The sequence below is a fragment of the Lissotriton helveticus genome (assembly GCF_964261635.1).
Source record: "Lissotriton helveticus chromosome 1_1 unlocalized genomic scaffold, aLisHel1.1 SUPER_1_unloc_12, whole genome shotgun sequence".
Lineage (NCBI taxonomy): Eukaryota > Metazoa > Chordata > Amphibia > Caudata > Salamandridae > Lissotriton > Lissotriton helveticus.
In genome coordinates, this window is record NW_027611651.1 from 2362808 (window position 1) to 2434896 (window position 72089).

At 45.0% G+C, this 72089-nt stretch overlaps 1 protein-coding gene across 1 annotated transcript; it reads left to right on the top strand.

Annotated features, from left to right (window-relative positions):
* The first annotated feature begins 25128 nt into the window (after nt 1-25128).
* Nucleotides 25129-47703, top strand: LOC144805513 (uncharacterized). The gene is made up of 2 exons (XM_078672053.1): nt 25129-25207; nt 46039-47703. Exon 2 carries the CDS (start codon nt 46455-46457, stop codon nt 46980-46982), a length of 528 nt encoding a protein of 175 aa, XP_078528179.1. The 5' UTR covers nt 25129-25207; nt 46039-46454; the 3' UTR covers nt 46983-47703.
* The last annotated feature ends 24386 nt before the right edge of the window (nt 47704-72089 follow it).

Here is a 72089-nt window from a genome sequence, read left to right on the forward strand (position 1 = left end):
AACTGCTTCTGACTTGCATTCATGGTAGCTTAAAAGACCTAATGTGGTTAGGAGCAACAGGGAGAGGAAGTAGAACAGAGGGCTTTTTTTGTAAGTAGTACAAAATGAAGGAGAAATATGATAGGGAAAAGAACGTGTGATTGTCTACTTTCAAAGAAGGCGATTGGGTTTGCATTTGCAAACCAGGGTGAACTGCCGAGAGTGTGGTGACACAGGATGGCAAGGTTTGGAATGTCCGGAATGTGGCAGATTACAGTAATGGTTTGTATAGTATAGTGCCCAACTTAGGCTCCACCCATCAAAAGATGTGAGTACTTTTATTGAAATGTTTCAGTGTCCCCCAAACTACTGTACCAGGGCGCTCACGGTGGAGATTCGGTTGGCTTTTTCAGGAGACCCCCAGAGCGAAAAAGGTTTCAGGCAGGGCCTTATATAGTTGATGCTATTCAGCCAGTGTTCCAAAGACACTAGGACTTTTCTCTCAGGCCATGCTTTCTTTTGCTGATACTTATATGGCTCAAACGTGGCCAGTTACATTACAAGGACACATTCATTTGTTTGCTGGGTACATGAAAATGATCTGATTTGCCCAGAATCACAGAATGTTGAACCAGTATCGCCGAGACTCGAACCTTGTTCCCAGTGCCAAAGTCAGTAGCCGTGGATCCTTTTACCATGACCAGCACCACCATGTTCTGCATCCTGGGTGCAGGAAAAACCACAGCAGATTTGATTTGCATTCTTATTGTATGCCACACCAAATTGCAGCAGATGACGCCCCACACCCCTCCCGCAAGGTTTCCATGACGGTGGAGCTACTGCACATTCAGCATCGAACACACAGAGGTACCCAACCTCTGAATGAGGAGGGGTGGGACTGGGTGGAGCGGGCGGGAGGAGACGCTGAGAGGTAGAGAGATTATAAAGCCATCAGTTTCCGGGGGTGTCCCATTACCTGCCACCTCTAAATGAAGGCTTTCTGCTGTTTGGAGTCCTCCTGTTATTGCACCACAGGCAAACAATCACCAGTCAGTTCCATGGGGCCCCTCACATGCCACTCCTGGGTACAAGGGCACTAGGCCTGAGCCTTTCCATTGCTGGTGCTTTGCAGCAGTGAACGTCTTAGGGTTTCTTGTTGCTCAGATGGGTGTCATTTATGATATTTAGACGTTTCCCTCGTCTTCATAGCTTAGCAAAAGTAACTATACTCTAGTCCCTCCCAGCTGCCTACAAGGGGGGCCTCCTTGACCACAATATCATGGGAGGGGTGTCAGCCTGGAGGGGTGAGCAGGGCGTGGCAGTCTATGCCCCCACCCACCACACTTCTATGCATATACGTGATGACCATGCACATGCCCCGTGTGTCCCCCCTCCACACTTATACAGACGTCATCAGCCATTTCCAGGCCTTGCCATCTCGCTCTCAGCACCTGGAAGCCACCTACTTATCTCTGCTTTGTTTGATACAATGCTTAATATCCACCTCTGCATTTGTCATCGTCAACTTTGCAGCACCTGCCTGCGTAGGGACGGATTTCTTGGCGCTCTGCCGCCGGTAGCATCACCCATTCCCCTGAGCGTGCGCAGTTCGGGCGCTAGACCTGCATCTCTGAGCATTCGTAGTTGACCTGGGCATCTTTGTATCTGAGTGTGCACAGTCCAACATCACTAGCTTGTATCTGTGTCGCGGTATCTGAGCGTCTGTAGTCTAACATCAGTATTGGAGCATGCGCAGTTAGATATGTGTGGTGTCTCAGTATCTGAACCTGCGTAGTCCAACATCACTATCCGTAATCGGATATCAGTGAATTTTTTCAGTATCTGGGCATGCGCAGTTTGTGACCGAGCGGTGTTGCAGGCCCCTGCAGGCGGACGTGTGGCCTGCCCGGTTCCCAGAGACCGATCCCGGGGCGGGCAGAACGGGTGCGAGGGCCGCACAGGGGTGCCAGAGCAGAGACAGCATAGTCACCGAGGGTTCAGACTTCCTGGGTGTGATTGACAAGGTCCTATGAGTCACTTTACACGTAGAAGGGGAGAGGGTCTGGAAATTCACTCTACCACCCCGAACCCCCATTAAATCTCATTTAAACACACAATGAGGGGTGGAGAGCACAAAACAACACATATAACAAAAAAGAAAAACTCATCTGTTTAGAAAAACTGCCCTCATTCAAATACCAAAGTATGTGACATGCTTCATCATTGGGCCTGCTTACAAAACGCCCTGGTGTAGCCACACTCAGGGCGGAGCATAAGGGAGGGGGTAAAATAATAAATCAAACGCAACAAAACGTAAGACCACAAAACTCAATACTTAATACACGTAACATACAAAGCGATAAAATAGTGCATATCACCAAGTGACTGGAACTAGTGATGCGACAAAAAGTGCAGTTAATAAGGATGTGATTTAAAACTGGTTTGAGGATACCAACCCAAACTTTATTCCAAGGTTCCCCCACCAGGTTTAAACAAGCATTTGCAATGCAATAGGTCTCGCATTAGGAAAGTTTGAGCTATTGGTATTGTAAATGGCAACGTTTTTATTTATGTTTTTTTTTTTTTTTAAATAGCTAAATTAATAGCTTTGTCATTTACAATGCCAATAGCACAAGGTGTCCTCTCAAAAAATAATTTTAATGACAGAGTCCACTTGCTTATATTAAAAATAACGCTGTCCACTAGAAATAATCATCTAAGTCCACATGTTTCAAGCCTTTGTCAGTCAAGGAATGATCTAGTGGCCAGTCTTCGGGACCTATAAAATCTAATCTACACAGTGAATGGAGTATCCCTATGTGAGGTCTAGATGTAACCCCATTCACACTTTACCTCTCCTACTATGTCCGCTACGCTCGATATCTCTATTCTCTGGGTCTGAGCCTGTGAGATCCGTGCTGTCTGAAGGGATGCTCCGCAGTGTAAGGCCGGTGTAGCTATGTCACAATAATATATGATGCCTTCCTTAGTCAATAACACCAGTTTATCTTTACATATAACTCAGCTCTCTCAGGCCTGCGCCAGCAAGATCTGTGAAACCTGAATGGGTTTTCTGCAGGAGGACTGAGTCAGTAAAATCACTATAACCTCCTATATGGATAGCTCTTTTCTCTTAGGCTGAGCCTGTATGCCGTATAACTCGAATTTCCATGGAGGCGCACGCCTCTGGCAGGGGGGGGGGGTCGAAGTGTGCAGATGGTTTCTTCAGTCCATCACTTCCGGTCAAAGGACCAGCATGTCTCCCCGTGGGATCCCGGACACCCCCAGTTCCTGGCCCTGCGTTTGCTGTTTGGGAGCACACATGTAAACACAGAGGTGATCGTATTAGGATTATAAAGGAAGTGACGACGAGGAACGCTGCCTCCCCCAGCTCTCCACCCCACCCGGACACAATGAGAGCCCCCGGGCGGCTCATTTATTTGTGTTCACTGCTCGGAGCCCCAGTAAAAGCAGAATAAAGCCCGTCTCAAGGATGGCGCTGTGTGTTTACCTTCCGCCGCTGCGCAAATACCTATATCATTAACTGTGCGAGGGTGGGGGGGGCCTGGGCTATGACGCTCCCTCCCCACCCCGGCTGCAGCTTGAGAAAGGCACCTGACATCAGGGCAGAATTTAAACCTCCAGAATCATGGTGAATTAACGACCTGTAAGACTAGGCACACATGGAGAGAAATGTTGCCTTTCAGTGGTAAATGGTACAGTCCAACGCTCTGTTTTTAATATAAAATCAGGGCCTTCGGTGGTCCCAGCCGGGAGCGCCACCACCGAGAGGCGCAGCAGGACAGAGCGCCGCTCGGCACAGGCCTAGGAGCCCAACTCACGGCTTGGAGAGCATCACTGCAAGGCATCAGGAAGCATGCACACTCTGGCTCTCGCCACCATAGAGTTTTCCTGCCGCTGTAGCCCAACAACGCAGACTGTGTGACTCACACCGAGAGCGAAATGAAGCCCTCCCACCCCCGCTCAGTGTGATGAAGTGGTCTTGACTGAATGGGGCCCTCTGGAGCGTTATATCCCCCCCCCCCCCTCCTATGCGCAGCTTGAGCTGTTAAATCCCTGGTGCCTTGTTGCACATACCAACAATTACTATGCACTTTTTCACGAAGAACAAGATTTATACGTTTTCATGCAACCATACTAACTTTGACTGTACATATTGTGTTCGTATATATTATTTACATGCTGTATCTTTTTAATCTTATCTTTTAAAATCTCGTATTATTAACTCTAAATAAAGTGAGTTTCAATTGCAGTCTTGTGCTCAGAATGTGATTCCGACAGTCGCATACTTCCTGGATCTCGGTCTATCCGGACAACATTTTAAAATATCCTACCTAAAGCCAGGGACTGCAGAGGCCTTGGAATAGATTAAGGAGAACCAGTTAGGGGTGGGTGTGAACTCATTCAGCAATGTTTAAAAAAAGTTTTATATAGCGCTAGCATAACCCGTAGGTATCAACGCGCTTTACATACACACCGTTTTACCTCATCAGTAGCGGCAATACTCGGATAGTACCAGCTTTACCTGCTAAATTTACTCAGTGAAAAAGTGCGGCATTACACACGTCGTAATCCAGATTCAGAGCGCAAACTCTCGTTTGCTCAGGGTTCCAAATTGGTTGTAACGAGGCAGATGTCGGACTGTATTCAAAACCCACTGAGATTAAACCCACGACCCGGAAGCGGTTGGGCAGCCGGCCAATCCCATCGCGGCCCCAACCGGAAGTCCCGCCCCATCGCGGGGAGAGAGAAACTACTGCCCGAGGAGCCACGAAGGCTCCTGATTGAGTCCCGGTCCCGAGATGGGGGACCGGGTGAAGAGCGGCCGGGCGCATGGGGAAGGCGGGGCTCTCATGTGGTGAGAGAGCCCCGCAAAGCGCTACCGCCGCCCGAGAGGCAGAACCGCCGCCGAGCACCGCCAGAACCGGTGAGTGTGTTGAGAGGAGAGGTGTGTGTCTGTTTGAGTGTGTGTGTGCGTGCGTGCGTCTGTCTGTCTGTGTGCGCGTGTGTCTGTTTAAGGGGGGGTGCGTGTGTGTATGCAGTGTGTGTATGGCTGTGTATGTGCGCATGCGTGAGTGAGGCTTTGTTTGCGAATGGGAATATGAGGCACGGCGACGTGCGCGCTCCCGAGGTTAAATCTCGGCCAGGAGAAGCGCGTGGAACTCTGCTGTCCACATTCCCCCAAAAGTAACTACATAAGTTGTCTCGCCATAGACAGCAAAGCTTTGCTTTGCTTTCGTCTAGGCGAGACCTAAAAAGAAGGATGGGTAGTGTCTAGAAGAGAAGATGAGGTTTCTCAAGACACCCCTCAGGTACTGCTAGTGTCAACATGTTTCGACCGACTTACTGTGCCTGAAAAGGTCACCCCGGTCTTCTTCAGGACTGATGTCGATCCCAGTACCACCTCTGGCCCCACCGTACTTCGGTCGGTATGCCACAAAACACGAGCAGGTCTAACTAGATCCTGGCCCCTCTCGTCACGTGTGGAAAGTACTCCCAATATTATAGGAGAACATAAACTAATAAGGAACACAAATAAACAGAAATAGCATAGTCGTGCTACACATCAAGGTGATCTCTTATCCTATCACCGTGTCTAAAAACATCTGTTTATGTTCCCACTGTGGTCAGAGGTGTGATAATACACCCTCTTGGTTCCTGTCCCTGGTAGGGAATTAGTCCCCCAGGAATAGGAATCCCGAACAGTACAAAAGTAATATTAAATTTATTATTTCTACAATGCTGCATATATACACACATATCAAATATCATCACATCTCTTCTCCGTAAGTCTCATCTAGCCCCCTGACTCCCGTCATCCCTACCAAGTTGTTGTGGCATGGAGTGTCATTAGGGTCGTGGATAAGTACATCGGGCATAGTGAACTGTACCCACTTTGTACTCACCGAGTTTATATAGTATATAAACTAAAACTGGTGTCCGGCAGGAGGGTATCCCAGGAGCACAACCTATATTAGAATGAGAGGAAAGATACAAGTGAATCTCTCCTCTCGATATCGGTGCCTAGGGCGTGCCCCTCCATTGGACTGGCTATCTCCATATAAATTGTAGCCGTATTAAAAAAGGAAGGAGCCCTCAGGTGCCTGTCATTGCCTCCAAGTGCCCACCTCCCTTTCCGCCTCCTTACTGTTCCGTAGGCTTGCCCTGTCTCCTCTGCCTGTTTTCCGGATCACCGCGAAGACAGCGATAGATCCGTGCTGTCTGTATTTCAAAGGCTATCCTGTCCCCTGAAAGCGTCACGTACGGCCCACGTGATCGACCAACCAGATGTGGGGCGTCATGACGCACAAGACGAACTGACGTAGGGGTGCTGGGAGATGTAGTTCTATAACGAAGCTCCTCACGTCCGCGACCGCTATTCAAACGATACTAGTCTCCGGGAGTAAGTCTAACCCAACAACCCACTTAGGACAAACCAGGGTAGTCAAGAAGATACATAATAATATTTATAGACCCAACAGACCCCCGGCTCTCCTCCTGTTCACTGTGAGTATGTGTAGTAAATCGAGTGAGTGAGAGGTGAAATATGGGGGGGCTGGGACGAATACTATTCCTCATGCATTATCAATATGGCCCTCACCACATTATTGTCTCTTGGTTCCTGTCTGCTACGGGTTTATTTTAAATGCTTCAAATGGGCCCCCATCCTGGTAAATTCTCATGTGGGCCGTACGTGACGCTTTCAGGGGACAGGATAGCCTTTGAAATACAGACAGCACTATAATATTGGGAGTACTTTCCACACATGACGAGAGGGGCCAGGATCTAGTTAGACCGGCTAGTGTTTTGTGGCATACCGACCGAAGTACGGTGGGGCCAGAGGTGGTACTGGGAGCGACATCAGTCCTGAAGAAGACCGGGGTGACCTTTTCAGGCACAGTAAGTCAGTCGAAACATGTTGACACTAGCAGTACCTGGAGGGGTGTCTTGAGAAACCTCATCTTCTCTTCTAGACACTACCCATCCTTCTTTTTTAATCCTGGTGGGGGAACCTTGGAATAAAGTTTGGGTTGGTATCCCCAAACCAGTTTTAAATCACATCCTTATTAACTGCACTTTTTGTCGCATCACTAGTTCCAGTCACTTGGTGATATGCACTATTTTATCGCTTTGTATGTTACGTGTATTAAGTGTTGAGTTTTGTGGTCTTACGTTTTGTTGCGTTTGATTTATAATTTACCCCCTCCCTTATGCTCCCCCCTGAGTGTGGCTACACCAGGGCGTTTTGTAAGCAGGCCCAATGATGAAGCATGTCACATACTTTGGTATGTGAGTGAGGGCAGTTTTTCTAAACAGATTAGTTTTTCTGTTTTGTTATATGTGTTGTTTTGTGCTCTCCACCCCTCATTGTGTGTTTAAGGTCCTGTGAGTGATAGTCTACTCACTAGAAAAATCAAGCAATCAAGACAAAGTGAACATATAAATATCCGAAATTACACCCATTTGGGCAACCGGAAACTGTAAGAAGTGCCAAATATATGACATTTAGAGCGACACTTTCTCACAAGGAAAACGAAGCAATGAAGTGCTTAGAAAAGAGCTAAATAGCAAAAATGAACAAACTTTTGAGCAATGGGAATCTCTAAAATCTCTTGAAACTAAAGCAATACCCCTGTAATGGAGGGTCACTGACCTACAATCTCTTTCTAAGATGACTCTACAGCAGAAAACAATTACATCGCCATCATTCATCCGAATTCAGACACTCCATGAGGAAGTTTGCATAGGGCCTATGCTTAGCCGGACAAAACATCTATTGTGAATCGATACTGTGCCACAGGAACTGAGAACATTTTAGAAAACAGTGAACCTGAAAATATGAAATTAAGAAAAAACATAACTCTGGCTGTCAGTATAATATACCTAAAATTGGAAGGACAGCCCAGAAAATCAGCTCACACACCATTTGAAGGAGCAACTAACACCGGTGTACATAAGTGACAGCCTAGTAGAAGCGAGGCCCCCATCCAAACACAGCTGAGCATGAATTATACGAGAAAGTGAGAAAGACGTGCTAACAACAGAGACCTGGGGCAGAACCAAGGCAGAACCACCCACCGGGCTCCACCTCACATGATCATACCAGGGCTTGAACATGTCGGCTCCAGTGTGACTCTTTCTGCTGTGCCCCCTCTGGAAAACTAGATGTACATTATATTGATAATGACTTACATCTGGTTTTTCCGTTTTAAATCATTACATTTTAGATTTCTTTACGGGCCTTAGGAGATCAAGAGCAGCGAGCTATAGAGGCTCAGTCAGGGCTGTAAAATAAATTATATTTTCAAGTATCCACTGCCATTTAAATGGCAGAGCTCGGCCCTCCGTGGTACCAGTCTGACGAGAGCAGCCAGTGAGCAGAGCTACAGGCTCAGTCAGGCTGAACATTTAAATGCAATTTTCAAAAAGTAATTCAGACCTGAGCGGGCCACGGCTACGACGAGTCTCCGCCTGTCTCTTTGTAATGAAGCTTGTGGGATGTCCCTTCGGTCCAGTCGCTACAGGCACCAATTAACGGGCGGCACAGGCAGCAATGTGAGCAGTGCATGCAAGCAAACCAAAGAAACATAACTGCCCCTTTTTTGCGCCGTGGCCCACCTCACGAGTGACTACTTCCTGTCACTACGCCCGGTAAATTGACACAATGTATATTGTTGCAGTCACTTGACGCCATGTCAGGTGAATTGTGAGAAGTTGGCCTGATAGGTGATGTTTCCAATTCTGGAACCACCGGTTATCAGACCAAACAATCCCTTATGGTGTCTGGTTGTAAGTCAACCTTATTAGACAAGCTATCCTAGGGGTAGCATGGACTAAGCAGCCTAAAGGCTTAACTTAAGAGGTCGTGTTAAGCGAGCTGTTTTACCACATACAATCCTGTAATATCAAATGAAAGGACACCACACAAGTATATATTATAAAAATATATGTATTTATTACTAAAAACAATCCCCAGTATTCTTTATGAATAAAGGGGCACAAGCGTTAAATCAAAAGCACAGTTTAAACATATAAAGTTGCACAAATATGGATGAGGGCGGGGGGCCACTCAAACCATATACTAAACAAGTGGTATAAGAGATACCAATCGAACAGTGGTTAGGCCTAGGGCCTAGGGAATCGCTGGGAGCAGTCGGGACAAGCAATGCTGAAGTCGGGAAAAGCCAGCGGGATTCGGGTGCAGTGCAGAAAGCGCACGCATGCACCAATGTTAACCAATGGTGCGTAAAAGTTGTAAAGTTAAAGTTTAAGGACACTTCCGCCGAACCTAGAGGAACAAAACTTAAGACACAGACCCTAGAGATGTGTACCAGTGTGGGAACACCGGAGGAGAAAAGTTACCTCACCCACAGGACGCGGGTGCACAGGGTCGAAGTTGAGTCGGGTTTCGTCACGCAGGCTCTTGGTGCTTGAAGCTGAAAGGGCTGCAGGCGGGGTGAAAGAGAAGTGTCCGGTGGAGTCCAAGGGTGGACTCAAGTCGAAAAGTACCTGAAAGCAGAGGGGACAGAGTCTGGGTCACTCAGCAGTGACCAGGGTGGAACCAGGACGGAACCAGGCAATGTTGGGCGCAATCAGGTGGTCGTCGAGGAGCTTCTCTCCGCTGTCACGTGGGCTCTGGGGCATCTACGACGTCCAGGAGCAGGTCACGATCTGTCCCACGCAGGTTCTCGCCGTCGGCGCTGTCGGCTTCAAGATTGGAGCAAACAACACTTGGCAAAAGCAATCCACACGGAACCGGGAGATTGCTTCTCACTCGAACCAGGAGGGTCAGAGTGGGGGCTCCTTTTCAGGGGAGCTGGTGCAAATCTGGAGCAACCAGAATCGCAGGTCGAATTTCAAGTTTCATCGGCACAGGGGCCACAAGCCGGCTGGCAAGTGACCGGGCCAACGCGTTGAGCCAAAAGAAGCAGAAGGGCCCCACGCAGCACTCGTCGAGTGTGGAGGGCTGAACTTCGGTGCAAGTGTGGCTCAGGGTTGGGGCTTCTCAAACCCCGGTGTACAGCTTCGAGGGTCACTCGTGGGCTGCACGGTCAGCGTCTCGTGGTCTTTCCAAGATGGCGTGCCCCACGCTTCCGGTCGCCTCCACGGGTCTCAGCTCTGCAGGGACTGTGGATCGGGCTGATAGAAGGCAGGCAAGCTTGATCTCGTCGATCTCTGTCGCTCGAGTTCCGGCGGGAACTGCGACAAAGCAGACGTCGATGGCTGGATGGTGCCTGTTTGCACAGGGTGGTCACTCCTTGACCACAAGGGAGATTCTTCGGGCTTCTACGTCGAGTAGGATGGCGAAGGGTCCAGAGTTTTGTTTCTTATGTTTCATCAGGATAATCTGAAGTGCATTGGCACTGCTCCCACTCTTATTCGAATCTGGGGGGCTGGATTACCTGCTAGGTCCCCTCCTATGGGTGGGACCCAGGAAGGGGGTGGATACACCCCTTTCCTTTGATCCAGGCCGCCCTGGCACGAGGGCTGGAGTGCCCCAGAACCGGTTTGGCCGGATTATGCAAGGGGCAGCCTTGTGCTCCCCATGCAGTGTCTGGTTTCTTTCAAACCTCCCCGCTACAATCCACTATCTCCTGTCTGGGGGGGTGTAACACCTCCCTGCGACAGGAAACCCTTTGTCCAGGCCCCATTTGGCTGAGTTTCGGTCAGCTTCAGGGGGTCAGACTCGTGTCTGTGGCAGAGGCATCCATTTTGTGGATCCAAGGTCCTTTTAGAAATTAACCGCATTTAAGTAAAGTAACATGTCTTACCCCTCTAGAGGGGTGGAATGCTATCCCCGTCGCCAGAACTGGCGAGGGGATAGTATTCCAAATCGTATGACACCTTACACGACATGTTTTGATAAAGCCAAACCAAAGTTGCTATATAACCGCGAGGATTATAAGGCACTTAAGAGCATATGGTATGGCATTATCCTGAAACGGCTTAGGGAGTTGTTCCCGACAGCTGCAGACAGGCACAGCTCATGCTAGAGCTCCATCTCACATTAAACCACGCACTCTGCCTCCAGGATTGATGGGGCCTTCCATAGGAGTGGCTCACAGGTTAATATGTGTCCAGATATAGGTTTAGATATAGGTATACTATATCTAAGTAAGGGGTGATTACACCACCTTACCCCAGCTGAGTGATCAGCCAGTTGTGTCAATTTAAGAACCAGCCAGGGGTGGCAAAAGATATGCTGCAGCCCCTGGTAGGCCTTAGTGGCTCCTATGCCCTGGGCACCTATAGTGCATTATACAGGGGCTGACAAGGAGTCCATTTCCAATTGTGGTATGTACCCAGGGTACATGTATCATTAATTTAGTGAGAGAACAGCAGGCTGGGGGTCTGATCAGCAGGCCCACAGCCTCAGTAGTCGAAAACCAGTGAAGCAAAAAGCAAAAATTTGGGGTGACCATAGGATAGCAGACCCTACTCTCCTACATGAATGCAGCCCCAGATGTAAATGCTAAGCGTGATGCGTGGTACTTGGCAGGACTGCAAGGGAAGGGCGTTAAACTGACTGCAGGCAGCCACTTCACACCATGTGGAGCAGTCATCCAGTCAATGAATCCACCATTGGAAACATGGGCAGACTTCACTGTCTCTGCCATTTCACATGTGAGCTGGTGACACCTGGATGAATGTACCTACATGTAGGGATAGGGTGGCCGGGTGCTTGGCCTGCCAAGGTATCGGGCTTCACATTTTCAGTTCTGGGGATTCATGTAATGAAACAGTGCACTCTGGGAGCTCTATTCTTGTTCCGTTCAGTTGCACCCACCGATGTCATGCATTCTCAGCTACCATGAAAGTATGGGATATTACTTACACCCGTGCGTTTCTATCCATTGTTAAGTATTCGCCGGGAGCCATAAAATAATTCTGTCCCACAGAGCAGGTGTCCCGGCCGTGGAGCAGGTGTGATCAGCAGTGTGGCAAGGCAGCTGAGCCCCATGATTCCGGTGCTGCCCGCTAACCATTGAGTAGCCAGCCTCCACCATCAATTTTATTACAAAATTAAACTCCTGGCGCGCACCCTGTCAGTAGGACGTGACGTTGGGTCCCCACACAGCGCCACGGCCAAGTTGACACACATAACTTAACTGCGGCAGCCAGGCATCGGGTAGCAGGGCAGATCAAATGTAACATTGTGGCACTGAGAGCAGAGCACCTCGGATCTTTAACTGTTACATACTGAGCCTGCTGCCAAGTGAAGTCTGCTGTGGCCCGGGCCGAGCGCACAGCACACAGGTGTCAGAGGCGCCAGCGCGCGCGCTAGCATCTGGTGTAGGCTAATTAGAGCAGAGACCGCCAATCTTGTGAGCTACTAATATTATTTGTGCTGTAATAGTGACCACATCAGACAAGATCACATTAGTGGCCACCCCATGCAAGATTACCCACAGTGATCACCTCAGTACATTCGGCAGGACTGCCAGCAGTAAAGTAAAAAAGCCTTTTCAGATTGGAATGCCTCCATACGTTTAATATGACATCCATAGCTGCCCCTGCCCCTAGCACCAAGGTAGTAATATCAGTAATAGTGTATGATTTATCACTCAGATATTAGCTTTATATATATTTTAGACATTCAGATATTTTTATCTCCAAACATTAACTTATGATTTGTGAAAACACACACTTTTTTGTCTTGAATACACACATTTGGTCTGTAGATATTAATTCAACAAAGTAAAACGTTCCAATTTAGTAGGCTGGGATGCACATAAGAGAGCTACTTCTATCTAGTTGGAGAGCTACCTGTAACTCACAAGCTACTAGTTGGAGAAGCCTGTTTTAGAGACTTTTGCTTTAAATATTGTTTGCTTTGTGCACGGACATTGCAGGATAAACATAGTGTATTTGAGGTTCCCCATGCTGTGGGTATGCCACGGAACAATACTATTCACTTTTATTACTTTTGCCCAGGACTAATTCTGACCAAAGGGGGTCAATCACTAGTACAATACATGCCCACTGCAGCGCATGACCAACACCTCACCAAGACCTGCCCTTCTGAAGAAAACAAAGTATGAAACATATCAAAGTTGGCCAAGCCCTCGGCTACAACTTGTCATGCAAGAAAGCACTCTACAGTGAGTAGAAGATGTGTTTGCTTACATGTAGCATCATGCATTGGAAATGGCTAGGACAGTCTTGCCAGAACCAGTGTGAAACTCAATCCCTTGTTAATCTTTTGAGCTCATGGTGCTTACGGTTCGTTCTAGGCCAGTCATCGCTGACCGACACTGGGTTCATCCACAGAGACTTACTTAGTTCTTAGTTTTAAGCCTCAGATTCTACATGAAAGCACATTTATGCTGAAACATAACAAAATAAATACACATATCCCAGAAAAGTAGGCTGCTCTAAAAGTATCTACAATACTGAATTTGGTAAGAAGTCATTTGTGTAAATCAGTGCAGTAGATCAGTTTGCCACAATCCCTGAAGAATCACGGTTGTCATGTTCAGTGGTTGCCAGAACCTACTGACACCAGTGTAGAATAGAGGCGGTTGGCAGTGGCACTGTAGGGCTAGCTGTTCTAAAGGCTGACATATCCTGTGGGGGTTTCGAAGCGGTAGGGACACCAAGCCCTCGGTTTAGGTCGTCCAAAAGACGCAGGTCCTGGGGGATTCCTAGGAACTACATGACAAGATGTCTTACAAGGTAATTAGATGAGTGAATACCAAGTCTGTTACAGCACATAAGCATGACACACTTTCAAGTCATACGCAGCACTTTATTAAACAATCTGAAGGAATATCCTGTACAATGAGTAAATATGACAGGATGAAGAATGGTAGATGCGGGGAGATTACACAGAGAGGAAATGGGCACAGGGTTAAGGGAGAAAATATTATGATCATTTTGGTTATTATGATTTGCACAGTGTGTTATTGTCTAAGGCAACGATAATTTGACAAACCTTTCAGATATGCAATCAATAATATGAAATGACTGCGCAATTTAGAGAAATAATTAGATTGTGATGCTGTGTGCTAGTGGGTTGAATAACAAATGTAAGGCTAGAGCAATAGATATATGGCTAAGAGGACCCTCCCCGGATGCAGTATTGATTCAGGAAACACACTACATTGAGAAAAAGGAACCAGATTTCAAAATGTTCACGCAATGGGCCGGATATCAAGTGTTTATCATGTGCAAGTGCAACAGAACAGGGGGGTGTCACTGTATGTGAGAAAGCATTTCCCCCTACAAGTTGCTTTTCCCAAACAGATACGGAAAGCAGATGGACTTATATTTTAGTGGATTTCTTAATAACAACAGGATTATGATAGCTACAATATACGCCCCATTAACTGGTAATCCAACCCCAATTATAGATTTAGATGAGGTCCTACCTAATATCCCAGGTTTTTTTATTGTAGGGGGGGATTTTCATTTTCTGCGATAGCCGGAGGTGGATTCATTCACAGGGAAGCATAGACAAATTAAACCCGCAATGGCAGTAGCCATTTCAGAAGGTAAGCAAGGGCTAGGTTTATGGAGGGAAAAGTTCCCGTATAAACGGGAATACTCATGTTACTCAGGCAGGCATATGTCAGCGGCCAGACTCTCTACACAAAATCGCAGCTAAAAACATACTCTCACGTGTGAAATGCTTTGTCAGATCATGCCTTAGTAAAAATGGAGGAAGCAGGAATTAAGGTAAGAAGACTGATGATGTAAGTTGGACATTTAACAAAGTGAATCTCGAAGATCAGGAATGGTGCAAAGATATGGAGATATTCACAGTTAATTATTTTAAAATAAATAATAACTCAACTAATATTGAAATTGTATGGGAGGCTTATAAGGCCATGATATGTGGCTATATTACATCAAAAGAGATTGTAAAGAAGAGGAAAAAGTCGATATTAAAGGGCCGACCTTGAAACAGAACTAAATCAGGCATGTTTAAAAGTACAATGCTCAGCAACAAAAGCTAACAAATACTTACTTAGGAAAGCCAGAATATGCATGCAGGAGTATTATGATGAACAAGCATACACAGCTAAAAACATATCTTTACAAAAGGTATTTGAAAAGAGCGAGTATGGGGTAAGCAACTGGCTTGGCAGACAAGAGATCGCCCAGAGAAAAATAGGATAATATCAATAATAGATCCAGAGACAAAGACAAGTATCAAAGACCCTGAAGAAATTCAGAAGTAATCTTTTAAGCATTATAAAGAAATACCTGGTACCCAACATCAAGGGGATATAAGAACACTTACTGATTTTTTAGTTAAGCTAGAAATCCCAAGGCTGAAAGAAAACCAAATACAACCCTTGGTAGCAAAATGTAACCTTAGTGAGATTGAGACAGTAGTAAAGCCCTGAGCAAATGGTAAAACCTGCGGGGAAGATGGCATTCCATCGCAGATGGCATTTGACACAATCTCACATCAGATCCTGCTCCATCGGCTCGAGGAGGCAGGGGTTACTGATCTGGCACTTGCATGATTTAGATCTTTCCTGTCAGGGAGATCCTTTCGCGTTTCCACCCCTCCTTTTCTTTCTAGGGCACATGCTATCGAGCAGGGCGTCCATCAGGGCTCGGCCCTGAGCCCCATCCTGTTCTACCTCTATGTGCAACCGCTCGCTGCGGTCGCCGGGGTGTGGGACCTTAACATCGTCTCATACACGGACGACACGCAGCTGGTGGTTGCCCTAACGGAGGGTGCAACCGGGGATCATGTCAGATTCAGAGCCGGGCTGTCTGCAGTGGCTGACTGGTTGACAGCTAACTGTTTACAGCTCAACGCGGCTAAGACTGAGGTACTACTGGTTGGCAGGAACACCTATTTATGGGGAGATCACTGGTGGCCATCTACTTTGGGAAAAGCTCCGGAACCGAAGATAGAAGTGAAAAATCTGGGAGTCTGGTTAGACTCGACTCTTAGCTTCTCCACCCATACAAAGAAAGTTGCCGCTACTTGTTTCGGCATGCTGAGATATAGAGGGTACTATTCCTGGCCAGACAGAGTGCCGACAGCAGGGCAAGAGGCAGCAGAGAGGCCCCAGAGAACCTGCCCCCTCCACTCAGACCCCAAGGGCAATTCAAGGGAAAAACAAAAAATCCTTGACTTACCCCCTGGTCAGCAGAGGAGACCGGACCCCGTGGCACAATCCGCTGCTGCACTCCAAATCCAATGTCGGCAGAATCTTGGCAGGACCTATTTCGTGGTGCGCCCGCTGACAGAGGGTGAGAAAAAGGCCCTTTCGAGCCTTTTTGAAGGTGTGGCCGCGCTCACTGTGGTCTGGATAATCGTTTCAATCAGGCACTGGTAAAAGGAAGAGCAATAACGTGAGAATGACGACTGTTCAAGTTGGAGTGGCACGTTTTATTATTACAAGTACATGTGTATCAATAAGACATAATGCTAAAGATCACTCTTAAAGGTTCTGGCTTCACTCTGCCAGGAAGTATGCTAGGAATCAATTGTCTCTAAAAGTTATTTTGCGATGCAAACAGAAGTGGCTATCTATAAAAAGGTGATTTTCAGTGAACGCAGGAAACGTTAAGAAGGCATTTAAACTATTCAAGGAAGTACATTGTCTTTACACAATATCTCCGCCGAGAACCATCATTGCAGGTTTAAACATTTTAGCAAGAATAAAGTAACAGTGGTTAAGATTCTTAAAAAGGCATACTAGAATTTCAGCTTGATTATTCAAAGTACATTTCTATCAGGCCTAGTGCCTAGAAGCACCTGCCTAGGGGAAAGAACCCTAGCAGATCTAATGCTGAAAGATACCTATAACTATTGCAAGGAATTGGGTATGGATGAAAAAGCATTTAGCAAATTGAGATATTACAAAGAGCTTAAGCTGCTATCTCATTCGGGAAGGCATCACCTGGTATAGTAGGTTTGCGTGTTCCCAAATCAGGTAGCCAGTCGACCGGAGGACCGCCCAAGAAGTTAGCTTGGAAAGTTCTGCCTTCTAAATGCGAAGGTGGATCTTTTATACCTAAAATCACAGAAGAACAACTGTCCTGACGTATCTTCTGACGCAGGTGGCTCTGACCGCATTGTCCTAGGACAGTGGTGACAGTCAGGTGTCCTAACGGTTGGTTGGCCAAGCTTGACCGCAGAACAGGGCGAGAACATCTTGTTCTGAACACATGGGCGAGAACATCTTGTTCTGTACAAATTTCTAAAAATGTATGTGTAACCAGAAACTCACGCTAGGTGCTAGTTTTGCAAGATGTTTGTGGCTTGTTTCGGCAAGCTAAAGTTTCAAAACAAGACTTCAGTGGAAAGTCCCCGAAATGTGTCAATCTACCTCTACACCAGCTGGGTCCTGTGTACGTGTGTGTGGGCGTTGGTCTTAATTCTGTGGAAAATTACTGCTTTTACATTAGGCCAATATACCACGTTATTTTTCAGTGCAGCAGAGAAATGCATTATTAACATTATTGTGGCCTAGTGCATTTTGTTAGCCTAAGACATGTCTTTTTGGCCTGTGCCTTGGTTCTATAACCCCAGGATTCAGGGAGTTTGTGGGATTTAATATGCTGATCATGCATAGCAAAAAAAAAGTGTTTTAAGCATATTTCAGGTTCTTTCTGGTAGGGCCATATGTGACATTTTCGCTATCAAGACAGCTAAGAGGTGCTCCATTTGGTGGTCAGATGGTAGAGCGTAATTTTAACCCTTCATCAGTAGCCTGAAACCTGTCTTGAAATGTTTTGACTCTGACACCAGACAGATGATAGTCCAGGCCACAGTGATGTCTAGACTTGATTACGCCTGCTCATTGTTTTTGGGCGCTAATCAGGCAGAAATTGTCCGAATGCAACGCATTCAAAATGCTGCTGCTATAGCTCTAGTAGACCTGCCTAAATTTAGCTCGATCTCTGCTACCATCCGAAGGCTCCATTGGCTACCTGTAGCCCAACAAATACAGTTTAAGACTCTCTGTATTTCGTTTAAAATTTTAAGACTGACTACTCCTAGGATGCTCTGCCCGCTTCTGAACCTGTATGTTCCTGCGCGAACATTACGTTCTGCGGGCCAAAATTTGGTCGAAGTTCCTTGGTTCAAACGTAGTAGAGCGGGAGGACGCTCTTTCCGCGTTCTTGCAGCTAAAGCATGGAACGCCCTACCTACTTACATTAGAGAAATTGAAAGTTTGTCAGTTTTTAGGAAAGCCATAAACTCATTTATTCCCGTAAAATTCCTCTGGAGGTGCCCATTCACTACTTCGCTCATGGTTTCTTATTCTGAAGTCAGCGCCGGGACGCCCCTTCGCTGGGGCAGCTGCGCGCTATATACATTTTTATAACATAACATAACATAACATAACATTCCGGCAGAGTCGTATAAAAGTTTTGCATCAGTTTTAAACCCAGAACTACTAAAATTAGCCAATCATGTTCTGGAGGGTGGGGAGATTCCGGATTCATTTTGTTTAGCAACAATAGTCAGCTTTATAAAAAAAGGATAAGATAATGAATACATCAATTCATATATGCCATTCGCCTTTTAAATGTGGATTATAAATTATGAAGCTTTTAGCTAACCAAATCAATTCGGTCATGGGAACTTTTATCCACTCCGACCAGTGCGGTTTAGTGTCTGTAATACAGTTATCTTTTAATACAATCTTTCTAACTAAAGCTTTACATTATTTTGCACGGAAAAACATGCCTGCACAGGTGATTATTTGGTAAGCTGGGAGAGCCTTTTTATAATTCTTTTAAAAGATTTCCTATTAGATTGATTCAGTTAACATCTGGTATGTACAAGAGAGCAAAATTCCAAAGAGTTATAAATGCTAGAAATAGTGGAACATGCATGATAAATAGGGGGAAAAGACAGGGCTTCACTTTATCACGCATTCTTTTTGACCTCTTCATTGAACCTTTAGCTATCGCTGTTCGTGATTCACCAAATATAAATCCACCTGTAGATGGTATGACTCCCATTAAATTGTACGCAGATGATATACTGTTTTTTTAAAACCAGATATTGAAAATCAGAAAAGAGTTTTGTCAATCTTTCAAATGTATTCAGACCTGGGAGGTTATAAGATTAATAAATCAAAAAGTGAGATTTTATTTTGTAATTGTACACAAGACACTTTAATGCACACATTTTATCCATTAATTAATTCCAGAACCAAGCGATATTAGGGGGTGTATTTTACACAAAATATTAATAACTTATTTGAACTAAATTAAACCCCCCTTTCCAGTAAGATTAAGACACTATTCACTAAATGGAATAAGTTGCCTCTCCATTATGGGTCGAATTGGGTTAATTCGGATGCCAGTTTTACCACTATATAATTTTATGTTCGCTGCTGATTCTGTGGCTCTACAGAGGAAGTTTTTTAAGGAGATAGAGAGCATGTTTATAGCTTTTATTTGGGCAAATAAATCCCCATGCTCAGCACTAGACACCTTATATAGGCCACTGAAAGAAGGTGGACTAGCCCTTCATAATTTAAGAATGTAATATTTTACGAATTTTGCACACAGCACTTTTAGATTCACTAGATCCTCAGGATGCTATGGAATTAAAGATTTAAAAAAAAGTTTTTTATGGGATTATAATACTGCAGATTTTTTACATCTTGCTAAAACACCTTAAAAAAGTCAGATATAAGACTCTGCAATGGTATATAAAACGAAAGGCACAGATATTCAAGCACTGCAAAATCCCAGTGATTAATGGTGTAACTAAATTGACGGCTGTGTATGTGGGGGTTCGCCACCTAGTAGAAAAGAAATGCAAATCAGTCTTGACCCTGTGCCTCATGGGAACAGTCCAGACCTAACTGCCAAGCCAGGTCCTCCCTGGTTGGATCTAAACTGGGGTGGCATGGTGAGCAAAAGAATGGTGGATTTAACCCAGATCTCTTCACTGGGGTGAATGTATGATTATTCAGCATTCCGCCCATCATTTGCTTGCATAGCACTTTTCACCCTAAGTGTGATGGGTATGCCCAGACGTGGGTCCCTTGCTCACTGTGCCACTGGATTCAAGCTAGCCTGGCTGATAAAGGGTAATACCCAGAACAGGTCCCAGGATGCTTGTTTCCGGTCCAGGTAGGACCTGGCTTGGCAGGTCGGTCTGGACTGTTCCCATGAGACACAGGGTCAAGACTGATTTGCATATGATTGGGTCTAAACTAGGGTAGCATGGCGAGCAAAAGAACAATGGATTTAACCCAGATCTCTTGACTGGGGGTGAATGTATGATTTCTTCAGCATTCCGTCCATCATTTATTTGCATAGCACTATGCACGAAACCTTGGCATAATGCTAGACTCATCGCTCACAATCAAAGGCCAGATTAACCTCGTATCTTCGGCCTGCTTCAACACCCTTCGTATACTCTGAAAAGCTTTCAGATAGAACCCATCCGAATCCAGAAAAACGGTCATGCGCGCCCTCATCAGTAGCAGACTGGACTACGGCAATGCTCTCTATGGCAGAATCTACAAGAAACGACTACGTTAAATCCAGAATGTCCAGAACGCCACAGTCAGACTGATCCTAGACATCACCCGTCGCAACCACATCACCCAACACCCCCGAGATCGCCACTGGCTTCCCATTCAATGAAGAATAACCTTCAAGCTCCTCCCCCACCCATACAAAACCCTCCAGAATTTCGGACAATCATACTTAAACAACCGCCTCGTTTTCCATGCACCCAAGAGACACTTCCGATCACCTGACCTCTCTCTGGCCACCGTCCCATGCATCTACAAGACCAGGACTGGAGGAAAGGCCTTCTCCTACCTCGCAGCCAAGACCTGGAACACCTTCCCACTCCACCTCCGGCCCATCCCTACACCGCTTCTGTTCAGCAAGGACCTCAAGACCTGGGTCTTTGGATGACCCCAGCACTCAGCAGAGCAATCCCCCCTCCCCCAGCACCTTGAGACCCTTGTGGTGGAGTAGCTGCGCTTTGATGGAGCAAGGTTGCGCATGAAAAGCAACTTGCTCGGACTCAGCCCTCTCTACATAACTTGTAAACCTACTAAACTACATGTTTTGTCTTATTAATATTGCACCACGTGACATTTTTAGTATCTAGGGGAAGCTTGCCTATGTGCTTTTACTAACTGTAATCCTTTTGCATTAATATGGCCGCCACAACGCAGGATCTGTTCTGCGCATGCGTCAGTCATACTCATGTGACATGTTGTACCTTTTGCTTGAGGGGAAAACTTTGCTTCTGCGCACTAGAACCTAAAATGAGTTCTCTATGTTATAACGTGATAATGCTTGCTTTGCTGCTTTCACTAAATTGTTTATTCTGCTTAACCCCCAACGCTATAGTTAAAATAAAGTAATGGGAATAGAGTAGAGATAAGTGGTATACAGAACATTCATTTATTCTTTGTTCTAAAACTGTTCGTTTTCTATTTTTGCATGGATCACATTTCGTGCCTGATGAAATCCCACTGCACCCATTTTGGACATGCGCACAAGAAACCAAGAAAGCCCAAGTCATGGCATTGAATGAGTGCCAGGGACAGTCTTGACTGAGATGCGCCTAGGAAGATGACCTGCTGAACTCTCAAAAGGAAGTTATATTATAACATTGTATTGACTATTAGAACATCCATTGTTGGGTGGAATAAACGTGCATAGGAAAATAAAGTTATGGGCGGGAACGCTAATTTCAATGTTCTAAAGAAAAGTTTCATTTTTATATGGTGTGATGACCTCTCCTCGTCTTTTGTCCAATCAAAATTAGGGATCCTTACACTTGCAACATTGGGGGGTGGTACACTGCCCTGAAAAATAGTATAACTAGAGTAGGCTTAGCTAGTTAGTTTTGTCCGACTTGTCTGAATAGCTGACCTGTCACTGACCTAACGCACTCAATAGCGATCGAGAGCAGAGGTGCTGGCAGAGCACTCTGTCAGAAAAATCGATAGCAATTTCGGTGTTTCTAAGGGTGAAGATTTGATGACCCAATTGGGGTTCGACTGTTAGCTGCAGAGAGGGTTGTAACGCTGGCGGAGCAACTTTAGCTGTGGGTGTCGGTCTTAACCTATGGTGGTCTTGTCCTGATCCAAATTGGCTTTACCTGTCCTGATTCTGGTCTGAACCTGTTTTATCCTGGTGGCACCTGTATATTCAGGGTTCTGTCTTTTATCCCAGCCCGTTGCCAGGGTTGGTCTTCACACTATTTTAGGTAAATATAAATAAATGTGGGTATGTTATCGTCTGTCATCCCTTTTCTCTTCCCTACCTTTGTTTAAATGGCAAAATTAAGTTTCACAACTTCTTTGCATATTATTGCTTTCATCATTATCTTCCTAATTGAAAGAGCTTTGATCTTGCATATTTGGACTGTGACATTTAATAATTTTCATAGATAAAGAGTTGAAATCTTCCCTGAGTTTGTGGTTATTTAAGGTAAATGAAGTATTATTGTTCAACCTATTTTCTTGCTAACTCCCTTGATCCCTTAGGACTTTGAGTACCGACGATAAGGATTGGTAAGACAATGGTATAGGTCCTAAAACGAAATTCATAAATCACTGATTAGAGTTGGCGCCAAGGTCACCTGGTGGTTATTAGGCTTAGTCATGCGTATGGGCCCAGGTGAGTATGGTAAGACTAGCCGGGTGACCTGCGTGCTCTATCAGCTTCACCAACCTCTGATTGATTGATCGCCTGCTCCCTGATCACCTCCTGCCCCTCCCCACCCAGGGGGCCCCATAGAATCCTTCACCCCTGCCCCCACCCCAGGGGGCCCCACAGAATCCTTTACCTCTGCCCCTCCCCCCCCAGCGGGCCCAATAGAATCCTTCACCCCTGCCCCCACCCCAGGGGGCCCCATAGAATCCTTTACCTCTGCCCCTCCCCCCCAGGGGGCCCAATAGAATCCTACACCCCTGCCCCCACCCCAGGGGCCCCATAGAATCCTTTACCTCTGCCCCTTCCCCACCCAGGGGGCCCAATAGAATCCTTCTCCTTTGCCCCCCCAGGGGGCCCCATAGAATCCTTCACCCCTGCCCCCACCCCATGGGGCCCCATAGAATCCTTTACCTCTGCCCCTCCCCCCCAGGGGGCCCAATAGAATCCTTCACCCCTGCCCCCCCCTAGGGGGCCCCATAGAATCCTTTACCTCTGCCCCTCCCCCCCAGGGGGCCCAATAGAATCCTTCACCTCCTGCCCCCCACCCCAGGGGGGGCCAATAGAATCCTTCACCTCCTGCCCCCCCACCCCAGGGGGCCCCATAGAATCCTTCACCTCCTGCCCCTCCCCCCCAGGGGGCCCAAAGAATCCTTCACCCCTGCCCCCACCCCAGGGGCCCCATAGAATCCTTCACCTCCTGCCCCTCCCCCCCAGGGGGCCCATAGAATCCTTCACCCCTGCCCCCCCCCAGGGGGCCCATAGAATCCTTCACCCCTGCCCCCACCCCAGGGGGCCCCATAAAATCCTTCACGCCTGCCCCTCCCCCCACGGAGCCCCATAGAATCCTTCAAGCCTACACTGTCAATCACAATACCCTCCTCAATATTCTTCAACAGAGAATGGGCATGGAGGGCACTGTGCTTAAATGGTTTGCATCGTTCCTCTCGGACAGATCTCAAATGATCAAAATAGAGAACAGTCTTTCTTCTCCTGTGGCGGTAGGTCAAGGTGTCCCCCAAGGCTCTATTCTTGCACCCACTTTGTTCAATCTCTATTTAGAACCACTGTGAAATCTCCTAAGCAAATCCGGGATTCACTATCATCTCTATGCAGACGACACTCAACTCTACCTCAAGGTTGCCTCCACTCATGACCTCTCCATCCTAAGTTCGACTCTCGACTCCATTCAAAACTGGATGTCAACGCATCAACTGATTCTGAATCCCTCCAAAACTGAATTCATCCTCTTCTCCTCCTCACTCTCTCCTCCCCCGGTTCAATCATGGATGGATCAGATGAATCTACTAAACAATAAACCCATCATTGTTGACAGCGCAAAATCCCTTGGTGTCATACTAGACAAAAAACTCAATCTAACTCCCCACATCAATTCCATTGCAAAATCTGCTCGATACCAACTGCGCCTTCTTTGGGGAATCCGTCGCTTCTTCCCGGAGCATGACCTTAAAACCCTGGTGCAATCGCTGGTCCTCTCCAGACTAGACTTCTGCAATTCTCTTCTTACTGGCCTCCCCAAATCTCACCTGTCTCCACTTAAGTCTGTTTTCCACTCAGCAGCTCGGTTCATCTATGGGGCCAAAAGAAGCGATCACATCACACCGATGTTATCCACCCTCCGCTGGCTTCCCTTCGAGGCTAGAGCTATCTACAAGACCGCGTGTATCACCCACAAAGCCTTGCACTCCTCCTCTCCTCGCTACCTGGCGAATAAACGGAAACTCCCTGGAAGCTCTAGACCTTCACGTAATGTGGAGATCCTACTGCTTGAACCTCCCACTTTCAAGAAGGAAAGAACGATGGCCCAATCCTTCTCAGGCAACGCAGTGAGAATCTGGAACTCCTTTCCACCTCAGCTCCGGACCACCGCCTCCTCCCAGGCCTTCAAAAGGGACCTCAAAGTTCTCCTCCTCCAGAGACACCTCCAAAAGTAATTCACGTCCTCTTTGTTATTTGAAGGAAGACCTCCCACGACTGAAAACTCTACTCTCCATGACCATGGTAGTGCTTTCCCTGTGTGTTCTTGTGGTTGGAATGCCTGCCTTTTTTATGCAGTATTTTCCATATACTTGTGTTTGGTACCCTTTTGTAACATGCACACACCACTTGGCCCTTGTAACACACGGTTTGCTACCTGCCTTAGATACTTGCCTATTTAACACCTGTTCTTGTGCCTGAGTGTCTAGCTCATATTGCAGTATTATACCTTCGCTTATATCTTGCACATTTGTCACTTTTTCCTCTTGTGCAATTTTTACTACCTCATGTGTTTTATTTGCTCACAATTGTCACTTTTACCGTATGTAATGTAACGTCTACTTTTGTAATCGGTTCCTGTGTAATGTTCTCCTCATGTAACACTACTGTTCCTATTGTGAAGCGCTCTGACGCCTTCGGGTAAAGTCCGCGCTATATAAAAATGCATAAATAAAATAAATAAAATAAATACGCCTCCCCCCACGGGGCCCCATAGAATCCTTCTCCGTCCGACTCGCAGGCAGTGGAGTTGCAGCCCCGGGGGCGCCTCGAAGCGGAGGCTTCATCTCCAGGCGCTGTGAGGCTGGTGAGTCAGAGGTGAAGCTGAGGAGGGAGGGTGAGAGGGGGGAGGGGGGTAGATGGGAGGGAGATGGGAGGGTTCAGCTCTGTCATCGACCCTCATCCCTCAGCATTGACCCCACTGACCCTGTGTCTCCTCCTCCTGGAGGCTCCTCGAGGCCCGGGGCCTTTACAAGACCGAGTTCATCAACCATTCGTGAATTATGTATCTATGTCCTCAGAGCACAAGTCCTGAACAATCATTGGCAAAGCCAAGAGATTGCTCCCATGCAAAGTCTCTTGGCTTTGCCAATGCGTGTTTAGCCATGCTGCACAGCTCAAAGTAAAGTCAAACAGAGCAAAGCGCCGGCACCCCAGAGTGCACCGCGGCCTTGGACTGTGTTATTCTTTGTCATGTTGCACAGCAGCTTGCGCACTTTGCATTATGTCTAAATAAGCATTGACTAAGCCAAATAGATCTCATGTTATCTGAGAGCTATTTGGCTTTGTTAATGTTTTTTAGTGACGATGCAAGGAGTGTTGGCTGCAACATTACTCCAGGGCTTCCAACACCTGGAATATGTGGGGATGATTTCATAAACACAGTCACTCATTTAATTACATTACCACGCAAGCAATATTCCCTCTATTTTTATCCTCTATGTGCGAGAGAGTAAGGTCTCTGTGTGCTGCAGCCAAAGCTATGTCAAGAACCTAACCATGCATGTAGACCCGGGCTTTAAGTGAGATGAAAACACTAGGGTGTCTCTCAAAAGGCATGACCAATGCAATGAAGGGCGTGGCTTAAAAGCAATTAAGTTAGCTTAACATAGTGTACCACCCGACTGATATTTTGCTTCTTCTGTCATTGCATCCAGATATATAATACAAGTATAATTACTCCTACAAGAAGCCAGGATTATTGGCTTTGTCAATGGTTGTTCATTGCATAAAGTTGTATATCAATTAAAAATGCTTCTGCTCTTGTGGTAGAGGTTGTGGCTTAATGCTCGAGCTGCCAACTTAGGCAATGGGTTTTCTGTCTCGGGTCAGACTAACATTCTGTGATTCTCTGCAAATCGATGAATCTTCCCATGCATACAAAAAAAAATTATCAGGTGAATTGCTCCAATAACTTTGGGTTGAGTTCCCACTATATAAAACTTGCTACATTTCTTTTCTAAATGCGAGGCTGATGGTTTGCCTTTTGAAAGAAGTTATCTTAAATGCAGCCCATGACGGACGCTGTGATCAGGGGAGCAACTAGACCCGACCTTCGGGAGGGGGCTAACACTCCCACCCAGGGATAGCCCTAGCACGCGTCCAACACTGTGCAACAGTCTTTTTTGGCGCCCCATCTCCTTCTTCTCCATGAATTCCATCACTACCACTCACCAACATCCAGGATCATCTGAAAGCACACATTGTGCTTTTAAACGTCCTGCTTTTCTTTTCTTAAAGCAGCACTGCTGCAGGGCTGATTGTGGGCCTTTTGAAAGAATTTATGTTAATCACAGCGTCCGTCATGGGCTGCATTTAGCATAAAAATACTTTCAGAAGGCAAACAATAAGCCACACAGCTGCGCTATATTTAGAAAAGAAATGCATCAAGTTTAAAAGCACGTACTTGTTTTTTTCAGATGATTCTGAAAGCAAACCTCATGTTTGTAGACTTGTTGCATTTCTTTTCTAAATAGAGTGCAGCTTTGGGGTTGATTGTATGCCTTTTGAAAGTATTTGTTAAATGCAGCCCTTGACGGGCACTGTGATTAACATAAATACTTTCAAAAGGCCCACAATCAGCCGAGCTCTAGTTAGAAAAGAACGGCAGCAAGTACATGTTATGTTAATTAAACTTTTAGAGTGCAACGGTTACCCTGAGGTGTCCTGGCGCTATGCACTGCATGTCAGGAGAAATTATGTCACTGAGTAAACAGCCATGTTTTCAGCCCCCTTCTAAAAAAGAGGAGATCTGCTGAATTTCTCAAATGGAACGGCAGATCATTCCAGGCCTTAGATGCGCAGGCGATGAAACTCCTAGCTCCCCAACGGGCTTTTTTAAATATAGGAACTAGGACTTGTCTTGCTCCTGTGGACTGAAGAGTCCTTCTAGGAACATACCATTTGAATCTTTGCCTCAGATGGTCAGGCATATTCCATTGAGGGCTTTAAATGCCGTACAGAGGGCCTTAAAGCTTACCCTTTGTTCCACAGGGAGCCAGTGTAGTTATATTAGTTCTTTTTTGACAATATTTAGGTGTCCCTGTCAACAACCTGGCTGCCGCGTTTTGCACGATCTGAAGCCTGTTAATGTGCTGTTTTTGGGCGTTCAGACAGACGCTGTTGCAATAATCCAGACGGGCCATAACAAGTGCCGTGGCCACCGTCCTGAGACTTTCTTCTGGAAGATAAATCTTTATTTTTCTTATGATTCTGAGTATCAGAAAACAAGCTGACACCACCGTGCTTATTTGGTCTCTAAACGTAAGTTTGTTATGCACTAACACCCACAGATTTGTTGCTTTCCCGGTGGAAGCAGGGCAAATACCAAAATCTTCTGGTCACCAGTCTGGTGTCCATAGGTGTGGGTTATTCCTGAATATGATGACCTCTGTTTTGCTTGAATTTAGTTTAAAGCAGTTGGTCGACATCCAATCCTGAGATGGTTTTCATACAATCATGAAAACGTGCCCCAGTTTCCTTTTCCTCCACATCTCTAAGAGATAACACCATTTGAGTGTTGTCTGCATAGGAGGTGAGTTGGAAGCCAAAGGATCTTATCAAACATGCCAGAGTTTTCATGTACACATTAAATAGTGTCTGGCTTAACGGTGAGCCCTGAGGCACCCCACAAGGGAGGGAAAACGGCTTTGGCATGTTGTTGTCGTCCAGATCAACTGTTTGTGTTCTTTCAGATAGAAAGGACTGCAGGAGGTTCCATCAGCACCCTGTACCCCTGCTTCAGACAGCCGGTCCATCAGAGCTTCATGATGGACCGTGTCAAAGGCCGCTGACAAATCTAGCATAATCAGTATTGCCTTGCCTCCACAGTCCAAGGCCTCCCTCACTTCCTCTGTAGATTTAATTAAAGCCAGACTCGTGCTGTGTTCACCTCTAAACCCGTATTGGGACTGGTCGAGTAGATTATTGGTTCGGAGAAATACACCAAGCTGGGTATTCATAGCTTTTTCAGCATTTTTTGCAAGAAGCGGAAGCCATGAAATTGGCCTATAACTACTTGGGTCCTTAGGAACCAGAGTCATTTTTTTTAATGGGGGGGAGGATGGATGCCTTCTTCCAGTGCCTGAGAAATATGCCGGTGGTGAATATGGTGCTGAGCAAAGGGGTAAGAGCTGACCCTTTGACTTCCGGAATTAATTTCAATACAAACGCCGGACATGGGTCCATGGAAGACCCTGATCGAATAGAGTTCAAAAGTTTGATTGACTCTTATATTTCTAGCAATAAGAATTTATCTAAAACTGGTGTAGGGTTGGGTCTATTAGGTTCTATTTTAGGTGGCTGCACTTTTTCACCTTTTTGGGCTAAAGTGAATGTAGAAAAAATACATTCCTTCTTTTGTTGGAAAAAAGGAGCACATTTTTCGCACAATTCAGGACTACTTAAGCTCTTAGGGGCTGGTGCGGCAAGTTTAGTAATAGTTTTAAAGAGTTCTTTGAGATTGGACTTAGCTTGAGAAATTTGTTCTGTAAAGAACTTCTTTTTTGTTTCCAACAATAGTTCCTTATAGATTCTGAGACTCTGCTTATAAATTTCTATATCCTTACTTTTATACCCTGTCCTCCATGCCCATTCTAATATTTTACAGGCTGTTTCAGTTTTGTTTTTTTAAATCATCTGAGTACCAGGGGTCTGAGGGTTGGGCCCATTTAAGGGTTCAATGTTTAACCGGAACTAATTTATTGCATGCTGTGTCTATCCAATCTGTATAGGCCTACGTAGCCTCGTTCACCCCAGAGGGGAGCGGCGCAAGGTTCTCTTCAGTGCCCCTTCTAATTCTAAACGATCTGCATTTTTCCAGGCTCTTTTTGTAATCTTCCTTATGGGTTCAGGTCTAGGTTGAAGGCCGTTTGACTCTTTCAGTTCAAATAAAATGGCACTGTGATCGGACCATGGTAATGGGAGTACCACAGTGCAGGTCAGATTTGGATTATTAGAAACCGTCAGCATATTACATGCCTGTATTTTATATGGATAGCTCATTGGGTTAATACGCCTCCTGCAAAGAGTCTGTCAGCATATTATAGGACTGTATTTTATATCGATATTTCAGTGGGTTAATGCGCCTCCTGCAGAGAGTCTGCCAGCATATCACAGGACTGTATTTTATAGCGATAGTTCATTGAGTTAATACGCCTCCTGCAAAGAGTCTGTCAGCATATTACAGGACTGTATTTTATATCGATAGTTCAGTGGGTTAAATGCACCTCGTGCAGAGAGTCTGTTAGCATATTACAGGACTCTATTTTATATCGATAGCTCAGTGGCTAAATGCTCCTCCTGCAGAAAGTCTGCCAGCATATTAAAGGGCTGTATTTTATATGGATAGTTCGGTGGGTTGATGCGCTTCCTGCAGAGAGTCTGCCAGCATATTACAGGGCTGTATTTTATATGGATAGTTCGGTGGGTTGATGCACCTCCTGCAAAGAGTCTCCGAGCATTGTTCAGGACTCTATTTTACATGGATAGCTCAGTGGGTTAATGCGCCTCCTGCAGAGAGTCTGCCAGCCTTATTACAGGACTGGATTTTATATGGATAGCCTTTGAAAATCCGCAGGTCGTGGAACACATTTGTAGAGGGACCTCTCGCTACCATGCCAGTACAGTTACCGCCAGGCCACTGTCATATTTCTATTCGCCCATGGAGCAAGTGGACAAAAGATGGAGCTGGCTAAGGGAGTCAAATGAACAAAAGGGAAGGAGGAGGTATGACCCCCATGGGACTTGCATTCCCACGGACGGGGTGGTGGTGGTGAGGAAGGCTGGAATCTGGCTCACAGAAGAGGTGGCAGATCTACCTATGGCCAAACCCCTCGGGTTAATAGCTGGGTTGGCGTAGGGACACCAAATGGCCACGCAATTAGCTACGCCCAGAGTGCCCTCAGTCATGAAAATTATTTTAACATCCCAAAGGCAAATCGATATGACTGTCTGTCTGACCTAGGCTGGGTGGATTGACAAACAAAGGGCTCAGTGTCTGGTTTGATGGAAAATACCCACTCCACCCCACCCCAACATGTAACATTTGTTCAGAACGTGCAGGTGACAAATATAGATACTGGACCGCCAGTTTCAGTTACTAACTTGTGTACAGATGGCGGGAACTCAATACCAGTAAAAAGGGATAAAATAAGAGGGAAAGGAGAGTTAATTGTGGCCACATGGAACATTGCAGGTCTTAGGAATAAAGTTGACGACTCCATATGGAGGGACTTTATAAGCACCATGGATATTATTGGGCTACAGGAAACCTGGGACACACAAAACATACTCACAATAGATGGTTTTACAACTTTCTTTCTCCCAGCTGTCACCGCCACCCGGGGACGAGCACGGGGGGGTTTGGTTACTTTGGTAGCTGCTAAAATTCCAAGTATATATAAAGAAATAGATACTGGTTGTCCCTATTGTCTGGCAGTCCAAATAACCCATAAGGGTCATCACAATGTCCTGGTTGTGAATTTTTATAATTCTTTCGATAGGGCCTATCCAACAAGTAATCTGACAATGTTAAACTCCTTTCTCACAAAATACAAAGAGATGTCGGAGTCTCAATTCAACATTATGTTAATGGGGGACTTCAATATTCATGGCTGTCCAGATAAATGTCCACCAAATATTTTATTTGCCCCCCCTGAACAAGGGGATATTCACTTTGAGCACTCGGACCAGGGCATTTTTCTGGAAGCCATGTTGGCTGAAAATGGCCTAATGTTACCCACCGGGGGAGGCATGGATATTCCCACATTTAGGGGCATGGTAGTGGTTCAATAATTTATTTTATCTTTTTAAGTAGTACTTGTGGCTGTCATGCCTGTCGTGTACATGGAAGTGGTGCACTGGCCAATACATAGATTAAGAAGCAGTTGCCTGTTCCAGCTCTGTGATTCCGCTGTTATTTCACACGTGGTTGGCAATGGTTGGCAAATCACCTACAGGAGTTTTTGGCGCATGCGTCGTTACCGCGCATGCGCAGATGTATAGCGTATCAGGTCTTAAACCCGCCCCGAACCTGACGGAAGTGCTTCGCGTTTAGCCAGTGTGTTTCCCTACTCGTTCCGGGTTGTGTTCGTGGCTTCCGAGGAGCTAGCTGTTCGTGGCGGTTGGAGTCCGTCCCTTACGGTATTTGCGGGTCCGTTCAGGTGTTTGATATTCCTTAGAAGCGGCTTGCTTCCAGGAGTCTTGTTCTGTTATTGTTTTCAGTTATGTTCATTTACCGCTGAGATAATAGCGGTGATCATTGGAGTTTTGGTTTCTAGTTCCTTGAACTGTTATCAGGGGATTTTGTACTGTCGTTGGAGTGATTCTACAGATAGATAGAATCACGGCTGTCTAGTCACATGGTTTTGGAGAGAAATTAAGGAACGCTTACTGATTATAGTGGTGAGTGCTTCTCCTAACAGAGATACCCTGGTGGGGTGTAGTGCATGAGTTACATATTGTGTTATTTGTGTTTTAGCTCACATTTATGCATCACCAGCCCTATTAAGTCAAAACACAGCGTTCCAGACATCTTGGTTGCCTTATTATTCTCCCCGATATTCCACAAGGTACTATTTAATCTATGACACTTAATGTATTAGGGTTAGTGAGGGAGGGAATAGTTTTCACTTACTCTTCTTATATCTCACTGCAGAGCCAGAACAGAAGAATAGAATATTCTCTGAGTGGAAGAAGACCGGTGGAGAACCATCCTTTTTTGTTTCCCTTCTTACCCTTGTTTTGTTTCCCTGTGTTCCCCTGGTTTACTTTTCGGGTGTCAGCGTTCATTCCTGACGCCCAGCAGGTGAAGGGGGGAAGATAGGGTGTTTAGCTTCGTGGATCCAGGACACTTCTGAGACAAATCAGGTGCGTGCATGACAGAACGCGAAGCCCTATCAAATTGTCTCCCAGGTGCCATGGATCTCACGCTACAGGATGTCGCAAGTATGGTAGGGAATCTCCAGCGAGAAACCCAAAACATTGCCGAAAGATTAGAGGCATTGAGTGCGCAAGGTGGAGAGAGAGCAGGAGCCAGTAATTCCGCCCCTGTAGTTGAAGTGGTCACTCCCCATACCATTCCCCTAGCGCCCCTGAAAGGTTTTATGGTGATCCCTTGAAATGTGCATCATTTTTGACACAGTGTCAGCTGCATTTCCTCTGCAAAGCCGCCTGTTTCCCAAATGATCAGGCAAAGGTGGCCTTTGTTTTGTCGTATCTTGGGGGTTCAGCAGCCAACTGGACTATCCTCTGATAGAAAAAGATGACCCCATGCTGTTAGACTATGACTCATTTCGTAGTGAATTGCGAAAAATGTTTGACAAACATTCATTTACACATGCTGCGGATACAGAGTTATTGAATTTGAAGCAAGGGTCGAAAGATCTTATCACCTATATTACTACGTTCAACCGATTGGTGGTAGAGGCGGATTGGCCAGCTAACAAACGTAGTGCTCTTTTTTACAAAGGCCTACGTGATGAACTTAAAGACGAGTTAGCTCATGTTGTAGATCCACCTGCTACCTGTCCAGAATTAATCGACTTGGTAGTGAAACTAGATCATAGATTAGGAGAAAGACGTAAAGACCGAGGAAGGTACGAACCTCCTAGATTCAGTCATAGAGAAAAGAAACCGGAGTCTGACACCAAGGCTGAGGATCCTGAGCCTATGCAAATAGGCAGTATCAAAGGACCTTTGAGTGAGGCTGAAAAGAAGAGACGTAGGGAGAATAGGTTATGTCTCTATTGTGGCAAAGCAGGCCATTTCCTGAGAGAATGTCCAGTTAAACCTAAGCTATTCCGCAAGTCGGAAAACTAGCAGACCCGAAGGTATCAGAGACCGTACCGCCGGGTCCTTTGGTTCACATGGTCTCCTCATTAATGAATAATGAAGGACATTTTTTTATCCCATCTAGATTGTCCTGGCTTTCCCATTCTATCACACTGTTCATCATGATAGATTCAGGGGCCTCAGGTAATTTTATGGACTATCAATGGGCCATCGCCAATAATGTCCCTAAGGTGCACAAAAGAACACCAGAGGAAGTGTATACCATCGATGGGGGTCCTTTGAAATCTGGACCCATCACGCACTCCAGTATTCCTTTGGATTTGTTTATTGAACCTTCACATTGAGAAACTTTAGCTTTTGATTTTATTGAATCTCCTCAGTTCCCAGTGGTTTTGGGTCTTCCTTGGTTGCGCCTTCATAATCCCCACATCGATTGGCAGAAAACGTGTATCACCTTCTCAAAAGAAGGCAACCAATATACAGCCTCTGGTAGTTCAGATCCCACGAATCAATCATCCAAGATGAACTACTCTCCAACACAAACAATGGCCCCAGTGATTACTGATGTTCCCGCAGAAACAGAATCGGTAGAACAACCTGATAAGACATTACCCCCTGTGTATCAAGAGTACCAGGCAGTATTCGATCAAGAACAAGCTACTAGCCTGCCCCCTCATAGAATATATATTTAAGGGAATACCTTGACACCATGCTAGAACTAGGGTATATCAGGCCCTCTAGGTCCCCTGCTTCCTCAGCTTTGTTTTTCATCCCAAAAAGGGAAGGGGGATTACGTTGTTGCATAGACTATAGATCGTTAAACTCTATTACCATCAAAAACAAGTATCCCTTACCTCTCATCTCCTCTCTGCTCGATCAAGTGAAGGATGCCAAATGGTTCACGAAATTAGATCTACGTGGAGCCTATCACTTGGTCCGAGTCAGAGAAGGGGATGAGTGGAAGACGGCATTTTGTACCAAATTCGGGCTGTACGAGTATTTGGTGATGCCCTTCGGGCTCTGTAACGCTCCTTCAGCGTTCCAGTACTTCATTAACAAGGCGCTGAAGGAGTATCTTGACAAACATGTCATAGCCTACATTGATGATCTCCTAATATATTCCAAAACATCTGCAGAACATACGGATCATGTAAAAGCAGTCTTACATCAGTTACAAGCTAATAATCTCTTCTGCAAGTTAGATAAATGTTTCTTCCATCGCCACCAGGTCGCTTTTTTGGGATTCATTGTTTCAGCGACTGGTCTGCGCATGGATCCACGTAAAGTCAATGCTGTCTTGGAATGGCCACCCCCCAAGAATATCAAGGAAATCCAACAGTTCATTGGGTTCTCGAATTTCTACAGACGTTTTATACACCAGTTTTCGGATCTAGTGGCCCCTATCACTCGTTTATTGCGAAAGGGTGTCCCCTTTCATTGGTCAGATGAAGCAGACAGGGCTTTTAACATTCTAAAGACCGCATTCACGCAGGCCCCCATTCTCAAACACCCTGATCCATCCAGCCCCTATGTGGTGGAGGTAGATGCCTCGCAAGTAGCCGTAGGAGGGATTCTGTCTCAGGCGGATGTTGACACAGGTGAATTACATCCTGTGGCTTATTATTCACACAAGTTGACTCCAGCTGAGGTAAACTATGCAGTTGGGGAAAGAGAACTCCTGCCCATTAAGAAAGTACTGGAAGAATGGAGACAGTACCTCTTAGGTACAAAGCACACAGTCACTGTCCTAACAGATCACCGTAATCTACAGTATCTAAAATCGGCGAGAGCTTTGTCCATGCGACAACTGAGATGGACACAGTTCTTCAATGAGTACGATTTTAGTATACATTTCAGAGCAGGCAAACGAAACGGTAAGGCTGACGCCTTATCTCGTCTGGGGTTCGAAGCGATCCCTTGTGATGAGAAACCCCCTTGCATCATTGCTCCTCAAAGGATAATTGGAGCACTTACGTCTGAGAGAGAATTCCTCCTACAAGTAAAGAATGCCCAACAAGAGCTCGCTTCTCAAGACATATTGCAACAACACCAGTCCACGGTTAAGACAGACCTTCATTATGTGCAGGGAGGGTTGTACATTCCCACAATATCCCTTCAACAACAAGTGATGGAATGGTGTCATTCACATGGTGTGGCAGGGCATCCAGGGTATAAAAGAACAGTAGAGTTGGTAAAGAGATACTGTTGGTGGCCTCATATGGTTACAGACATACAACAGTATGTTCAAACCTGTCACGTATGTGCTCAAGGGAAGTCCTCACACAAGGGGTTAGTGGGCTTGTTACTTCCCCTTCCTACACCTGTAGCTCCCTGGCAATCTGTTTCAATGGATTTCATTGTAGAATTACCAAGGACACGAAGGGGCAATACCACTCTTTTGGTTGTAGTGGACATGTTCACCAAATCGGCTCATTTCATCCCTTTGAAGTGTTTGCCCACATCTCTTGCACTAGCGGGTGTCTTTCTACAGAACATAGTTAGACTCCATGGTCTTCCGTCCATCCTGGTCACCGATAGAGGCTCTCAGTTCATATCCAAATTTTGGAGACAGTTGTGTAAATCACTGCATATTGAGGTCCGCCTGTCTTCTAGTCATCACCCCCAGACAGACGGACAAACAGAACGTGTGAATCAAAGCCTCAAGCAGTTCTTGCGTTGTCACCTACTGCAGGAACAAAAGGAGTGGGATGAGTTGATTTGGTTGGCAGAGTTATCCTACAATAATAGCCATCATTTTTCTACGCTGTTCTCCCCTTTTTATGCTTCCTATGGTTTCCATCCTAAAGTCCTACCCTTTTCTCCATTGAGACCTAGTGCCATTCCTGCTGTACAGGATTTAGTCTCACACTTGCAAACAGTACATTCCACCATCCATGACAATCTCGATAAAGCTAAAATTGATTACAAAAAGGCTGCAGACGCGCATAGACACACAGGACCAACGTACCAGCAGGACGACCAAGCCTGGCTGTCCACTAAACATCTTTCCTTGAAGGGGGCATGCAAATTTAAGCCCAAATATATTGGTCCCTTTCCTGTTATGCAGGTCGTTAATCCTGTAGCCCTGAAATTGAGGTTGCCTCCTTCAATGAAGATTCACCCTGTGTTTCACATTTCCCTGTTGAAGCCAGTGCAGCCTGACACTCGCCTTCCTACTACTCCTCTTCCCTCTTTGGTTGACGCTGATGATGAATACGAGGTGGGAGCCATACTTGACTCCAGGAGAGTGCGTCGTCGTCTTCAATATTTGATCCACTGGAAAGGGTTTGGGGTCGAGGAGCGGTCATGGGAACCGGCTAGTCAGATTCATGCTCCTCGGTTGCTGCAAGCTTTTCACAGGAGGTTCCCCCACAAGCCCAAACCGGAGGGGGGCGTTGTGGGAGGGGTGTTCTGTCATGCCTGTCGTGTACATGGAAGTGGTGCACTGGCCAATACATAGATTAAGAAGCAGTTGCCTGTTCCAGCTCTGTGATTCCGCTGTTATTTCACACATGGTTGGCAATGGTTGGCAAATCACCTACAGGAGTTTTTGGCGCATGCGTCGTTACCGCGCATGCGCAGATGTATAGCGTATCAGGTCTTAAACCCGCCCCGAACCTGACGGAAGTGCTTCGCGTTTAGCCAGTGTGTTTCCCTACTCGTTCCAGGTTGTGTTCGAGGCGTCCGAGGAGCTAGCTGTTCGTGGCGGTTGGAGTCCGTCCCTTACGGTATTTGCGGGTCCGTTCAGGTGTTTGATATTCCTCAGAAGCGGCTTGCTTCCAGGAGTCTTGTTCTGTTATTGTTTTCAGTTATGTTAATTTACCGCTGAGATAATACCGGTGATCATTGGAGTTTTGGTTTCTAGTTCCTTGAACTGTTATCAGGGGATTTTGTACTGTCGTTGGAGTGATTCTACAGATAGATAGAATCACGGCTGTCTAGTCACATGGTTTTGGAGAGAAATTAAGGAACGCTTACTGATTATAGTGGTGAGTGCTTCTCCTAACAGAGATACCCTGGTGGGGTGTATTAAGTCAAAACACAGCGTTCCAGACATCTTGGTTGCCTTATTATTCTCCCCGATATTCCACAAGGTACTATTTAATCTATGACACTTAATGTATTAGGGTTAGTGAGGGAGGGAATAGTTTTCACTTACTCTTCTTATATCTCACTGCAGAGCCAGAACAGAAGAATAGAATATTATCTGAGTGGAAGAAGACCGGTGGAGAACCATCCTTTTTTCTTTCCCTTCTTACCCTTGTTTTGTTCCCCTGTGTTCCCCTGGTTTACTTTTCGGGTGTCAGTGTTCATTCCTGACGCCCGGCAGGTGAAGGGGGGAAGATAGGGTGTTTAGCTTCGTGGATCCAGGACACTTCTGAGACAAATCAGGTGCGTGCATGACAGTGGCAGGCATATCATCAGTTATTCCGCTGTGTGGTCTCATTTTAGTGATCACAACCCAGTTCTGTTAAGTGTGAGAGATGTAATTGTCATAACCGAGAGTAGGCTGAACATTGTTGAGAAATGTGATATCCGGTTAACTGACCAAGCTCGCAGAATTAAATTGTGCAAGATAGTACCAGATGAGTTTTTCTCAAATCTCTGTAGTAGTAGCCGGGAGGAATTGGACCTCTGTATGGACGTAGACGCAGGGGATAAAGAAGTTGTGGAGGCGTATCAAAAGATTTGCCTCCAAATTGTATCTAATCTGACACGTAACAGCAAAGGCAAAGCCCCTGGGAACGTAGGCTGGTTCGATAAAAATTGCTCAGTGGCCAACCAAAAACTTAGGGTGGCCCTTAAATGCAAACCAGTGGATAGATTGCTTGTGGCTACTCTCAGAAGAGATTACAAGGTAGCTGTTGAAAGGAGGCGACGGGAGATTAGAGAAGACGCCTGGGCTGAATTAACATCGATTGACGTGCTGAAAAATAGTGCCAAGTTTTGGGCCGTGGTAAATCAACCCTACTTTGCTGACTCTCGTAATAACGAATTGGACTGTGGGATACAAGAAGATAAATGGTTTTTGCATTTTAAGTCAGTCTACGAACAGGAGAACTTGGGGGCTGAGGCTTCGACCACTTTTATCAGGCTCCCTTACACTCTAGTAGTTAATGAAGGTGAGGTGGCCGAAGCAATTTGTAAAATGACCAGCAACAAGGCTCCCGGGCCGGATGGTGTTCCTTCTGACCTTTTTAAATCTAATCTAGCATTTTGGTCCAAAATTTTAGCAAATGTTTTTAATAGAATTTCTAAAACAGGCATTCCAGAGACTTGGTCCCAGTCGGTGATTGTGCCCATTTATAAAAAAGGTGCAAGGGGTGATCCGGGCAACTACCGCCCAATCTCACTCATTGATTCAGCTGTAAAGGTCCTAGGTAGAGTGGTCTTATCCAAACTAACTGATTGGCTGGAGGAATCCAATACCCTCTCTGCCTTACAATATGGCTTCAGAAAGGGGCGAAGCACAATAGACCAAAGTTTAAATCTGCAATTGCTTATCGGGAAGTACACAATAGCGAAGCCAGGAACATTGTATATTGCATTCATGGACCTGTCCTCGGCTTTTGATCGAGTAAACAGGTCCAAGTTATGGGGCCTGCTTCTAAAGATAGGAATAGATGCTAACATTGTGTACTTCCTGGCAGACCTCCATAGGGACCTCACAGCTACGGTGAGATACGACCGAAAAGGGAATTGCACAGGCAAGATTAGAATCACCAATGGTGTACGGCAAGGTTGTATCTTAGCCCCCTTGCTATTCACACTTTATATCAACGATCTGGGCGGTGTTTTAGGTGCCGCATGCAAGGATATACCACGGGCAGAGAAGTTTCTAATACCGGCATTATTATATGCGGATGATGCTGCCCTTTTAGCTCGGACTGCAGTGGGACTCCAATGTCTTTTAAATTCATTTTATGTGTTCATGTCTTCCCTTAATTTAAGTGTCAACTATGGCAAATCTCATGTCATGGTGGTGGGCCCGAAAGGCAGGCTGTTGAAGAATGTAAAGACAATGCAATGTAACGGCCACAAACTGACAAGAGTCTCCAGGTTTCCTTACCTGGGGGTTGTATTCGATGATAGTTCTACCTGGCACCCCCAATTGTTGGAGAAAAAAAAATGCCTTTGTCCGCTCCATTCTGGCAGTTTGGGGGTTTTCCCGCAAACTGGGGGTAAAACCCTTGCAGGTGGTATTGAAGGTATATGCTGCAAAATGTATTGCCATTGCTATGTATGGTGCAGATTTGTGGGGCTTCAGACCAGTTAAGATGCTTCAGGTGGCGGAGGACAATTTTCTGAAATCGATTCTATCCATGCCACGATCTACGGCCGGTTTCATAGTGCACCAAGAATGTGGCGTAGATTATTTGGAAGATCGAATCGCAGTGGCCCCCTTACTGAAATGGATTTCAGTTTGGCTGAACCAGGAACTGGAGGTGAACCACGAAGTTTTAAAGGATTGTCTTACACTAGATCACTGGGACTTTATCCCCTGGCTAAAATATGTCCAACAACTATCCATAACATTAGGTCGGCCAGAATTGTTCACTGAGCCAGCCAAACTTGTGAAAGGTGACCTGAAATGGGTTAAAAGCACCTTTATGTTGAACAGAGGGGTGGATAGAGAAGGTCTTGAGCTGGTCAAACCAACCGTGAGAACTCACCAGTTGATTGTATCCTCAGGGTGTGAACTGGAATTATATCTAGAGATTGTTAACATTCCCAATCACAGATATCTTTTAACAAAGTTCAGGTTAAATAAAATTCATTTCCTGGTCTCGCGTCGGCCCTGTTGGACTAAGCCCTCAGACTTGGATCTATGTAAATGTGATGGTTTTTCCCTCATGGATACTGTTCATTTTCTGTTTTTCTGTGGTCACTTCACAGATATAAGGAAAAAGTTTATCATACCTGTATTAAAGGGGAAAGGGTTTAGACAAGTGAAGCCCGCATTACTGTACCTTCAATTACTGTCTAATACATGGGAAATTTATAATGTGGCCACATTTTTTACCATAGCTATGAGACTTAGCAAAAAGATTAACTGGTCTTAGATGAAATATTGCATATGGCAAGTTTTTATATTATGCGTAAAATGATTTTATCCTCTTTCTTAAATATCTTGGCATATTGCACACACTTTTAAAATGACACTATGCGTCCGTATTTTATATATTTTCTATTGGGTATTCTTTTATTAATTGTATTGAATGTCATTGTGTCCTCTGGTGTTTTTGGACCGTTATGTTTACATTTGTATACTTTTGTGGTTTTTGATATGAACCGAATAAAGTATTTTTGACTGATATGGATAGCTCAGTTGGTTTATGTGCCTCCTGCTGAGAGTCTGTCAGCATATTACAGGACTCTATGTTATATGGCTTGCTCATTAGTGTTAATACACCTCCTGCAGAGAATCTGCCACCATATATTACAGGGCTGTATTTTATATGGATAGTTCACTGGGTTAATGCGCCTCCTGCAGAGAGTCTGCTGCATATTACAGGACTGTATTTTATGTGAATAGCTCAGTGGGTTAATGCGCCTCCTGCCTGGAAGTCGGCCAGGATAATACAGGACTGTATTTTATATGGAGAACTCAGTGGGTTAATGTGCCTCATGCAGAGAGTCTGTCAGCATATTACAGGACTGTATTTTATATGGCTAGCACAGTGGGTTAATGCGCCTCCTGCAGAGAGTCTGCCGGCATATTACAGGACTGTATTTTATGTGGATAGCTCAGTGGGTTAATATGCCTGCTGCCTGGAAGTCGGCCGGGATAATACAGGACTGTATTTTATATGGATAGCTCAGTGGGTTAATGCGCCTCCTGCAGAAAGTCTGCCAGCATATTACAGGACTGTATTTTATATGGATAGCCCAGTGGGTTAATGTGCCTCATGCAGACAGCCTGTCAGCATCTTACCAGCCCTGTCAAGTACCACGCATCAGGCGTTAGGCTAACGCATTTTAATGCTGGTATCCGCATCACTGCTTTAAAATGCATTCGGTACACATACATAGCTCCCAGATACGATAGAGAGTACATGCAATGCTTAAAAAACAGCATTGTGCACCGTAGATAATCTCTGCACAGCGCTCTGCAGGGCCTGCGAGACATCAATCCTGCCTACGAAGGCCTTGGAGGACTCGTTATAGTTACCGGCCACGGATATATGGTTTCTTTTCCTGCTGCTCCCTCGGTCAGGTGCCCTCCCCCATTTTCCCTGAAACAGACACGGGCATGGGAGGGGCTGCTAAATGAGGAAAGTCGCTGAATAAGTGTGCTTGCTGTACACACTTAAAATATTCAAATATAGTTTGTGGTGCTGCGGCCTTCCAGCATAAGACACTCTAGGAGGAGAACGGACTGACTCTGCGCACACTCGAAAAAAACATAGAAATGCTGCACTCCATTGCTGAAGTCCATTGCTGCATCCCATTGCTGCAGTTGTCAATTACTCCTGTCCATTGCTGCACTCCCTTACGTCAGTCGTCCATTTTTTCAGTCGTCCATTGCTGCAGTTGTCCATTGCTGCAGTTGTCCATTGCTGCAGTTGTCCATTGCTGCAGTTGTCCATTGCTGCAGTTGTCCATTGCTGCAGTTGTCCATTGCTGCAGTTGTCCATTGCTGCAGTTGTCCATTGCTGCAGTTGTCTATTGCTGCAGTTGTCTATTGCTGCAGTCGTCCATTGCTGCAGTCCATTGCTGCAGTCATCCATTGCTGCAGTCATCCATTGCTGCAGTCATCCATTGCTGCAGGCATCCATTGCTTCAGTCGTCTATTGCTGCAGTCCATTGCTGCACTCCATTGCTTCAGTCGTCCATTGCTTCAGTCGTCCATTGCTTCAGTCGTCCATTGCTTCAGTCGTCCATTGCTGCAGTCCATTGCTGCAATCCATTGCTGTAGTCCATTGCTGTAGTCCATTGCTTCGGTCGTCCATTCCTGCAGTCGTCCATTGCTGCACTCTATTGCTGCACTCTAGTGCTGCAGGCTATTGCTGCAGTAGTCCATTGCTGCACTCTATTGCTGCACTCTAGTGCTGCAGGCTATTGCTGCAGTAGTCCATTGCTGCACTCCATTGCTGCAGTCCATTGCTGCCTTCCTTTGCTGTAGCCCATTGCTGCAGTCCTTTGCTGCAGTCCATTGCTGCAGTCGTCCATTGCTGCAGTCCATTGCTTCAATCCATTGTTGCGGTCCATTGCTGCAGTCCATTGCTGCAGTTGTCCATTGCTGCACTCCATTGCTTCAGTCCATTGCTTCAGTCCATTGCTGCGGTCCATTGCTGCAGTTGTCCATTGCTGCGGTCCATTGCTGCAGTCGTCCATTGCTGCAGTCTTTTCCTGCAGTCCATTGCTGCAGCCACAGCTGCCATGTGGCTTAATCGCGCGAATCCGATCGCTATCACATTCGCGGCGCTTGCGCACTGAACTCCCGGGCTTCTTTTCACGCACTTGATGTGCCCACTTCTTTTACGCGTCTTTTCACTTTCAGCCCGGCCGCCCTTCAACTCCACCTCCCTCCCTCACCGCAAGATCGTGTGCATTTTCACTTTCAGCCCGCCCACGCTTCAACTCCCTCCCCCTCCCTCACCGCAAAGCGCGTCTTTGACCATGTTAACTTGTTATCTGAGTTATTCGAATTCCCCTCCAATCGGGTACAGGCCATATGAATACATCGCAATAATGAATATTTCTTTCACGTTGTTCTAAACAAAATGCAGCTTTTAAAAAGCGCCTGCACAGCCTGAGAGCCAGCGCTTGGCGCCACAAAAGAGCAACGTCCGATATGTTTCTTCTCACGAGGCTTTGAAATACATGCAGTGGAACGTCCAGCCTATATGTTGCCATAGTAGCAAGCGGCTGCTTTTCATATTGGCTTTGCCTTTCACAGACTAGAGTTTGGGATTTTATTGAAAGGTCTGACGGTCTGTTATCAGGTGTCATCCATTGCGGTTGCTGGAACACATCCCTTTGTACGTGGTCACATTTCAGCACATACTGTCCTCTGAACGAGTTTTACATTTTTAAGGGCCACTTTAAATCTATTGTCGTTTTTTTTCTTCATTTTGGCACAAATGTATGACTACAATCAATATTCAATGTTCCTTCCTGCCAGGGGAATGTGAGAATTTAAAATAATTCATCATTCTTTATCTTTGTTCCATTCTTGAGATAAATTGGTGCTAACTGTGAACCTAGGCATCGCTTGTAAAATCAGCAACCTTCATAGTGTCAGGCTCTGCCTACACATTCAACCATCGCTGCAAACAAGCATTAGCTTAGCCAATATGTCTCACTTTTGGGACCTTATAAGTATTTAGTCATGCAGCACAGTATCCTTGGTGCAAAAACAGAAACTGTTTCATGGATAAACAATTATAAGGTCCCAAAAGCGAGACCTATTGGTTGTGCCAATGCTTGTTTATTAACCTAATTGTAGCAGGGAGACGTATAGTGTGCACTCTGTCAACATGTGGACAGGCTACTCTCTGTGTTGCTTCTGGTTTAAATGCTGTTATGTTTGGCTTGGTGTACGTTGTGGGAAACTTGGCACGCATCTGATGCCTTGGGCAATATTTTATTAAAAATCAAGTATTATAAGAACTGGGGTGGGGACACCTTGTTGGAGATTGAGTGTCTGCTGTGGCGCATTCCTGCAGCGTCACTCAGATCTATGTTACTACATGTGCCCAGGGTCTGCAAATTATTTGCTACTAGTGGTCTGCAGCACTGATTGCGCTACCCACATATGCAGCCTGAAACCATGTCTCAGGCCTGCCACTGCAGTGCCTGTGTGTGCGCAGTTTACTGCCACATCAACTATACATTTAAAACTACTTGCCAAGCCTTCAAATCTCCTTTCTTGACATATAAGACGCCCCTAAGGATGGCCCTTGGTAAACCAAAGGGAGAGTGCTATGTAAGTAAAAGTCGCAACATATACTCTATGTTTTACATGTCCTGGTAGTGACAAACAGCTAAATTCATTTTTCACTGCTGTAATGCCGACTTTCATTGGTTAGAACTGGGAATTCCTTAGAATACCTATAAGCTGTAATTCCTGATTGGAAAGGAGTAGCCGTTTCATGTTTCATATCTTTGGAATAGAAATGATAAATCCTCTTTACTGGTAAAGACTGATTTAACATTCCTATTTTAAAAATGCTACTTTTAGAAAGTGGACTTTTCTATGATTGTACTGCTCTTTGTGCCTTACACCCTGTCTCGAATACACGTCTGGGCTAGGTGACCGACCCCTTTGTGCATTCCGTCTAGGCAGCCACAGACAGTGCAGGGGTTGGGTGTGATTTAGCACCCATCTGCATCCCTCTGTATTCTGATGGGTCTTCCTGGGCAGATGGGAGGAAGGGGCCCACCCTTACACATCACAGGGTAGTGGACTGACCCATACAAATTACTGATAACTCCCTTTGGTAGTCTGGAGTGAGTGCTGGGATTGAAAGGGATACTGGTGCACTTCAAAACCACTCTTTGGAGTTTCCCTCCGATCAAAGGCACATTTGGACGTAAGGGATAAGTCTCTGGCCCCGTCAACTCCGTCACTTCTGGATCTACACAGAACCGCTGCCAGAAGAACTGTGGTGCTGCAGAAAAGACTCAAGTGGATTGTTTTAGTGGAATAACTGCTTTTCTGTGTGTTTCCCTGTTGAGTGCAGCTCTATGACTCCTGGAAGGATAGCTAGACTCTGCCTTCACTCCAAAGTGTGATCCAAGGGCTTGTAAGCTTGTCTCCTGTTTCAGAAGCGTCAGAGACACAAAAGACTTCCTGCAGTTCTGCTGATGCTGCTGGACTCTCCCTTCTGTAAGTCCTACCCTTGTCTGAGGTGCCCCCTCCAAATTCCGGTCCTCAGAAGTGGTTTCTACAGCTGAGTCTTTGCCAAATCTGATGTGACGCAGCGCGAAGCCCAGCAAAGTCTCTTCCGCTAGATGGCACAAGGCCTCCCCACGCACACTGCACCCCAAATTCCAAGGTACTGTGTTCAGTGGGCCCTAATGGGTCCCTGTAGTCTTTCTGCGCTCCATCGTAGTCGGCCTGCACTTTGAATTTGTACCGGTCCCTCTTGACCAACCTGAAGTATCCTTTTTTTAGTGTTAACTGCTTTTAATCATTTTATTAGCTTTTATCTCTTCAAAATTCAATATCACAGCTTCTACTTGATTGATTTTGATGATCGTTTTGGACTTGTTTTACTCAGATAAATGTTCTCTATATTTCTAAACTGAGTCTTTTTGTGATGTATTCACTGTGTTGTTGCATGAGTTATTGCACAAACCCTTTAAACATTGCCTTTTAAGCATGACTGCTCTGTGCCCAGCTACCAGGGGGTGAGCACAGAATAATTTGGAATTGTGTTGTGACTTACCCTGACCAGGATTGCTGGCCCTACTTGGACATGGTGCATACCTCTTCCAACTAGAGACCAGGTTTCTATCAGGTTCCATCTTGCATTATTCGTTAGGCCGTGTGATAATAGGAACCATTCCCTGGATAAGAAGGGAGGCATCTGGTTGCTATGAATTTAACATTGTAGTGTGTCGTGGGAGAAGATCTCACTCACTGAACACTGAACAAGCAACAGCCTCTGGTCTCTTGGTTACTCCTTGAGTCCACACTCCTCAATAGAAGGGGATCACAGAAGGATTGTATGCCCTTACTCTGCCTATTGCATCTTTACATTGAAAGTGGAATCTAGAATTTCTTCAGCGCACTTGTCTATATGAACACTTAAATGTATCATTAAATGCCAATAGGTTTTTCTGATGGGCTTTGCATTTAAGCTTAATAATCGTTTCTTTTTCTTAATCTAACAGGTGAAATAAATGCAGTAATGAATGAAAAAAGTAAAGCTATTAAACATCACTGGTGTGGGGAGTGATGTAAAAACAGTATGCCTCAAAAACTCTTCCCCGAAGGCTAATGCCTCGCCGAAGTCTTTTTCTACAGCAGAAAACCCAAACTGCCCAATGAGGTCTGTACTTGGCTTTTAGATATCAGCTGATAGACATTGGAGACATAACGCACTGGCATACTGAAGCAAGTCTAAGGTGCTCATTACGAAGGAAGAGATAACCTGGTATCAGAAAGAACACAAAGGAGAAAAACCATATGAATTTCTAGAATGTGACAAAACACTTATTTGGCAAAAAAAGAGCAAGTGTGACATCAGAAACTTCCTACTGGAGAAAAACCAGATAGATGTACTGACTGTGGAAACGCGTTCTTTGCAATGAAAGACCTAGTGCAGCATCAGGGTGTCCACGTAGAGGAGAAACCATATCAATGTACAGAATGTAATAAATTGTTCAGATGGAAGGTGAATCTAAAGCGGCATCAAATGATCCACACTGGGGAGAAACCCTATGAATGTACAGAATGTGATAAAGCATTTATAACAAATGAAAAGCTAACACAACATCAGAAAATCCACACTGGGGAGAAACCGTACCAATGTACAGAATGTGACATGGCATTTATAACAAATGGAAAGCTAAAACGACATCAGAAAATCCACACTGGGGAGAAACCATATCAATGTACAGAATGTGACATGGCATTTATTTCCAGTGGAGACCTAAAAAGACATCAGAAAACCCACACTGGAGAGAGATCATATCGATGTACAGAATGTGACATGGCATTTATTTCCAGTGGAGACCTAAAAAGACATCAGAAAACCCACACTGGAGAGAGATCATATCAATGTACAGAATGTGACAAAGCATTTATAACAAATGGAGAGCTGAAGCGACTTTAGAAAATCCACATTGGGGAGAAACCACTCAACTGCACTAAATGTGAGAAGGCATTTATTAGAAAGTCACTTCTTATGCAACAAAAGATAGTCCACACAGGGGAGAAACCCTATGAATGTACGTAATAGTACATCAGAAATTCCACACTGGTTAGAAACGATAGGGCTGTACTGAATGTGACTTAGCAGTTATTACAAAGCAACGTTTAAAAATACACCAGAAAGTTCCCACATGAGTGAAACTATATCAGTGTACAAAATGTGACAAAGCATTTATACCAAATGGAAAGAGACCATTCAGCTGCACTGAATGTGACAAGCTATTTATTATAAAGGGAGATTTAAAACAATATGAGGTTCACTGTGGGGAGAAACCACATGAATTTACAGAATGTGACAAGGCATTCATCACAAAGCAAAATGTAATACAAAATCATGTAGTTCACACAGCAGAGAAAATGTATGTATTGAATACCACAAAGCATTCATAATAAATGGCCAACTGAAGCGATGTCTGAAAATCTACATGACAAAAAATCCTATGTATTTACAGAGTGTAATAAAGTCTTCCAAGGAAGAATAATCTAATGCAGCATCAACAAATGCACACTAGGGAGAAACCCTATTAATAAATAGAATGTGGCAAGGGATCGATTACAAAACAAAATGTAATATATCAGAATGTTCACACAGGACAGAAACTCAATAAATCTATTGAATGTGACCATGAATTCATAAATGGAGAGCTAACGCAGCATCAAAAGTCCACCCTGAAGACTGCACTGATTGTAGCAAGGCATTTGTTAGCAAGGGAGAGTTAAATACCATCAAAGTCCCCACTGGGAAAAGTGTATATGAATGTACGGACTCAAATCAATCAATGGTTATTTATTAAGCACAGCAAATCATCCGTGAGATTCTCAAGCTGCTGGGGGGGGAGTTGCTGTCCGGAGGGGTTGATCAGTTAAACAGCCAGATCTTGAGTTCTTTCCAGATTCACTGATGAGTCGGATCTCCAGTGCAGGGGAAGTTCATTCCAGGTCTTTTCAGACAGGTGGGAGAAAGCGCAGCCTCCGTGCCTGGTTTGACACTGGGAGTGTGAGCGAGCAAGAGGGAGGTGGAATGCAGGTGTCTGGTGGGCTGGTTAAAGAATAAACTTTGGCTGATGTAGGACGATCCTTCGTTGTGGAGTGCCTTATAAGCATGGGTCGGTATCTTGCCTCTTTTCTGGACTGGGTGCCAGTAGAGTTTACTGAGGTGGGGAGTGATGTGAGTCTGCTTCAGGAGGTTGAGGATTAGCATTGCTGCTGAGTTCTGTATTGTCTGCAGTTGTCTCTGGAGGTTAGTGTTGATTGCTACATACAGAGTGTTTAGGTAGCCAAGCCAGTTGGTCACCAGGGCTTTGGTGATCATTTGTCTGGTGCTGATGGGGAGCTGAAAGATCTAAAGATCTTACAGCGCATGTGCATTGTGAGTCATGGGCATGGTCTGTAAGGGAGGGGAAGAAACCAGGTTCTGCCGACCACCATGCGTCGGTCCAAGGAGATGCCTGGTAACTGAAGATGAGGACTTCCGTCTTGTCTGTGTTCAGTTTTAGGCAGTTGTGCTTCATCCAGTCGGTGATGTTGGCCGGGCACCTATGTAAGTTTTCTCTGGAGTTGGTGAGGTGGGTGTAGAAGATGACTTTCAGCCCGTGCAATCTAATAATGTTGGCTGGGGGTATCATGTAAATGTAGAAGAAGGTGGGGGATAATTGAGGATCCTTGTGGGGTACCACAGATGATGTCCTTGGGCTCAGGAGTAGGGCAGGAGTCTGATTTTCAGAGTTTTTCTGGTGAGGTAGGAGGCGATCCATTTCAGGGCATTTCCTTGGATTCCGAAGTGGTGGAGCTTGTCGATCAGGATCTGGTGGGAGACCATATCGAAGGCATCCGAGAGGTCGAGGAGGATGGGGGCTGTATTCTGACTGAGGTCCAGGAGGGCTCTGATATCATCTGTGGCTGCTATCAGGGCAGTCTCTGTGCTTTGATTGGCATGGAAGCCTGAATAGGAGGAGTCCAGGAGGTTGTTTTGCTCCAGGTGTCTGGTCAGCTTACTCTTGATTGTCCTCTCGAAGACTATGGCCAGGAACGAGAGCAGGGGTATCAGTCAGGAGTTCTTCAGCTGCTCTAGGTCTGCTGAATGTTTTTTAGGAGAGGTTTCACTTCTACATGTTACCACTCTTCTGCGGAGGGGGCCATGGCGATCGATCTGTTCTGTGGGTTTGTGAGCTCTAATCTGATCACCTTGCTCCTGAGGTTAAAGATATGGTGGGGGCATGGATCAGCGGGTACCCCAGAGTGCATGGAGTTCATTATAGAGGTGGTGTCTTGTGCAATGAGGGTATTCCAGGAAGTGGCCCGAGGTCAGAGTTAGTGTCAGTGGGTGTGAGGAGGGCGAGGCTGTCACTTGCAGAGAGCTGAGGTTCAAAGTCCCTGTAGATGACCGCGATCTTCTAATGAAAGTAGTCAGCAAGCGTGTAGCACAGATCCTAGGAGGGATTTATGATATTCTCTGTGGCTACAGGGTTGCTGAATTCCATGATGGTGAAGTGCTCATTGCTGTGGTTTGATCTGATCTTTATCCAGCATGTGAGGGCTCTCTTCTTTGAGGAGGTGGTAGTGGTTGATCGATGTCCTGAGGGTGGTGTAGTGCACTGGATCCTTATTGGTACGCTATCTTCTTTCTAGCCAACAACAGTTTCATTAAGAGGTCTGAAGTTCCAGGGTAAAGAAGTTGACACTCTTTGCCGATTCTCTGATCTTGGTCGGGGTGGCATAGTCGGTGATCCAGTCTGTGAAGTTCCTGAGGGCCTGTTTAAGGTCTGGAGCTGTGTCCAGTCAGTTGGCATGGCGAGTGTTTCAGTTCTCGTCTGAGAAAGTTTTCCAGTTGCGCTGGGTTGTTTGGCTTTGGTAGCCGTAGTATTGTGCCCTGTGATGGTGAAGTGGACAATGGAGTGGTCGGTCCAGGTGAGGTCTGTGACATGGTGGTACTTGATTGTTTCGCTGGAGATGAGGATGGAGTCAAGTGTGTGCCCAACGATGTGTGTTGGGTCGATGACGAGTTGGATGAGGCTGATGTTGCTCATGCTTTCTATTAAGTTGGCAGTGCTGACGTCGCTAAGGTCTTCCATGTGGAAGCTAAGATCTGCTATGAATATGTAGTGTTCAGAGGCAATGGCGAGTTAGGTGATGAAGTAACTGATGGCTTTGCAGAACTCTGGGCGAGTTCCTGGACAGTGTTACAAAGTGTTCTTAATGGAGTAACCCTATGAATGTACAGAAAGTGACAAGGCATTTATTAGAAAGGCACCGCACAGCCAATGTATCATGGGAAAGCCCACCCTGGGGAGGAACCATATAAAGGGCCACGGGTATGCCTAGACGTGGGTCTCGGGCTCACTGGATTCAAGATGACTGATGAGGGGTGATACCCCGAAACCAGTCCCAGTATGCTTGTTTCTGGTCCAGGGAGGACCTGCCTTGAAAGTTCAAGCTGGACTGTACCCATGAGGAGCAGGGTCAATGATTTGAATATGGTTAAGTCTTAACTGGCTTGGCATGGTGAGCAAAAGAACAATGGATTTAACCCAGATCACTTGACTGGGGGTGAATGTTTGAATTATTCCGAATTCCGTCTATAATTTGTGTGTCTTTTGGTTACGTATATAAGCACAAGACAAATTTTAAACCATCAACACAAGACAAGAGACCTTGTATCAATTTTATCAACTCTATGCCCGCATACGTAGATTGAGGTGGTCTACAATGTCACTTATGGGTGTGGTGACAGGATAACACATCCAGTGATGTGTCCTGTTTACAAAGCTGACTCATTGTCACTAAGCAGCATGACAAAGCCCTTTTCCTGTTCCAGAGTCTAGTGTAATAAACTGTCATGACAAATTCAACAGTGCTGTACCACACTCCTCTCCGACTGGGCTCCCACCAAATAACATAAAAAACATAAAACTACTGAACTGCATGGACCCATCTGGTGACCAAAGAAACGCAGCGGGGAAAATACAAAGTTAAATCCTCAGTCCTTGAATGGACAGTAGGAGCAATTGATAAGTCAGTGTTTCACCATATTGAAGACATCGATACTTGGATAGAGGCTATAAAAAAACTGGTCGCTTCGCTTTGCTTGTTTATGAAAGGCTAACTGTTAATTCCACAGTGATCACGGCTTCAATCGAGCAGGATTTATAAAGCCTGGCTAATCGCCCAGTAGGTTATCCAGGCGCTTGCAGGTCCTGTAGGCTTATTCGAACACCCATGTCTTGAGGGCTGTTGGATGTGGCCCTTTTTGCAGGGTTATCCCCAAACCTTTTGCTTCCACCTCCTATTTTTTTTCATGACCTGTTGTTCTTGGTTTTAGGACTCTGGGCACTTTACCACTGCTAATCCGTGCATAAGTGCATATGCTCTCTGTGTAAATTGTTATTATGATTGGATCTCCCTGATTGGCAGGTTTGGATTTACTGGTCAGTCCCTAGTAAAATGCACTGGGTGTGCCGGTGCTGGTAAATCAAATACTACTAGTGCAGCACTGATTCTGCCACCCACATGAGTAGCCCTAAAAAGATGTCTCAGGCCTGCCACTGCAGTGCCTGTGCGCAGTCTGCTAACTGCCATGTCGCTGTGGCAAGTGCACACACTTGCCAGGCCCTAACCTTCCCTTTTCTTACATATAAGACACTCTTATGGTAGGCCCAAGGTACCCCCCGGGCAAGGTGTAGTGTATGTGAAAAGTAGGACATGTACTGATGTGTGTAACATGTCCTGATAGTGAAATACTGCCAAATTCGTTTTTCACTATTGAAAGGCTAGCTTGCCCCATAGGACCGAATGGGGAATTTTTTTGTAACATTTTACAAGCATATCTTCCCATAGGGATAAGATGTTAAAATAAAATTTAGGCTCTCTGAACTCAAATTTAATAACACATATTTTACTAAAGATAGTTTTTAAATTGCGCGTTTGCAAATGCCACTTTTAGAAAGTATTTAGAAAGAAAGAAGATCCCCTAGGTTCTACTTTAGAATGCTGCTATTTATTTAAGCAAACTTAGTGTCTTGACCATACTGTTCATAGGCAAAATTTGACTTTTATCACATATACATTTTTTATGTACTTAAATGCTTTTTACAATTACATATGTCTGAGCGCGACACAATCAGTTTACATCCAATATTTTTAAACAATTAACAGTTGAAGAATAGTGAACAAGAGACATGAATTCTTCATGCTACAACAAATAATGTTACAAAAATTAAATAACAACATGTAATAATTACACCAGCATAATCAGTTACAACAAGCAATCCTGAAGCCTGCTACTTAACGCCTTAGTTAGGACTGCTGTCACAAGGGCAGTTTTTCTGTGGGGCTAAATTTTTAGGTGACGGCGTCCTCAGAAAACTAGTTAGACATGGACTAGTGAATGACCCTTTGTAAATGAAAAGGAAAAGTTGTTGTGTTTCCAATCCCGTTATGTCGTGGGATTTTCGTCAGGGCTGGGCACGGTGTAACCTGTTGGTTTAATAGAATGGACAAATAAATATGGGCTCTTTCTCGCTATTGAGACTATTAACTATTGTAATGGGTGAAGTACCTTTATCAGGAAAGAGACTCAGTCAGGTTTCTCAAGAACTTTAAGGCTGGGCCTGTAGTGGAAAAAACGGAAAGAGACACAGACATCTTGTCTCAGTATTGATTGATATTCGGCCATTAAATTTATATTGCTCCAGTAAAACTAAAAAGTGTAGAAACTTACGTTGATTTGTGTTGTTTGTAGATAGTTGGCCTCGAGTCTTTTCAGCAGTCTAACTTTGGTGTGACTTAAAGACAGAAACACCACGGTGTTTTAGTTCAACAAAGTGTCATAGAGATGACCCGTACATTTATATAGTGTTAAGTTAGCATGAGCTTATTAGAAGTTTAAACACCATTTTTCCTTGCCTGCTCTGCTTTGCACATGACACACTCTGCGCTGGTGTTTAGAGAAACGATAGATGCTTTGCTTCACATGAGCATAACTTGTTTTGCTGCATTTCTAGCCTGCTTAGAAAGTTTAGTTTGCACAGTATGCGCTGACACCGTCAAGGTTATCTTAGACACTGAGGAAATGGAAAATCTTCATTCTCAGGGGTCTTACTAATATCAATAAAGAACTTGGCACAGAAGCTGAAATATGAAAAAGACATCTTTATTAAACTTAATTAAGTGAGGCTACGTCACCCAGCTGCCTTAGCAATTGAATGAGGCAGTCTGAGGAATACAGATAACAGAGGCCTTATATATGTTTTGGGTTAGATGACTCAGCACAAAAGTAAGGGGCAGTCCTAGCTTTTGCAAGCATGCAAAAAACCCAACATTCCTTCTTACATAATGCTGGACAAACCCATAATAGAATACCACAACCCATATAGTAAACAGGTCATAAAAAGAGGGAACAGAAACAGATGAGAGGTAGGATAAGGGGTGTGTATGTGCATACCAAACTTTACAATCTCCTGTGCTCTGATCCTTAATCTTGATCAGCTACTGGGCAAGAAACTGGTCTAACCAGGCCAGCTTCAGGCAACAGGGTCAGTTCACTCAGGTCATCCAGCAGTCAGATAAAGTCATCAGCCTATGTGAGGGCAACTACAAAATGGCTGCCATGCACAAAATGGAACCCATGGTTTAGAATGAAATCTCCAAATACATAGTGAATCCGTGTGTGTAACATAACGAAAACACTCATACTTGCTGAACTCACTGTTTACGGTTTGCTGTTACCAAAATCGTAACAGAACCACGACCTTTATGACCCAGGTTCAGAATTCACAGAACCTCAGACCCTCCTTTTGCCCTTACATAGGCAATAACCTAAACTCGTGTCAATCTGAATCCAGGTCTATATTCATCAGATCATCAAGATGTTGCTGGAGCATAATCCTATTACTTAGCAACTCTCTCGGGACAGGTCTCCTTACACACGTAGTAGCACAAAGGCCACCTATGGCAGGACAAAATAGGGAATACCTCTATCTGTAGTAGGTGGCATAAGATCACACACCCAACAATTAGGGATGTTCACTACTAACTGTTGTTGATGCAGAAGCTGTACAAAGGAATTATTAGTAAACTCTGATCTCCTAACCAGTTCATGTTTAGGACAAGGGTGTAAAGAATGCAAAGAAGCAGTAGTAGGAAAAGACATAGGTTCGGAAGTGGGTGCAGAAGTCAATTGAGTAGAAAAAACAATCCCACCCATAAATGACAACGTCATGTTTAAAAAAACACTAGAAAACACGTTATTAAGAACATATAGACAACAGGGGAAAGTAGTGACCACTATTACAAACAAAACTATAATCTTTCTCAACCCCAAGCAGAAAGCAAATCCCAAAACTATCTAGCAACATTTCTAGGGCTCCTATGCATTTCAGTAATTTTTGTATGTTCAGGTGAAACAGTGGTGACCCTCATTAATGCTCTGAGGTGAAAAGGGGATACTCTTCCACAGAGAATGGACTTTAATCTGCTTTTACTTAACAGAATACTACTTTAAAACAATGCCAGCCAAACAATAAGTATCAGTCTCCTAACACCTAGTCTATACAATCACACGGAAACCTCTTGTGAAACCAACTATGCCCAGAGTCCGTTCAAAAAGCCTCTCTGGCAGGCTTCTATTGTCCATCAAATCTTCTTTTGTTGTTTTCTTCCGCATGGGCCTCTTCATTCAAGCCTTTCATGATCCGTTGGTGTGCCCTCCTGGCAAACACTCATAGCTCATTCAAAAGTCTCAATGTCTCAAGGCAGTGCACCAGTATCTTTCCTTTGTGGCAGGCACTACAGGTAGTGTGCTCTCCATTGATCAAGGGCACAGGTCATCTCGTGCAGACCCGGGACCATTCTCAGGCTCCAACACTCATCATTCAGTGTCAGAGGACGCTCAGGCTGCTCTTTCATGGGCACCAGAATGTAGTGCCTTTTGCCAATCTTGGATCTGCCGGTGCACTGCACTTCCATTGGAGCAAAGGAAAAAGGGGGGTGTGGCCAAAACTCAGGCCAAGGGGCTCAAGGGACTGTACACTGTCAGAGGTTACCAGCACATGACAGGCGCTCTTTTGCACTGAAATTAAGGGGCTCAAGGGACTGCACACTGTCAGAGGTTACCAGTACATGACAGGCGCTCTTTTGCACTGAAATTCTGGTTCTGTGATGTCCAATGCCATCTGATGGAGCAAGTGCGATGCTTTAAACAGTTGCAAACAGGTGGCCTGCGATCTTCAAAGGAATGGCCACATGCCATGGGACAATTTTGGTCTAGAATACACTGTCCTTTTCATAAAGCAATACATATAAAAAGGCAATAGGCAAAACAGTGCCTTTAGGCTTTTCAATTGGGTTTCCGTGTGAGAGCATATTCTCCATCATCTAAGGGTAGATGGCGACATGATTAAGTCTAAAGAAAATTCTTAAACAGTCTGGTCATACAAAAAGGAATTATACATAATATGGGGGTCTCTGGTACATTACTACAATCTGGAAGTGTGAACCTGAACAATACATCAATAATAATAAAAAACTGACTAGTGAAAAAAATATGGAAAAGAGAAATGGGACTAGGTCAAAATTTATAGGAAGAGCAAGAAATTACTTGGGTGATAGTCAAGCATGTGACACAATACCAAGAGTGTGAGTGATACACACAAAAATCACAATAGGTTACAAATTTAACTCTACCGCTGGCCGCTACACCATATACGGTAACCTCAGCTAATGTTCCAGTTCCTTCTTCAGGGAAAAAATGAAACCTGGTTTCCTTTATGGTACAAAGCCATACACAGTAAAGTTAAACAGTTTCCCTTGGTTAAGTAACTGACAAAATACGCCCAAATATTGATCTTGGACACAAAGCTCAATTAAGCAAAAGCATAAACAAAAACAACTTTATATGTAAAATATAGAAATTTTATTAAAACAATTCTTAAAAACATTTTAAAAAAACATACTTGTATCATAAAAAGAGTTTTTCAACTCATTCACAATTCATATAGTGAAGTGTGGCTCAGGGGTTAGAGGCGGCAGACCCGGAATCTGAGATCGGTCCTGGACCAGGGTTCAATTCCCCGCCCTGGCGGGTCTTGGGCTAAAAATACCACGGACTCGATAATTCTCGCCCCGGTGCCTCCTCGACTCACGGGTTCACACTCTGCGACTCTGGGCAACAGCTTGCTTAATCTCCACAATGGCCCCTCGCGGCGGGATGCCTGACTTTCACCGTGTGGATACCCTGCTATCTCACAGGGGAATATCAGGAAGGGTTCCCTAAGCAAGCGCCGGGAAACCCACTGCGGGTAGCTGTGCGCTATATAAGCTCAACTACATTTACATTTACATTTACATATAGACATCAACAAATACTTGTGCTATAATCCAAAATAGATTGAAAAAGACCTGCCCAAATAAACTAGATTATACAGTTGTAAAAGAGAAGGGGGAGAGAAGGGAGACAAACAAAGACATCAACGATTTGTCATACAGTGGCGCACATTGAAACCCTCAATGAAACTCAATCCCAGACTCGACTTTTTTTCGTTGTTCTTGGGGCGAGTTAGGTTATTTAATTGTGCAGTGGTAGGCGTCGACGCGTTTCGATGGGCTCATTTAGTAATATGCCATCTTTTTCAAGACTTTTATATCAGTGTCTCTCCTATGTTGGCACTGGATGGTTGCCTCTACACAGAAATCCTTATTGCATTATCAATTTGTAGTCCATTGTGGTTAGTTTCTATTTAAAGGTTTTGCATTCTCGCATCTATGTCTTTGGCCAAATCTGATAGTCTTGTTGTCTCTCGCTATCTGGTGGCCCTAATTCAGACGGTGTCGGGATAGGGATAAGGGGATGCCTGTCTCATTAATTAAATTGTAGTTTATTTTTCGGAAGACATCGTGGAGAGTGAACGTACGGGATCCGGGTGCAGACTAAAGACCAATACAGCTGAAGCAAACGCCTGTACAACCATGTAAAAGAACAAGGCGTCTTCCTAATCCACCCGACCCAAGGACCATTTCACCCTAAGACTCGACTATAAAGAGGAGGCTGGAAGTGTAGCATGTAGTGTTTCGGTAGCGGGGTGACGATCAAGAGCCACGGAACAACTACAATTTAATTAAGGAGACAGGCATCCCCTTATCCCTATCCTGACACCGTCTGAATGAGGGCCACCAGATAGCGAGAGACAACAAGACTATCAGATTTGGCCAAAGACATAGATGCGAGAATGCAAAACCTTTAAATAGAAATTAACCACAATGGACTACAAATTGATAATGCAATAAGGATTTCTGTGTAGAGGCAACCATCCAGTGCCAACATAGGAGAGACACTGATATAAAAGTCTTGAAAAAGATGGCATATTACTGAACGAGCCCATCGAAACGCGTCAACGCCTACCACTGCACAATTAAATAACCTAACTCGCCCCAGGAACAACGAAAAAAAGTCGAGTCTGGGATTGAGTTTCATTGAGGGTTTCAATGTGCGCCACTGTATGACAAATCGTTGATGTCTTTGTTTGTCTCCCTTCTCTCCCCCTTCTCTTTTACAACTGTATAATCTAGTTTATTTGGGCAGGTCTTTTTCAATCTATTTTGGATTATAGCACAAGTATTTGTTGATGTCTATATGAATTGTGAATGAGTTGAAAAACTCTTTTTATGATATAAGTATGTTGTTTTTTAAATGTTTTAAGAATTGTTTTAATAAAATGTCTATATTTTACATATAAAGTTGTTTTTGTTTATGCTTTTGCTTAATTGAGCTTTGTGTCCAAGATCAATATTTGGGCGTATTTTGTCAGTTACTTAACCAAGGGAAACTGTTTAACTTTACTGTTTATAAGTACCCTATTCCCCTGGTTCCTGAAGGGGTCTCTCTCAATTTTTCTACATACAAAGCCATACACTACTTAGGAAGCAGAACAAAACTGAGTAATGTAATATAGAAATTAGGTCACCATGTACAAGAGTCACAGATCTATAATTTTATCCTTACGTCCAATCAGGATACATAAATTTAGGGCTGCCTGTTCCTTTAAGGGAAGAGGGAGCAAGTGACACATTTTGATCTTGTATGTCTCTTTTATTTTTCTTGAATACTATTTATAGCCAAATTTGACATACACTGGTGAAGTGTTGTCTGTGTCGTGTTCACAAAAATGAAAATATCATATTTGTGAAATTTAGCAAATCAACCCAACTGTAGTTGTAGCGATACACATAGTCATGTATATCCCTTCACAACACAGGCAAACTTGTAATAGTATCAAAAAGCAGCAACATAAAACAAAAACATGCATAACGCACATGTCAAGCCATCAGATATACTTGCTGTATATCAAGCATCAAGCACAAAAAGCATAGACAAAACAATAACATATGTAAATGAGCGGTGACGCACAATACCATGTCCCAAAACCCAATATTCGGGCCATACGGGCCTTCTTAATTTGTCAGGTTTAAAATCCTCACCCTACTTTTTGACAGCAGATCAACAGGTAGTGGAGATTTGGCTGTCAAATGCAACTTACTGTGTGTCACTCACTTCTGACACACAAGACCAGCAGGAACAATTCACAAAAGGATGAAATGCAAGAATATGTAAAATGCACAAACATTTCTTTTCAAAGAAATTACTCAAAAACACATCTCTTTTCAACCAACCAAACTCACGTGTCTTGTCAGCCTTAAAATCACCCAGAACAATCCATGAATGATCTGTGAGCAGAAGCAAAAGGAAAAAGAAATACACAACACACAAAAGAGAGACATTTCTCATAACAAACAAATATCCTTTATAACTAGTAATTAGAAGACAAAACATGATATACATTAACAGACACAATAATAAATTTCCATTACTTAACTGTTACCATCTTGTTAGTCAGCTTGCAACATTAAGCCATTTTAACTTTCCAAAAGTGAAATTCTTTCACTGACACTCCATGTTATCTTTGCGCCACAATTCGTTCTCACTTAGGCATGTAGCCTTCAAGATTTCAATAAAAGACTTCGTCTTATTTTCTGTCTAAGACTTAATGCAGTCCTTCATTTTCTGTCAAATAAAAGCAACTAGCAGACATTATTTTTTTGAGCAGAGATACAAATGTATCAGTTCTGCAGAGCATTTAACATGATGTTGGAACTTTCAAAGAAACCTTGTTTTATATTTTCCCTTTGGAATTAAGTTCTTTAATTCTATTGATGTTCTTATGGAGAAACCAGAAACCCTACCTTTCAGAGGCCTGTTTAGCAAGGTCATTCTGCATTCCACAGAGACAAGGCCCTAATTTAAAAGGTCACAAATGTCAACATGAGAGCCTCCTTCCATTGTTTCCAGGAAAACTAAAGATAGCATCTCAGCGTGACTTCACAGAACCTTAATAACACACATACCAGTTTTTAGAACAAATGCTTGTTGCAGTGGTACTTATTTCATCTACCTTAAATGGATCTCAGTGCGTCATTTAAAAGGAAAAATCAAAAAATGGGGACAACCTGCAAATTTGTATTATACCTACATGTATGCATTTACTGAAGCCTAAAGCACTTTAAAGCTATTATAAATGGCAAGAATGCTGTTTTAAATGGTCTATTTTACCCAAATTCGACTTTGACATTAGGGGCACTTAAAAATAAATATCCTATAATTGTTTTACATATTAATCATCCTCAGAATGTTCTCTACAAATTGCAGATATTGGACATTGGACATATCCCATGTAAATCCTTATAAAAATTAGTTGTGTACGCCTGCGCTAAGTGAAATTCCATATGCTAATGTTCTCATTATGCAGTGTAACACAAATTAAATTATAATGCTAGGAGGTCACAGTATGAGCATTAAGCTTCATGAATAGTAAAAAACGAATTTTGTAGCACTTATTTTTAATAATTATTTTTCAAAATGTATTAATTCTTTTTAATAAACCCCATCATTTTTTATAATTCCACATATAAAAGCGAGCTGCATCCCTTGCCTATCATTTTAGACGTATTCATTTATAAGCCTAAGCACAGAAGCCTAACTTATAACATGACAAAATGTTTGCGCAACTTTTTATCTGTCTTTCTAAAAAGGACAATTTTATTTAGCAACAGACCCACGAGTATGCTTACAAAAAATGCTTAAAGAGAGAAAACCCATAATTGAAATGCCTTCCTGTAATACAAAATAATGAACCTTAGTTTTGGAACCATTTTAAAATGACATTCTGAAATGTAAAAATGTACCTGTGCAACTGAGGGCAAATTCATGGCTGAATTAATATTCCTATATATTTAGCTTGTCTCTCAATGTTTGTAACGTAAGCACGGTGGCTGTCTATTTAAAACTAAAACTAAGACATTTCAAGTTTCAAAATGTGTGTGCAATACAGCAAGGTCCAATGTATTCAGATGATGTTTTGCCTGTTAATATCTAATACAATGCATCTAAGAAAAATGCAATAAGTTTATTTATTTTTCGCAAAACACCCAATTTCATTTTTGGGGGCTTTTTATTCCTAGTGAATGTGGATTTACATTTTAGTTTTTAAGCATTTAGACATTTTGCCTAATAGACTGAAAACATCAAGAAAACCACGAACAGACATTGAGCTAATTTCAGACATAAACAGAAAGGGGTCAAACACTCAGGACACACAATACGGCGCGCCATGCATTTTCGTGAATAGTGCCATCGCTATTCACTTACAGAAGTTGCACTAATGGGAAAACCACATAGACATTTAAACACATATTTGACCCACAAATCAATATTCAGGACAGAATGAAGAACAGCCCACAGACTGTACTTGAACCAAACCATTTGCAAATACTAGTTGTAAGTCATATTTACAAGAAACGCTTCTCAATAGTGTTCCACAAGACTGCATAAACAGCCCAACAGACTGATGTATGTCCAAGAAGCGAAAATGCACTCAATTCACTAGCTTTGGCTAGCAGAACATCAAACAAAATCGTTCTGCATATCTTCATTCATAAAACTGCGCAGAACAAAGGATCCTTGTTTTGTATTATGTCATATTTTAATTCCCTGGGTATACAAAATCACCAAGGAAGAAAAATGTTTTTAAATCTAACCTATTTAGATATTCCCTTTAGAGGAAGCCGGCTAATTCAAACGTATACAAAGTTGGCCAACACAAAGCTTCAAATTTGCTAAGATCAGGCATTTTATAGCTGACTAATCTAGCTTCAAACTTCAAGGGGCTATCTCTATCGATACACTCGTAAATATACAAGACCCTCGGTTTTTGAAAATTGCAATCTTCAAATAAAACTAAGGACCAAACAAACTAAGCAAAGAACCACAGGACCAAAGAACAAAGGACTGGGAGCGACCCACTTATACTTAACTATTACTTTTACTAATCAAAACGTTATCCAAATTCTAACTGTCAAGTTCTACATGACCTAACGGTCTTTTTATAATACTCACGCCAAAAAGGTTCTCAGTCAGGAGTGACATCATGTGGAGGATCAAAATCTGGAAGATCAGAAATATACTGGGCTGCATAAAAAAGAATCTCCAGAATCCCTATGCACAGAGTACCTTCTTAGTAGAATCCTGTTCCGTCCTCCTCAGTAGATTTCAGTCTCCTGACAAGATCACTCTCACAGAAAGTCACTTCTCTGATGAGCCCCGCGTTGGCTGCGCCATTTGAGGAAATGGAAAATCTTCATTCTCAGGGGTCTTACTAATATCAATAAAGAACTTGGCACAGAAGCTGAAATATGAAAAAGACATCTTTATTAAACTTAATTAAGTGAGGCTACGTCACCCAGCTGCCTTAGCAATTGAATGAGGCAGTCTGAGGAATACAGATAACAGAGGCCTTATATATGTTTTGTGTTACATGACAGTAAGGGGCAGTATTAGCTTTTGCAAGCATGCAAAAAACCCAACATTCCTTCTTACACAATGCTGGACAAACCCATAATAGAACACCACAATCCATATCGTAAACAGGTCATAAAAAGAGGGAACAGAAACAGATGAGAGGTAGGATAAGGGGTGTGTATGTGCATACCAAACTTTACAATCTTCTGTGCTCTGATCCTTAATCTTGATCAGCTACTAGGCAAGTAACTGGTCTAGCAAGGTCAGCTTCAGGCAACAGGGTCAGTTAACTCAGGTCATCCAGCAGTCAGCTAAAGTCATCAGCCTATGTGAGGGCAACTACAAAATGGCTGCCATGCACAAAATGGAACCCATGGTTCAGAATGAAATCTCCAAATACATAGTGAATCCGTGTGTGTAACATAACGAAAGCACTCATACTTGCTGAACTCACTGTTTACGGTTCGCTGTTACCAAAATCGTAACAGAACCATGACCTTTATGACCAAGGTTCAGAATTCACGGAACCTCAACACTGAGGTTGTTGTTCTAAACTGATCAGCGCACGTTCTAGTCATAACATGTATGCAGCTGTGGCCACCTCTGAGGTTCGGCACGTTTAATAATGCACTGGGTGGGCATGAATAGACACACTTGGAGAACATTCGTGTGCTGAGAGTTTGAGGAGAATATGATGTGATCCACTCCTGCTGATTACCAGAGGTATGGGGCCACCCATGTAAACCAGTGAGACCTTCTATTAGTTATAAAATAACTTGCTATCTAGGGAGGGCGAAATATAGGTATATGTATAACCTGTTTCCCTTTAGCATTATAACATGCTTTCTCCCTTTTGTATTTTATGGAACAGTAACAATGCTGACAACCTTGCTTTTTATAATATGTTTACTTATACTAGCAAAGATGCTTCTCATGAGAACACGTTGTTAGAAATAAACATTTCAAGCTTATTTGTGTCTCATTTACTCCTTGTTTTGGACTGATATGATAGTATAATGAAAGTGTTCTTGTTTCCACCTTACCTGAGGTATCCTAAGTTTCATGTTCTCGGTTGACTAATCATTGGGGTTTTCACTATAGGATGAAGAACCGATGAGTCACTGATGCTAGTCTGGTAGGGGATGTTAGGTACTAAGGTGAGTTTTGGTGCACCCTAATTCACTGAGGTCCTAGGTCTCTATGCACAGTTCTGTATAGGAACGGAATCCCTGCAACATGGCGCCCAACGTTTGGTCGTATATACAAGGCGCTTGAGTAGTGCTACTATCAGTCCTTTTTTTAAATTATATTATTTTTAAAAACCTTTATTGCCAAGTCACAACTCACACAGCTTTTGTAGCCTACACCCGCAGGCCGGCAGCATGACATATCCAAGCATTTAGGTGCGTTAACACTGCCATATTTCCGACAACCAGTGCAGTCTGGTGGCGAATCTGCGGTGTTACCATACTGTATCTTCTGCCTGTGCGTAAACGTATGCTAATATTGTTCAGGTGAAGTTATGAACTGTCACTAATGCTTAATACTTAATACCACATCCAAGCCTGGCTGAAAATTACCCATTTGGTTCTCCATCATATCTAAATAAGTCCTCTGGCTCTAGCTGCGATCAATCCTCCCAGTCTCAGACTTCCCTCAACCCTCCCCCTATTGACAGTCCACAATCACGAACATCCGTGCCAGATTCAAGTCTTTTGCACATTACACTACTCACATCCCACAGGCAAGCACTCCCATTCAATCGAACATGCTCACTGTTCCGTGCCACCACGACCCAGCCATTCTGCAAATGGTTCCCAAATGTCCAGAGGACGTGTTCTGGCTGGCATAAGTTCCCAATAATTAGTCAGTTGGTCCCTACAGTATGTGACCGATTGGATCCATCTTGCCACTTCAGGAGGAGCAGCTTTCTTCCAATGTAAAGCTACCTGTTGTTTAGCCTGGAGCAGCAGCAAAGCGGTCAGCTTACGAGACCCTCGTGGGATATCCAGAACAAAACCCAACAGTGCCAGCAATGGACTCGGCCTCAAGTCCACTTCTATAATCCTCCCTATGTATCCTATGATTTCCTCCCAATAGAGCGCAATATGCCTACACCCCCATGTCAGATGGAAGAAGTTCCCATCGTCAGCTCCACATCTCCAACAATTCGCATCAGCCTGAAGACCCATTCGATTAAGCTGTTTATGCGTGCGGTAAGTTCTATGCAAAAAGTTAAAATGTATTAGCCTCAGCCTATAATTAGGAGACAGGTTTTCAAGCTGCGAGCAACAAAATACCCACTGCTTTTCACTAATCGCCGTGCCTGATTCCCTTTCCCACTCACTACTGGATGTGCACACAAATATTGGTGAGTGCTCCTGTGTGTTCCTGTAAATACGAGTGATCAGTTTTCGAGGAGAGCTATTGACAATACATCTTCCAGCGCCGATAACGGGGGAGGCGCCTTCGGGAACTCTGGGTATCTAGCTTTACATGCGGCCCTCAGCTGGTAATAGAGCAACATGTCCGAGGCCATCGGTTCCTCCACTGCGCACATCTGTTGCAGCGTCCGAAATTCATCAGCAGGGTATAAGTCTCCTGCAAGTTTTAAGCCATGATTACGCGCTCTCTCCATCACCGCTTTGTCCGTTAGAGGTCTCAGCAGAGGATTACCTCCCAGCGGCATCGACTGAGCATAAAGCTCCGACACACCCGCCCTGTGTGCTATTTTCGACCAGGCCCATCTAGTCACTTCGACTGTGTTTATGTCCGATGGGGATCTCTTGTAAGGGTGGTAAACTGTCGTATTCAGTGGGGTTGGAGAAGCAATGACAATCTCAATCGCTACATGCGGTTGGTATGGGATGGGGTGCTGCCAAAAATGCAAGAACTGCGCCTGAGAACTGAACGCATATAGTTCAAAGTCTGGAGCAGCAAGCCCACCCTGGCTGAATGGTAGTGTCAATAGCTTCCATGAAACTCTAGGTTGACGTCCCGCCCAAACTAGCTCCAGAAACACAGTTCGCAGCCGTTTACAAAAGTGGGCGTTGAGGGGAATAGGGATATTCACGAATAAATATAACAGTTTGGGTAGAATTACCATTTTACTTATAGCTATGCGACCCATCAGGGAGAGAGGCACATTTTTCCATCTCTGCACTTTTCCTTCCATCCAGTCCACCACTTTTCCATAATTTGCTAACCATATTTCCTGTACTGATCTACTGAACCAAATCCCCAAATACTAACACTGTCGTCTGTCCAGGCTATGGGAAATTCTGTACCGCACCTATTGGTGCCATCAGTCAAGGGCATCATTACAGATTTGGTCCAATTGACCTGTATGCCTGAGAGGCCCCCATACCGTATGAATTCCCTCATCAGTGGGTCAAAGTGTTCTGCAGGCTTAGTCATATAAATGGTCATGTCGTCTGCGTACATCGAGACGAGCAGTCCTCTAGAGGTGAAGCCAATACTGCGATGAATGTGCTGTTTTCGCAGCCGCGCCGCAAGGGGTTCTGTGGCTCTGGCGAAGAGCAGCGGCGACAGAGGACAGCCCTGTCTCGTGCCCCTTGTTGTTCCAAACGGTTCCGAAATCTGACCGTTGACTGTCAGCCGTGCCGTAGGAGACGCATAGAGGAGCTTGATCTGTTGAATAAATATCGTGCTAAACACCATGCGGGAAAACAGAGCAAATAAAAACTTCCACTCTAGGGAATCAAATGCCTTAGTGGCATCCAGTAAAGCAGCAGCTGCCTGCACACTAGGGTCTAAATAATGGAGTAGGCCGAAGAGAACTCTCAAATTATGTGATGTGGTGCTACCAGGCACAAATCCCGACTAATCCGAGAGCGCTATCTGCGGTAGCCTGGGTTTCAGTCTTTCTACCAGCAATTTGCCGTATATTTTCGCATCCAGATTAATTAAGGAGAGGGGGCGGTAGGACTCTGGGTACATTGGGTCTTTATCAGGTTTGAAGAGTAATTATCCTGGCTTCTCTGAGTGTAGGTGGTAACCTGCCTGTGTCCATGGCCTCCTTATACACCTGATGCAGTCTTGGAGCAACTATGTCTATATACTCTTTGTAGAACGCAGCCGTCAGTCCATCCGGACCCGGGGCTTTGTCAGCCGGCATTCCAGCAATCACTTCTCTAACATCCTCTATTGTGAAAGACTGGTCCATGTATCGTCTGGCTCCATCATTAAACCAGGCCAACGCTATCGTGTCCAGATAATCTGCTATGTCAGTCTCATTAGGATTTGTGCGAGTGGTGTATAACATTCTGTAGTATTCCGTCATTGTATGCAATATGGCCTGTGGTTCTCTCACCGTCTCGCCGCTCGATCCTTGTAATTCTGTTATATATTCTGCCCCGCGTGGCGCTTGTAGCAATGCGGCTAATGTCTTCCCTGCTCTGTCCCCCTCCCCATACCTCCTAGCTTGTGCGTATTTATTAAGGTACGCTGTTTCCCTTTCAGCTTCTTCTTGGAAGGCCGTTAGTTCGATTCTAATTTCTGCTTGAGTGAACGGATATGAACTTTCCCTATTACTTCTCTCTAGATTCGCAATATTCTTCTCTAGGCTACTCAATGTGTTCTGTATAGATCTAAGCACCCCTGTTTTTAGCGCCATGCAGCTGCCTCGGGTCACCACCTTGAACACCTCCCACAGGACACCTGGTGAGTCCACCGTGCCTTCATTTAATTCAAAGTATTCAGACAGTTTTGCCCTCAGTTCTTCCCTAAACACTTGGTCCAGCAATGCACCCGAGGGAAATCTCCAGCTAAAAGGATGTATGTATTGTGGAGGAATCTTCAAGCGTACACGCACAGGCGCATGATCAGAAAAGGACCTCGACAGATGTTCTGCCACTGCCAGACGTGCATGTAGATCTCTGGACATCAACCAATAATCAATCCTGGACCATGCATTTCTATGTGCAGTCACACAAGTGCCCTCGCGCCCATCCGGGTGTAGAGCTCTCCAGGCATCCACCAGCCATTCTTCAATCATCAGATTTCTCAGAAAGCCTGCAGCTCTAGGGTGGTGCTCACGGGCCGTACCCTGTCTGTCCACCTCGGAGGATAGGACCACATTCAGGTCTCCGCCCCATAATATCGCCGCCTGGCCACATGACTGGACCTTTTGCCACAGTGTGCTGAAGAAACTCGGACTATCCACATTTGGCCCATACACATTGACAATCAGTACCGGAGTAGCACACAGTGTTCCTAGCAGTAAAATATATCTACCCTCCTTATCTATTATGGACGTGTGAGTTTTCCATTGTAAACCTCTGCGTATGAGGATGGCTACCCCTCTAGCATAGTTTGAAAAAGGTGCTTCAACAATCTCACCCCATCTGTAGTGTTTAAGCATGTTAGGGGTGGTAGAGGCCAAATGAGTTTCCTGCAATAAACAGATATCTACCTCATGGCGCATCAGGTATGAGTGAATTAATCTCGCTTTCCTTCTGTCGTTCAGCCCTCGGATATTCCAGGATAGACAATTAACCGTCTTATTAGGGGACCCCATCATACGTAAAACAAGCTACAATTAGGCCTCCCAACTCAGTCAGCCATTTCCGTATGCAGCAGCGAGCCAGGTCATACATTCTCTCAGAGTGACTACAGCCAGACCCCGGAAGACCTATGTGTGGTATTGCACTTGATCTGAAGTTTCGAGCTAGTGTAACTGTGAGGCACATCAGGCAGCAAACATAACCAAACATCGTGTATCCCCCCTCCCGCTCTGACCCCCCCCCGAACTGGCTGAGCATAACTTACCCCAATTATCCTTACCTTGTGAATTCGTGTCCCAACATCCCCTCCCCCCCACCCACACCAACCTCCCAATCAGGTTGTGTTGTCCCCCCCAATACCCCAAACCATACATTCCATAGCATCATGTATTGGTACATGGGACTTATCCCTTGGGGCATGCAGAGTGACCGCCGTTCTCCCCCGTACTCTTGACGGGGTGGCCGAGCTGCTAGCACCACGTATACCCCTCAAGGCCCCATCCTTAATCATAGTTCCCGAGTGATGTTCGGTGAAATTTCTGAATGTCCTCCTGAAATGGGCACCCCACTCACCCTCCCATTTTGAATCAGCTCCCTTTTGGGCTTGACTTGGCACAGGTGTACACATGCCTAGTATCTGCTGTATTATTCATATTGTACCAAGTCATTCAATGTCACTCAGTCTGTTTCCAGATGTGGCGTTGTCCGAGTTCGTCTGATTGCGGTGTTCTTTCACTTGTTGCTTAGCATATGCAAGTGCAGCACCAGGGTCAACAAAGAAGGTGGGTCTGCCTGGACCTTGGCCCCTCAATTTGGCCAGATATAGCAAGGCGTATTTCGTGCCGATCTGCTGGAAAATCCTTTTCGCCGGGATGAATTCCCTGTGAGCTGTTTGTACCTGTAGGGTGAAATCTGGATAAAACGCTACGTTATTTCCGTTATATTGAATTGCTCCCTTTTCTCTGGCCAAGCGTAAGATTGTGTCACGGTCCCTGTTGTTTAGCACTCGTGCCAATATGGGTTGTTCCATTGCGCCTGGCTTGGGCCTAGGACCCAACGACCTGTGAGCCCTTTCTATGAGGAACATGGTGGACAAATCGGTCCCAAACATGCCCTTAAACATAGTTTCCACATATTGCGCCATGTTTGGAATGTCTGTTGATTCTGCAATGCCTGTTATACGTATGTTGTTACGTCTTGATCTCGCTTCCAAGTCCTCATTCTTCTGTTGAATCAAGGCTAAAACTTTATCCATGCCTTTCACTTTCTTCTCTATCTCCGTGTGACCCTCCTCAGTTTCTGTGACTCTTGTCTCCAGGACACCGCCTCTTCCCTCCTGCTTGTCCATTCCTTGCGTGATCCTATCCATGCGCTCCGCAAAGTGTCCATTTTAGAATCGATGCCCTGCAGCCCAGCCTTTAGTTCCTGAAACATGTGTTTCACATTGTCATCAACTGTGTTTTTTGCACTTTTCTTCTGTCCATCAACTGTGTTTTTTGCAATTTTCACATAGTCAGCCGGCATCTGATCCTGCACTCCGTCCTCTCCCTGTTCACGCTCCGCTGCCCCCGCATCTTGTTGTTTATTCGTCTTCTTTTCAAACGTTATTTTTGGCTGTCTAGTTTCCAGCTTCCCCATTGTGAACAAGCGCTGGAGCGCCCTCCAACCCAGTATAGCGGCTCAGCAGTGTGACACAGTCTCTCCCTTAGGCTGGCTCAGGGCCCTGTGTGGGTCACAAGGATTGTAGGTCGGAGCAAGGCCGCTCTCAGCCGCAATGGTGGTAGTTCCTTAACCTCCCCAGCACACAGAGTACAACCCGCGCAGCAGTGGCAGTACCAATGCCCAGAGCTCACCTCTCACGCACAAATCGTCGTCGCCACACAGCCCGCACAAATGGCACAACTCTCTTCCTGGGCTCCCCTGATGGTGGTCTGTGGCAGTAGCCGCCGTCTCTCACGCCTCACAGATCGCCAATAAATGAATGACCGGGGGCCCAATCAGGTTCGCTTGGAGGGGTCAGTGTATCACTGTGCAGCTCCTCAGAGTACCTTCTCTCTTCCCGGGTTGTCTGTTAGGGTCCTGGACCTGTCCCAGCTCACTGCACAGTTTTTGCACGCCGTCAACACTTGTTCGGATCCACTAGCGCTGTGCAGTCCCCTCAACGTGACTACTCTGCGGGGCGCATGCAGAGCACAACATTAGCCTGATGGGTGTTATGAGTTACCAGGAGCGCGTGTTCCCCTGCAATCTTATTTATTTCCGCTGCCTTTTCCTCGGACCACAGTAGATCCGCAGCACCGGGAATACAAAATGGCGGCCGCCCTCTCCTCAGACGATCTCTGTATTGGCGCGGTGCTCCTCACGTCTCATTAATCCAAACTTTCCCGAACCAGCCGTCTCACTCTGTCAGGTCCCACATACAGGTCGCGTCGTCACCCAGAAATCGAAATCACTTTTACACGCTTGCAGCTCCTCAGATGCTATCGGCCCTCGTCTCACCTTGTCTTCCCTCCACCATCTAGTTTCTGATTCTCCCTCCGCTTGTCGAGCCGTCTTTTCCGCCAGTGCAGAGTGGAGCCAGATGCCTTTAACACGCTGCTTGATGCTACGTGCGTCCACCACCTCACATCCCGAAGCGCCAAGCGGGCAGCGCCCAAGCCGCTGCTCCCCCTCCACAGCCAGCTCCGCTACTTGAGGGCCCGGCTTCAGCCGCTCGTCCAGGCCTCACTTCCAGATCCAGCCCTCGTTCGCCGCCACATCTCCAGATCTTCCTGTGCTGTCCTGATTTTACCTACAGCGGCTGCCGGGCGCCCACACAGTCTCACCCATCTGGTGGAGCCGAGGTGTACCGTGTTAGGGTCGGATTTATGTCGGATATTCAGATCGGCTGGCAGAGCTGCAGATTCAAGCAGCCATTACGCTCAGCGGCCAAGCCACGCCCCCGCTACTATCAGTCCTTAACGCCTTCACCATTGTTTCCGGATAACGGTGGTGACGGATAAACCTACCTATAGTTACATAGGTCTTTTTAAGCTTGAATCTATCAAAACGGTTTTCTTTTCGAACTACTACCCAGTTGTGCTACGCAGTTTGGTCTAGAACCGGACTTTTCTGTTTCGTAATGGCAGACGCAGTGGATATACGCTGCATAGTCGCATTGCGGTACGCAATCATTTGCAAACGTATACCGTCCCTTTGGAGGGCATGGCGGTAATTTTTGTGGTGAGTGCGGAGGTAGCTTACCCATTTGAGATCTTTTACTCTTGGGTTACTTTTCCTGCAGTAGATGCTTCTTCTAATGTGTTTCATACATATACTCTCTGTTGGACCTGGGGTCACCAGTCCACATAGGGTAGCCTGGCACAGAGTGAAAGGACTTATCTCAAAGGCAATCGTGTTATGCTTGCGTCGCACTTATCACAGTAACCCAGCGCCCATCCACTGAAAGAAGACACCACACCTTGTTAGAAAAGTAGAAATGCTTTATAGAAATCTTTTGATAGGTTTACTCCTTCAGTAGTTCAACCTTATAATGCATTAAGCACTTCCACAATTACTTATTTGCATAAATAGAGCACCACTTTGTTTTGTCTTACATGTTACACTTTTTCACCAAATACAAAAGAACTCAGGGAAACTCTTGGCACTTCAGGCTTCCAGCAGTTATTTTACATTAACATCTCACCATTTTACTCATAGTGTACTTGACTCTGAGTTTACACCCCATGTTCCAACTTTCATTTTACTAAGAATCTCCCTTTAGCCCTTGTTCTACGTCAGGGCAAAAAGGTTCCAACCACATCCCATACAAGTATTGGCTTACTCAAGTTTGACTCAGGCTAGTGGGAGATTTCGTCACTGTCCATTGCTAAAGCACCATAGCCAAAGTCAGTAAATATTAGCCGCTAGCATACATCAAAGAAAAGTCCCCAATGACATTAGTGGATTGCAACAACATGGCACCCTAAATGCAGTTTCCCATTTAGTTTCACCTTCTTCTCACTTTCACATAAGCGTAGGGAGAGGGTTGTCAAAGTTAGCGTACATTCAAAGGTGTTAACCCTCCTCCCTTGAAAGCACTGCTACATTCAGTTCTTTTTCCCTAACTAACACTGTGTTATGATGATGCCACAGTTCTCCCTCAGTTTTCCGGCCTGCTATGCGTGAAGGGAGAGTTCTCAGAGAGGATTCAATATCCTCTGTTTCCCAGCCTGCTACCCTGCTTACTTTACAACCGGACCATCCGGCCAATGCCAGTAGTCTGAGGGATCATGGCGACAAACTGGGGAGTGTAGGGGTTAATTCTGGCCCGGTATGCTAAAGGCGGCCACATCCATACAGGGAGAGTCCGTGGTAACTGGAGTGCCTCAGTGCTTGTGAGTCCCTTCCTCTCCACGCCCCTCGGAGGTCCGGGCTCCTCCCTTCCCGGCCTCTCCCACTCTTGCCTTTCCCCTTCCGGGCTCAAATCCTCAGCGCCGGGTCAGCTCCGATGACAGAACATCCTGCGGACTCGAAGGCTTCTCTCCGTCGGAGATCAAGTCTCGCACGGGGCCGTCTCTCACCCGCCCTCGGCTACTTCACCTACGGCTCTCACTGGGAGCTCAGGTCGGCCTTGGTAAGTCTACAGCTACAAAGAGAGAGG

Bases quoted from the DNA above. Each gene is read 5' to 3' on its own strand.
- LOC144805513 (XM_078672053.1), top strand. From the start codon at position 46,455: ATGAAAGACCTAGTGCAGCATCAGGGTGTCCACGTAGAGGAGAAACCA.